At 47.2% G+C, this 71,584-nt stretch overlaps 1 protein-coding gene and 1 long non-coding RNA gene across 3 annotated transcripts; one reads left to right on the top strand and one right to left on the bottom strand.

Moving 5' to 3' along the window:
- Positions 1-31,686: 31,686 nt before the first annotated feature.
- LOC309372849 lies at positions 31,687-39,129 on the bottom strand. Its single transcript, XR_014169710.1, has 4 exons — positions 38,948-39,129; positions 34,063-34,350; positions 33,767-33,979; positions 31,687-32,436 (listed from the first exon to the last, which is right to left on the bottom strand). It is a non-coding gene; the product is annotated as an uncharacterized lncRNA (long non-coding RNA).
- Positions 39,130-45,361: 6,232 nt separating this feature from the next.
- Positions 45,362-55,492, top strand: LOC309371956 (homeobox protein SIX1). 2 transcript variants are annotated; one of them, XM_081915107.1, is made up of 2 exons: positions 45,362-45,985; positions 53,832-55,492. In XM_081915107.1, exons 1-2 carry the CDS (start codon positions 45,485-45,487, stop codon positions 54,186-54,188), a joined length of 858 nt encoding a protein of 285 aa, XP_081771233.1. In that variant the 5' UTR covers positions 45,362-45,484; the 3' UTR covers positions 54,189-55,492. The 2 variants fall into 2 exon arrangements, with proteins under 2 accessions (XP_081771233.1, XP_081771232.1); XM_081915106.1 differs by having other exon boundaries at positions 45,368-46,044.
- The last annotated feature ends 16,092 nt before the right edge of the window (positions 55,493-71,584 follow it).

Raw genomic sequence — 71,584 nt, 5'->3', positions numbered from 1 at the left:
AATAAACTACTATCTCACTTTTAGAAGGCAGCGCTGTTTAGGGAAGTTTTTAATGTTTGATTCTACTTTTAACATTCTGTTGGGAGCTGCCCAGAGTGGCTGGGGAAACCGAGCTAGATGGACAGGGTATTAATAATAATAATAATAATAATAATAATAATAATAATAATAATATTTAAAAAATTAGGTGAAGTTGGATTGCACCCTTATTTGCAAAGGTGTCTCAGTCTCTCTGCCTCCTTCCCTCCAGCGAACCGGCCACAAACCCACATTCCCTGCTGTCTTCCGTATATCACGTGTCCTTCTAAACCAAACGCCTCTGAGAAATAAGAAACAACTTCTGATTGAAAGTTCATTGGCTCGGCAGGAAGAATCGAGCAAAACCGTTAATCAATAAAAAGCATTTAAGAGCAACCGCAATGGCAAGGCAGCATTTGTGCCTCTTTTCTTTAGTGACTATAAATAATCCATACTTTCAAAAAGGGAGTAAACTCCATTTAACTGCAGCCTGCAAGAAAATGAAAGGAAGGCATTGGCTCTGTAAGGGCACTTAGCTTAAAGCCAGTGGGCAGGGGGAGGAAATCTATTAGAAGTACCTAAAGTGGATTACAATGGAACGGGTTCTGAACCACAAAGTTTGACCTATATTGAGCTTTCTAAAAGCATTCAAGGCCTTTCTTCAAAAGGGTGGAGGGGGGGGCGGATAAAAAATCAGATCACCACCAGAAATTAAGCATACTCCAGACTTCGTCTAGAAAGACGTCACTCATCTTGGGAAGTTCCAGGAAAAGCAGTTCAATGCTTATTAATAGTAGCTTGATCCACATTTCTCTTGAGTGCTGGGAAATTCCAGAGTGCCTTTTGAGGGTCGGTTTCTTCTGCAGAAGATGACAATCGATATTTGGGCGTCTTTGTAAATAGCCCGAGAAGGACAGGTAGTAGGGATGGAGGAGAGAAATCGGATCCACTTTGCGCCAATCAAAACCATGCCATCCTTTGAAGTTTGCTTTCCTCCGTATTTTGCAATAGAGTTCTCCAGTTAAGTAATATCCACAAAAGTGCAAGCACTGGGGTAAACAGTGAAGAAATATGCATTTGTTGTTGTTGTTGTTGTTTAGTCGTGTCTGACTCTTCATGAGCCAGTGTGGTGTAGTGGTTAAGAGCGGTAGTCTCGTAATCTGGGGAACCGGGTTCGCGTCTCCGCTCCTCCACATGCAGCTGCTGGGTGACCTTGGGCTAGTCACACTTCTCTGAAGTCTCTCAGCCCCACTCACCTCACAGAGTGTTTGTTGTGGGGGAGGAAGGGAAAGGAGAATGTTAGCCGCTTTGAGACTCCTTCGGGTAGTGATAAAGCGGGATATCAAATCCAAACTCTTCTTCTTCTTCTTCTTCTTCTTCTTCTTCATGACCCCCTGGACCAGAGCACGCCAGGCACTCCTGTCTTCCACTGCCTCCCGCGGTTTGGTCAGACTCATGCTGGTAGCTTCAAGAACACTGTCCAACCATCTCATCCTCTGTCGTCCCCTTCTCCTTGTGCCCTCCATCTTTCCCAACATCAGGGTCTTTTTCAGGGAGTCTTCTCATGAGGTGACCAAAGTATTGGAGCCTCTGCTTCAGGATCTGTCCTTCCAGTGAGCCCTCAGGGCTGATTTCCTTCAGAATGGGTAGGTTTGATCTTCTTGCAGTCCATGGGACTCTCAAGAGTCTCCTCCAGCACCATAATTCAAAAGCATCAATTCTTCGGCGATCAGCCTTCTTTATGATCCAGCTCTCACTTCCATACATCACTACTGGGGAAACCATAGCTTTAACTATACGGGCCTTTGTTGGCAAAGTGATGTCTCTGCTTTTTAAGATGCTGTCTAGGTTTGTCATTGCTTTCCGCCCAAGAAGCAGGCGTCTCTTAATTTCGTGGCTGATGTCACCATCTGCAGTGATCATGGAGCCCAAGAAAGTAAAATCTCTCACTGCCTCCATTTCTTCCCCTTCTATTTGCCAGCAGGTGATGGGACCAGTGGCCATGATCTTTGTTTTTTTGATGTTGAGCAGAGAACTCAAGCAGTTCTGTACATTAACTGCTTGAGTATCTGAGGCCCTTCTTTGTGTGCCCTCTCGAGAGGTCTGGAGGTGGCAAGATGAGAATGGGCCTTTACTGTGGTGGCCCCCTGCTTCTGAAATGCTCTCCCCAGGGACGCTTGCCTGGCGCCTTCATTGCATATCTTTAGACACCAGGCGAAAACATTCCTCTTCTGGCTAAATAAACAATCTTATGGCCTTTTAAACTGTATGTGTGTGGTTTTTTTGGGGGGGTATTATGGTTTGTTATTGTGGTATGTGTTTTTATATTTCATATTGTAAACTGCCCTGTGAGTGGCAGTATAGAAATTTAACATGTCGATAATGGTGATGGACCTCGCGAGCTGTTCTTTTGGTTTTGGTTTTCCAACTTCAGATGTTTCAGATCGAAAATAGTTTCACCTATAGGCAATTGTATTATTTAATTTACCTCTTACAGCATCGGATCGGCTTTGTAAGAAGGGCTGGAATGTTACTTATGAGCAGGCGCCATTTTTGCGGCTGCGCTCCAGCAGAGGGGGAGAAGGAAAGGTCGGGAGGGATTATATCAAAGAGGAGGGATTTGCTGGAGGACCAAACTTGGCAAGATGAGGTCCTGACAGGAAGACCGAGCAAAAATAAAGTCTACCAACATCCAGGAGGCATCGGCTGTTGTGCTGTGAAGAACACACTGCACTGAGAAGTGTTTAAAAAAAGAAATCGCAGTCCGTGTTTGACAAACAGACAGTCCCAATCACAGAGACAAAACTTCAACAAGATTTCAATTGTGTGGTTGTTGTTGTTGTTTTACTTTTTCCTCTCTGATTTGCTTCAGTTATAAAACCTGACAGTGGGAGTGACCAGCTGCGGCAGACCTACTTGGTGTCCACTGATATTTCGGACCGCAACTTCTCTCAGCATACTGGCTGAGACTGCTGGGATCTGAAGTCTGAAATACAGTGGTACCTCGGGTTACATACGCTTCAGGTTACGTACGCTTCAGGTTACAGACTCCGCTAACCCAGAAATAGTACCTTGGGTGAAGAACTTTGCTTCAGGATGTGAACAGAAATCGTGCTCCTGCGGCGCAGCGGCAGTGGGAGACCCCATTAGCTAAAGTGGTGCCTCAGGTTAAGAACAGTTTCAGGTTAAGAACGAAGCACCGGAACAAGGTACCCGAGGTACCACTGTATCTGCAGCTGTGAAAAAGGCAGATTCCAGGCTAAGGATCATTAGAAAAGGAGCTGGAAGTAACACTATCGGCGTCATCACACCGTTATACAAATCTATGGTGTGGCCGCATTTGGAATGTTGCGTACAGTTCTGGTTGCCTCGTCTCAAAAAGGAGATGGAAAAGGTTCAGAAAAGGGCAACCAAGATGAAAGGGGGGGGGGACAACCTTCCCTGTGAGGAAATGTTGCAGCGTTTGGGATTTTTTTAGATAAGGGAAAAGTTGAGCAAGATGATATCATTTTTTAAAATTATGTATGGCGTGGAGAAAGTATATAGAGAAAGATTTTTCTCCCTCCTTCATAACATTCTAACTTGTGGACACCCGGGGAAGCTGAGCGTTGGAAGATTCAGGACAGATAAAAAGAAGGACTTATTCACGCAGCGCATTGTTAAACTGCGGAACTCCCAGCCACTGGAGGCAGGAACGGCCACCAACTTGGATGGCTCTAACAGAGGATTGGGCAAATTCAAGGAGGACAAGCCCATCAATGGCTGAATACCTGTTGCTAGAGACTACAGGAGGGGAGAGTAGTGCTCCTGTGCTCGGGTCCTGCTATTTTCTGGTGGGCACCAGTTTGGCAACAGCTGGACTACAGCGTTGGAAGGAAAGATGCCGGCCTGGCAGGCTCCTTTAGGTCCTGGGACAGAGGTTCCCCCCACATTGCCCTAGAGCACTGAAGAGTGGAATTGACAAAACATTCCTGCATTGCAGGGGGTTGGACTAGATGACCCTCAGGGTCCCCTCCCAACTCGAAGATGCTATGATTCTCAGGATTCCCCACCCTTATAAACAACCCTGAATTAGCAGCCGAAGCAATCTAGGGCATGGGTAGGCAAACTAAGGCAGTGGCGTAGCGTGGGTTGTCAGCACCCGGGGCAAGGCAAGTAATTTGCACCCCCTAACCCGTGGATTTGTGCCCCCTAACCCTAACCCCCAGATGTTGCGGCCAGTGCGGCCGGCCCCCCCTGCACCCCCCACGCTACGCCACTGAACTAAGGTCCAGGGGCCGGATCTGGCCCATTCGCCTTCTAAATCCAGCCCGCGAACGGTCCTGGAATCAGCGTGTTTTTACATGAGTAGAATGTATCCTTTTATTTAAAATGCATCTCTGGGTTATTTGTGGGGCCTGCCTGGAACCAGACAGAGGGCCTTCTCGGTAGTGGCGCCCGTCTGGTGGAACACCCTCCCTTCAGATGTGAAGGAAATAAGCAGCTATCTTATCTTTAAAAGACATCTGAAGGCAGCCCTGTTCAGGGAAGTTTTTAATATTTAATGCTGTATTGTTTTTAACACTTGATTGGGAGCTGCCCAGAGTGCCTGGGAAAACTCAGCCAGATGGGCGGGGTATAAATAAATAATAATAATAATAATAATAATAATAATAATAATAATAATTATTATTATTATTATTATTATTATTATTATTATTATTATTATTATTATTTACATGAGTAGAATGTGTGCTTTTATTTAAAATGCATCTCTGGGTTATTTGTGGGGCATAGGAATTTGTTCATCCCCCCCCCAAAAAATATAGTCCGCCCCCCCTCCAAGATCTGAGGGACAGTGGACCGGCCCCCTGCTGAAAACGTTTGCTGACCCCTGATCTAGGGTGTCTCTGATCACAGAAAGCGACAAACATTTGCAGCAGTGCCAAAACATGAGGCTCTCCTGCAAAGTCTGAGGCTGCAGGGGTTTTGCTATAGGAAAAACAAATATTGTCCTTTCAAACAAAGGGGGCTGTTTGTTATATAACAGGCTGGGAGGCTGCCGCTGGTGCTGCCTCTCCAGACCATGCTAAGCTCCCTGGAGACAGCCGCCTCCAAACCCGCTGCCTGCAGGGCTGTTTGTCCAGGCTGGGATGGGTCTGGCATGCCAAGCCAGCTCTTTCACTGTTGGCTACGAGATGACAGGGAAGCTATTCTGAACAAGTAGGTTATGAAGTGAATGTCTGCCTGTCCCCATAAATAGCCGCCTTCCTTATCGGGCGGGGATTCAGCACCCCGGCAGAAGTCCCAGTTCTGGGTCTCTTCCAGGGTCACCCCAGCACATTTTGGGTGCGTGGAGCAGAAAAGCCAAGCGGCGTCCCCTCCGCACACACAAAAAAGTACACAATGGATGCCTGCTCTTGCCCAGCTTCCGTTAATGTCAATAGGTCAGGTGTGGGACCCTCAGGCCACACCTCTGTATCTGGCCCTCGGGATATTGCCATCCCCACCACTGACTCTTGCCTCCCCCACCCCACAGAGTTTTTGCCTTGCTGGAATGTGTCTTTCTTTCTTTCTCTTCTAATTCTAATTCTCTTCTAATTTATCAATATAAACATTATTTAATCTCTTGATATAAACACACATAAAATGCAGTCAAAGTGTAGCCGATACAAATGCATGTGGAAATAGAAAAGGTAAAATAAAACGAAGATGCAATGGGGAGAGAAACTTGAAAACAACTGAGAATGCAATGCAGCATTCAGCTATCACATAATAAAATAGGCGCTCCTATCCTTGGAGCGTGGTACCGACTCGCCCAACAACAAAAACAACAGAGAGTCCTTAACAGTCTGTTGTTTAGTTATTTTGCATATTTTTTGTATGATTGCTGTCCAGTGTCCCTTTGTTGTTAGAAGGAGGTTTTCGAAGTTACCCCAGAACTGGCCCTACTAAACATCTTCCAAGACAACAATGCCCATTTACACCACAAAGCACTCATAACCCACTTACTCTCAGCAGCCAGAAACATCATAACCAGACACTGGAGAGACCTGTCAGGAATAAGCATGGACCAATGGTACCAAATAGTAAGGGAAACAGCCTTATTAGAAAAACTGATAAACTGAAACTGACACGGGGACAAATAGAAGAAGACGCCTTCACCCCGGTATGGCTCCCCTTTATCACACACACAGCCCAACAAGACAATGACAAGAATCCGCCAACAGCATACAAATCAATATGGCTAACCTGATCCAAAACACCCACCCACCCCACTCACAGAGGAAAACCAAGTTCAACACAGCCAATCACAAACAAACAACCACACCCTAAGCTAACCCCAACCTCTCTCACCACCAAAGGAGTATAAGCAAATAGTAAAGAGAACCTGCACAAGCGACGCTGGCACAACCCTTCACACACACTAAGTAGAATAAGAGAAGCATAACCACCTGACCCCACCCCACTCGCCACTCCCCCCTCCCCCTTTTTTCTTTTTCTTTTTTTCTCTTCTTCTTCCTAATTGTTTAACCCCAATTCGTGAACCAAGAATTTATTCATTGACCACTAATAATGAAACATATGTTGTAGATACTTTCCCACATTTATTATGCTATTTTTGTGATATACAAATGACATGAGAAAACCTGGTACAGTCATACCTCGGGTTACAGACACTTCAGGTCGCATTTTTTCAGGTTACAGACCGCCAAAACCCGGAAGTATCGGAACAGGTTACTTCTGGGTTTCGGCAGTCACGCATGCGCAGAAGCGCCGAATCGCAACCCTTGTGTGCGCAGACGTGCCGCTGCGGGTTGTGAATGCTGCAGGTTGCGAACGTGCATTCCACACGGATCACATTCGCAACCCGAGCATCCACTGTATACTTAGTTGTATAACATTATTCCGGTCTATAAACACACACACACCCCAAAAGCCCCAGATCTTCTTTATTCAACATGGCGTAAGTTTTTCTCCTGTGTTAACTCAATAGAACAGCTCACTAAACTCCCTGTTCTACAGATAAACACGTGGAGAAACACGTGTCTTTCAGCCGGGGTGGTCTTTCAAATTCAGCGGTGCCTTGGGCGAGGCCAAAATTCAGTGCCTCCTCTCGCCTTCCATTCTGCACATGCTCTATGTCACAGTTGCGGCACCCTGAGGCACCCTCCTCGGCTTGGCACCCAGTCACGCTGCCACAAATCCACCTCTCTCTCTCAACTCTTCATAATGCCTCTGGCTCACCTGGATGGAGGAGCAAAGCGTTTGCAGGAACAAAGCTACAGTACCAAAGGTAAAATCTGCATTTTGTAACTCCGCCAACTTTTGCCTCTGCCTCCTGCCCATCACCGGCATGTGGCCCCTGGAAGCTCACCCAGGATGGAACTTGGCCCTCAGTCTGAAGAAGGTTCCACTCCACCTATCTCCAAATAAGTCTGTGATCCTAAGCGCCCTTCCCTGGATACGTCCTGCTGAAGCTAACTAGGCTGGCTGGCTTTTGTGCAGTCAACTACATTCCAGTCACACAAAATACAGAGAATTATACACACACACACACCCCATACAGACAGGGAACAGCTCAGTCGGCACAGCATGAAACTCTCGATCTCATGGTTGTGGGTTCGAGCACCACATTGGGCAACAGATTCCTGCACTGCAGGGGTTGGAATGGATGACCTTTGTGGTCACTTCCAATTCCATCATTCTATGATTCCCAGCCCTACCTAGAAATGCTGGGGACCAAACCTGGGATCTTCTGCAAGAAAAACAGGTTCTCTTCCACTGAGCTTTGGCCTTTCCTAGAGCTGTGTCCCTAGAGTTCCCTTGGCAATATCAGGGAGAGTCCTCAAAACGAGCAGCAACAGCACACAAGAGCTTTGTTTTGTTTTGCTGCTGAAAGGCAAAGTCACAGAGAACTGGGGTGTGTCTGATGTACTCTGTCGCAGGGCCAAATTCCACGTCGGAGTACCACATTGAGCACTCCTGATGTAATTTTCTTTCGTAAAAGCATCTGTCCATCCCGCTCCCTGTCACAATTTGGATCGGGGCCATGGCACAAGGGAAGGAGGGGTCTACCTTTTCCCTGCCAGACTACAACTGTGCTCCAGATCAGCCCCCCATCCCGAGCTGTTGTGAGTCACAAAAGAAGGGAGAACCAAACATCTTAAATGTTTAAGCCTGCACCTTTCTTCCTCTACGGCTAATAGCAGTTTGGCAGTTGAGGGAGGGAAAGCTGGATCAGGGCCACAACTCAGGGGGCAAGAATAAGACCCCACACCTGCAGCACCACACCACTAAACCAATTTTTTTTTCTCTCCTGCAAACGCTCTTGCGAAAAAGAATGCGGTTTCATTGCAATTTCCACTTGAATGTGTGGTTTGGTTCGCCATTCACTGGGGGCAACGACAAGACACATCAGTGAAGGCTGGTCTATAGTAGGGTTGCCATATGTCTGGTAATTCCTGGACCTGTCCTCTTTTTCCCATCTGGGGGGGGGGGGAATCTTACATTTTAAAGCAAATGTCCTGGGTTTTGGGTTAAAAAAGAAATGGTCCGTGGTCATGTATGGCCTGGGCAGCCCGGGCTCAGTTGAGCCCTAAAAAAGCTCAACAACTTTTTGTCTCCAGATTTTTACCTCTTGAAATATGGCAACCCTGTTTAGGATGAAGGGAGCAGCCCATCTTGACCTAACCTGCCTTCTTACATGACCAGACCAGGGGAGGGATAAAGAAAACTATGTCTTCTTGCAGAGCATACTTAAACTTTGAAACGGCCACCAACCTGGATGGCTCTAAAAGAGGATTGGACAGATTTATTTATTGAAATTTATAGACCACCCTTCACCCGAGGATCTCAGGAAGGTTTGGGGGATAAAAATGCAGGATAAACAAGATAAAAATGCAGGATAATTTCATGGATGACAGGGCTATCGGCGGCTACCAGGCATGATGGCTACGTCATACCCTCCAACATTTGTCCGATGGAAATAGGGACATCCTATTCCATCATCGGGAAGCGGGTGGCGCTGTGGGTTAAACCACAGAGCCTAGGACTTGCCGATCAGAAGGTTGGCGGTTCGAATCCCCGCAACGAGGTGAGCTCCTGTTGCTCGGTCCCTGCTCCTGCCAACCTAGCAGTTCGAAAGCATATCAAAGTGCAAGTAGATAAATAGGTACCACTCCAGCGGGAAGGTAAACGGCATTTCCGTGCGCTGCTCTGGTTCGCCAGAAGCGGCTTAGTCATGCTGACCACATGACCCGGAAGCTGTATACCGGCTCCCTTGGCCAATAAAGCGAGATGAGCGCTGCAACCCCAGAGTCAGTCACGACTGGACCTAATGGTCAGGGCCCACTTTACTTTACCTTTGCCATCATCAACATCATGATAATTTTATTTTTTATACCCCGCCCGTCATCTGGGTTGACCCAGCCAATCTGGGTGGCTTCCAAAATATATAAAAACATAACTGAACGTTAAAAAACTTCCCTATTCAGGGTTACCTTCAGATGTCTTCTAAAGGTTGCATAGTTACTTATCTCCTTGGCTCAGGGGTTCAATGACTCCATGCCCTCCAATGTTTCTCCAGTGAAAATAGGGACGTCCTGAGGAAAAGTGGGACGTTCCAGGATCAAATCAGAAACTGGGATTGCTTTGGTAAATGCAGGACTGTCCCTGGAAAGTAGGGACACTTGTTGGAGGCGAACAGTTGTAGGCACCAACTCTTTTGAATGCCAGTTGCTGGAAGCCACAGGAGGGGAGAGTGGCTCTTGTGCAAGAATTCTGCTTGCAGGTTTCCCAGAAGACGTTTCTACGGGGATATACGCTCGGTATTTATCACTCCTTTTATACAAAAATCTCCAAATGGGTCCGAACTTCAGGTAGAGGACAAGGATCTAGAGATGACGCTAAGGGTGGCCAAATTCTGTGCGACTGCCATAAAACTTAGGGAACAAGCTGTACTACCAAAATGATTAAGGTTTTAAATGACAATTTTAGGTTCTATTTTAGTGATCAAGATTTAATGCCGCTATATCTGAATTGTCTCTGTTATACCTAATGGCAATTCCCAGTTTATGATTTTCCTGATATTGTAGGTGACCCGGAACTGGTCTGTGACCGTAATAATAAAATTCTATTCTTTCCCAGAAGAGGCATCTGGTTGGCCACTATGAGAACAGAATGCTGGACTAGATGGGCCCCTGGCCTGATCCTGCGGACTCTTCTTATGTTCTTATGTGCCTGCCAGCTGCCTCCTCCTCCTTAGTCTCACTGTTGCTCTTGCAGAATTCAACACAGAGGAGGAGCAGGGGGATGAAACCAGAGTAAATTGACTTCACCTATTACTGGTTCTGCCTGCCACTGGCTTTGGCGCCCCCTACTGTCAGGCTCCATGCCTTCCACCCTATCAATTCCCAATGGGCACCAATTTCCACTGCTCCACCATAGACCGGGCTGACCCTCTGGGCGATCAAACAGCATATCCTACAAAATGCCCTGGACTCTTCTGCAAGACTTAATAGTTCTGTGGGATGTGCACACAGGGTTCCCAGAAGACATGAGAGTTTGAAAGCCCACTATCCTACAGTTAAAACCAGATGTGAAATATCACAATGCCCCGGAGGGAATGGGGAGGAACGACTCAGAAGAGCCACCTTGCCAAATGCAATACACAGCGGACGAGAAGAACGGCAGAAAATCGTTTGGCTGCCATACAAGCCTAACAGACAGCAGTCCCATTGCCCCACCCAGGGAGGTTTCCAGCTCAGAGGAATGCGGAATAGAAAAGTTTTGTGGATATAAGAGACGGGGGGAGGAGGGACGGACAGAAACTACGCTGGCAGCCAGCCTGCAAAATGAAATTCGTGGAGAACTGCAACGTACTTGGAATCCCAAACTGGGCATTCCTCTTGATGAACATAAATAACTTTCCGTGCAACAGGGGGAGCTCTAACACTAGGGCGGCTGAGTTGTGGCTTGGAGGCACCAGAACAGCTCTGGCCAAGCTCTGGGTCTGGGGTTGCTGTTGTTGCCATCCGTCTTCCCTTGCCTTTTCTCCACTTTCATCAGGACCACATCTATGCTCCCTCCTTTATCCTACAGGAAGGGCCGTAGCTCAGGACGTAACATCTGCCTGGCGTGCAGAAGTTTGCAGGTTCAATCCCCGGCATCTGAAACCTTGGAGAGCTGCTGCCGGTCAGTGTAGAAGAGTTTGGATTTGATATCCCGCTTTATCACTGCCCGAAGGAATCTCAGAGCGGCTAACATTCTCCTTTCCCTTCCTCCCCCACAACAAACACTCTGTGAGGTGAGTGGGGCTGAGAGACTTCAGAGAAGTGTGACTGGCCCAAGGTCACCCAGCAGCTGCATGTGGAGGAGCGGGGAAGCGAACCCGGTTCACCAGATTACGAGTCCACCGCTCTTAACCACTACACCACACTGGCTCTCCATACAATACTGAGTGAGATGGACCAATGGCCAGACTCAGAGGGCAGCTTCCTGAGTTCCTATGTGGAGTGACTGCTATACACAGGTCTCAGGTTCAATTTCCAAGATTTCCAGGCAGAGCTGGGAAATATCTCTTGCCAGAAACCCTGGGAATCTGCTGGCAGTCACAGTAGACAAAGGTGAGCTGGATGGACCCAGGATCTGATTCCTATGCTCTTCAGGACTGCCATTAGACCCATATCCTTAGGCAGGAGATCGCTACCCCTTGCAGATACCTATCCTTCCATTTTTTAAACGCTTCCCCTGGGAGAATTCCTGGCCTGGAAGCTTAAGTTGTCAATGTGTCTATTTCCGGCATACGCAAACTCGGCCTTCCAGATGTTTTGGGACTACAGTGGTTAGAGCGCTGAGCTAGGGCCAGACTGTCTAGGGTTGACTTTGCACTGCTCATTGTCTCTTAGCCTAACCTACCTCACAGGGTCGTTGTGAGGATAAAATGAGTTGGGGAGGGAGGAGAGAAACATGCAGGACACCTTGAGTTCCTTGGACGAATGGTGCAATAGAAATGCAGTGATAAATAAGCAATAATTTAAAAAAACAAAACTGTGGCCCCTGTAGAAATGAGCCACAGAATAATTGTATGGGTTTGTTCCTGTAGCTTAAAACCTGTAACCTAGGACTTGGCTACACTGGTAAAAAAAAATATTTTAAAAACATTATAAATGTGTTATAACAGTTTGACACCAGATGGCGCTGTAGAGCTGAAATCAGAACTGTATGAAATTTTCCATTGTGAAATTTTCCATTGTAAAACGTTCTCCCCCCAAGAGCATTTTCAGAGCGTTTTTTTATAGCTGTGTAGATGCAGCCCTAGAAGACAAGCCTTCCTCCCTGTAAAAATAAAACCAAATTAAGTTTAAAACCTTAAGTCCTTTTGATTAAGTGGGCTGTGGCAAAAGGATGTTTGGGTTCATTTTGACTTCGGTTGGGAGCTGCCACACAAAACAGACGACTTTGGCTACAAGGCCTCTTTTTCCAGGAAATGTCCTCTTTTTCATGGGCAGAGTCCTCATGGCAATCCATGGTTAAAAGCAGAAGTCGGCAAATGTGTCCTCTTTTTTTAGCTATTCAAAATATGGCAACCCAAGATGCTGCAATAAACATTTCCAGGGCGTTGGACTAGATGATCCTCAGGGTCCCTTCCAACTCTATGATTCTTTGATTTAAAAGGGCCACAAGTCTCTTTGGGGTCCTCCAGGTGTCCAATTTATTCAGCCCTCATCCAGATTTGCCTTTGCGAAGCTTAGACGGTGCATGGTCTTTGCTGAGCATCTTGTTCTGATTTGTTTACAGGGTGGGTGCATGACAATGAACATTCATCCTGATTTGCCTGAGGAGTACTGTTTGCACTTTTAATCATCTGTGCATCCCACACTTTGCTTCGCTTTTTTTTTTTAAAAAATGCATTATTATTTTATTAAACGATAAAACAGACAGTACATATGAAAAAAAGGAGGACAGACAACAACCAAAAAATAGTATGACTTCAGTACAAGGAGTTTGGGATGATAAAATGAAAAAACTATTTTAAAAATCAGGAGAAAATGAGGTGAATATAGTTATAAAGTTATAAATGAGGTGCAGAAACACAACATTGAATGGGAAAGGGAAGAAAGGGGAACTCCCCAGACCTCAGCGTAGGCACCTCTTTTCCTAGAAAAATAGGACTGGTCTTGCCTGTTTACAGATGCCCACAAATAAAATAATATTTCAAAGGGCTCTGCCACCAGTGTGACTGCTTTGCCATAGTTAATAACTACTCCAAATACGTAAAACCAGAAATATCAGTACAGTGGTGCCCCGCTAGACGAATGCCTCGCAAGACGAAAAACCCGCAAGACGAAAGGGTTTTTCGGTTTTTGCGACGCTTCGCTAGACGATTTTCCCTATGGGCTTGCATCGCAAGACGAAAGCCCATAGGGAAATCTCGGGGACCTTTTTTTAAATGCTGGCGGTGGGGAGCAAAGCCTTTTCCCCCCCTCCGGACTTCAGAAGAGGTCCAGGAAGGCCGGCGGGGGCGAAAGGCTTTGCTCCCCACCGCCAGCATTTTAAAAGCGTCCGGGATAGCAGGGAAGCGCTTCCCGCTATCCCGGACGGCTTTTGAACCGGGACTGTCCGGGGCGATTTAAAAGCCCCCGGACGGCTTTTGAAGCCTCCCCCCGCCGCCCGGCTTCGGGGCATCGTCCCGATGCCGGGCGGTGGGGCAGGAAAGCCTCCCCCAGCCGCCCGGCATCGGAACGATGCCCCGATGCCGGGCGGTGGGGCAGGAACGCCTCCCCCAGCCGCCCGGCATCGGAACGATGTCCCGAAGCCGGGCGGCCGGGCGGGAAAGCCTTTGTCCCCCCTGCCTGCCTTCCCAGGGGCTTTTAAATCGCCCCGGACAGCGGAGAAGTCCTCCGCTGTCCCGGGCGATTTTAAAATGCCGCCCGCCAGAAGAGGTCGGGGGAAGGCTTTTTCCATAGGAACGCATTAATTGATTTTCAATGCATTCCTATGGAAAACCGTGCATCGCAAGACGAAAAACTCGCAAGACGAAGAGACTTGCGGAACGAATTAATTTCGTCTTGCGAGGCACCACTGTATCAGCCTTAGCTGTGTGAAGATTACAGGTCAATTTCTTTGAGACAGCAATGAACTTAACTTTCTTGAACCTGTTATAGAGGCATTTTTCCAGCCCTCATCCCACACTTAGCAACGCATTTTCTTGTCACTTTCAAATTGAAAAAAGAAAAAAGAAAATCCGGTCTTTTTCAAAAGCCGACTTGTTGGCGCTAGGGAAACGTAGCGCTTGAGTGCACCAAACTAACGTTCCCAGGCGCACTGGAATTCCCAGCGCCCTTCACTCCGCAAAGTTATGATACTGACAATCTGGAGGCCTCCTCCTTTGTTGAATTAGTTGCTGATGCGAAAATAAATAAATGTAGGGGCTGGCCACTGTATACGTACATGCGTGTGGGGAGGACTGTCAAGCTAGGTCTTTGACCCGGGTAAAATAAAGCCTAGTTTCTTCCGTGCCTGCAGTCAGGAGACCCAAGCAATGTTGGTGGTGACGGTGGCAGATGGGACACCCACCATGTTTGCTCGGAAAGAACTGATAACCTCCCCCTTTCCTCAACGCTCGCTTATTAAAGATGACCTTTCGCCTCTCTAAAATTTCAAAGCTGGCATTCTGAGGGCTGAACAGACTGTGCGCCATATGTAATGTGACCTCGCTCTCTGTTGTGCTGGAGCGTTGATGGCACCACTAATGGGGGGTGAAAGGTCCTCTCTCTCTCTCTCTCTCTCTCTCTCTCTCTCTCTCTCTCTCTCTCTCTCTCTCTCTCTCTCTCTCTCTCCAACTCTCCCTGACTCACCAAGTCTGAATTAAGGTGATCTCCCTCCCCTTCCCCAACAGGCCAGCTTCATTGAACAAATGGAGGGGCCTGTCTGGAAGCACTTAAAAATATATTTTTTAAAAAGGAAAAAAACGTGGCATGCTGGTTTGCTTCTCATCACAGCTCAATGACAAGAGTGCGCAACATGGCCGGGACTGGGGTGGGGTGGGGGGTGGGGATATATTTGTTTTCTCGCAGGATGCAAAGAGCGTTAAGTCAACAAGGCCTCCCATGCAAATCTCAAAGAGCATTCAATCAGGCATCCCTGGGAGCGGCTGGCTCTGGAGAGAATGGATTAAACAAATCGCAAGATCCAGGTGTGTCGCTATACTGTTTTTTTGTTTTTTGCTGTTGTTGTTTTGCAGGAGAAAGAAGTCTGTGGATGAAAGCAGGCTGAGCCACCCTTAAACTCTGAAACTGTTAGCAAAGGAAATGAAGGGAGAGGGGGGGAAAAAGCATTAATTGCCTTGGCCCTTCTTTTATCCATCCATTCAGATTTAGGTAACAGTTAAAGGACCCCTGGAAGGGACGCAGGTGGCTCTGTGGGTTAAACCACAGAGCCTAGGACTTGCCGATTCCTTAATGGGTCAGCGGTTCGAATCCCTGTGACGGTGTGAGCTCCCGTTGCTCGGTCCCTGCTCCTGCCAACCTAGCAGTTTGAAAGCACCTCAAAGTGCAAGTAGATAAATAGGTACCGCTCCAGCGGGAAGGTAAACGGTGTTTCTGTGCGCTGCTCTGGTTTGCCAGAAGTGGCTTAGTCATGCTGGCCACATGACCCGGAAGCTGTACGCCGGCTCCCTCGGCCAATAAAGCGAGATGAGCACCGCAACCCCAGAGTCAGTCACGACTGGACCTAATGGTCAGGGGTCCCTTTACCTTTACCTAAAGGACCCCTGGACGGTTAAGTCCAGTCAAAGGCGACTATGGGGTTGCGACGCTCATCTCACTTTCAGGCCAAGGGAATTGTCCACAGACAGTTTTCCAGGTCATGTGGCCAGCATGACTAAACTGCTACTGCTGCACAGAGGACCATGATGGAAACCAGAGTGCATGGAAATGCCATTTACCTTCCCGCCGGAGCGGTACCTATTTATCTACTTGAACTGGTGTGCTTTCGAACTGCTAGTTTGGTAGTAGCTGGTGCAGAGCAATGGGAGCTCACTCCGTCGCAGGGATTCGAACCGCCAACATTCCAATCAGCAAGCGCAAGAGGCTCAGGGGCAATGCTCTCAATATAACTGACACAGGCCAAGTTCATTGATTTCTTTGGGTCTATTTTGAGCATGATTAGCATTTGGCTGTAACCCTAGATCTTAAATGGGATTTCAAGTCCATCTAAGTCAGTCATTGGTTCAGGCTGAAATAAAAACAACAAGAATAGCATTTATATTGCACATTTCAAGTATTCTGAGTATGTTATATTATTATGGTAATGATAATAATAACCATATTGGTAATTATAATTACCATTATGGTAATGATAATTGCCAACAAAGGTCCGTATAGTTAAAGCCATGGTTTTCCCAGTAGTGATGTATGGAAGTGAGAGCTGGACCATAAAGAAGGCTGATCGCCGAAGAACTGATGCTTTTGAATTATGGCGCTGGAGGAGACTCTTGAGAGTCCCATGGACTGCAAGAAGATCAAACGTATCCATTCTGAAGGAAATCAGCCCTGAGTGCTCACTGGAAGGACAGATCCTGAAGCTGAGGCTCCAATACTTTGGCCACCTCATGAGAAGAGGAGACTCCCTGGAAAAGACCCTGATGTTGGGAAAGATGGAGGGCACAAGGAGAAGGCGACGACAGAGGATGAGATGGCTGGACAGTGTTCTCGAAGCTACCAGCATGAGTCTGACCAAACTGTGGGAGGCAGTGGAAGACAGGAGTGCCTGGCGTTCTCTGGTCCAGGGGGTCACGAAGAGCCGGACATGACTAAACGACTAAACAACAACAACAATAATTACTATTAATTAGACCTGTTAAGATAAGTTGCCTGTTGCCTAAAGGTCTCCAAGTTACTTACAATACATTTAAAAACAGAATTATAGAGTTGGAAGGGCCCCTGAGGATCATTTAGTCCAACCCCCTGCAATGCAGGAATATGCAGCTGTCCCGGGGATTCAAACCTGCAACCTTGGCATTATCAGCACCACACTATAACCTACTAAGCTATAAAGGTTTAAACATAAATACATCAGAACATTAACAGAATACACACAAACACACAATTTATTTGCACTATTTCTGTATGGCTTAATAGGTAAAACAAATCTCTAAGTAGTGCACAGAAAACTAAAGCAACAACAGACCACTTAAACAACAACAAATATTACAAAAATGCACATTACTGTAATTCTAAGTTACTAATCATTATAAATCAGTATTGATTCGTTTTCCTTCCAACCCTTCCTCTCTCAGCTTCCTGGCTCTCACCCAGGACTCCACCCATCCAGCAAGCTTGGGTCTCTCTCAGGGTCCAAACTCGCTCTCAGAGGACCCACAAAAACCTCACAAAGAGGAAGATTCCTGGAACCAGCTGACATTGGCCAGAGCTAGAATTATCAGAGCGCCTTAAGAATCCATCGCTCTTCCCGGGAAAACTTGGGGAAAAGTAGCTCTTCTGTATTTTGAAAAAAACATTTATTCAAAAGTTACAATACAGTTACAATACAATACAATTTCAATCAATATATCCCCTCCACAGACATATCTGTGATGATGGTGGCATTAAAATAGCCTGTTCTTCTTCAATAAAAGAGGAAAAGGCAGACCAGATCGTGTCAAAGGCATCTTTTTTGGAGATGCCTTTGGTTAGTTGCCGATGGTATGTGAGGTGTTCTGATAGAGCAATGCTCCAGATGTTATTAACCTCTACAGTCGTACCTTGGTTCTCAAACGCCTTGCGAAAACCGAAAAACCCTGAAAACCCTGAAGTGAGTGTTCTGGTTTGCGAATGTTTGTTGGAACCCGAACATCCGATGTGGCTTCCATGGCTTCCGATTGGCTGCAGGAAGCTCCTGCAGCCAATCAGAAGCCATGCCTTGGTTTTTGAACGTTTTTGGAAGTCAAATGGACTTCCGGAATGGATTCCATTTGAGAACCAAGGTACTACTGTTTTGGTGTATTAGAAATTTCCTTCCATTGTTAGGCAAAAACTAGTCCAGCTGCTGTGAACAGGAAGGAAAACGTAGCTCTTTCGGGGGAATGGGGCTTTTCCTAACAATGCTCAGCGCCCTTGACATGCGACAGCTCCCAGATTTCTTTGGCTCTCTAAAATGGGATCATAGTGTTTTAACCAGGGGTGTCAACTTGAATGAAATACAATGGACACTCGGGTTGCAAACGTCATCCATGCGGGATGCACGTTTGCAACTGCAGCAGTGCATCTGCTCACGCGCAAGTTGCGATTTAGCGCTTCTGCGCATGCACGACTGCCGAAACCCGGAAGTAACCCGTTCCAGTACTTCCGGGTTTCGGCGGTCCGTAACCCGAAAAAACGCAACCTGAAGCATCTGTAACCCGAGGTATTACTGTAGAGGCCCGGGTAAGCCCCGCCTCACATCATTGATCACATGACACAGTGCACAAACACCATTTGAGTGGCAATGCCCATCAACATTGCAGGGGCCCGGCCCCATCAAATATTTTATTGTGAGTGCTGAAGCCCCCACGGTCCCTAGGAGTTGGGTCCTGTAGTCTTAACTGTATGGTATGAACGTGGCCCAAAGCCAGGGCCGGCCCAAGACATTCGGCCACCTGAGGCGAACCACAAAATGGCCCACCATCAGGGAAGAAGGGGCAAGTGAAGATCGACATGGGGATAAAGGGAGGGAGAAGACCGTCAGTACCTCTTATTCACTGCTGTAGAGGTGGCATTGAGGGGCTGCCAAGGTAGGAGGCTGATCTGACCCCCAAGGAGCATGTCATAGCTGTTGCTGCCAACAAGGGGCGATAAATTCCTTGGAGGCTAGATCGGCTGTCCCTGTGGGTTCTGTAGTCTGAGGCGGTCACCTGACCTTGCCTCATAGATGGGCCGGCCTTGCCTAAAGCTGAAGAAACCCAGCACAAACTATAGACACTCTTATTGTGTCAAGAGCATGTCGCAGAGCACATACACGCCCCTCAACACAACAGTCTGGAGGACCCTACAGGATAGGTGCTTCTGCAGACCCTCCAATTTTCCCTATTTTTGAGGGACGGCCCTGGATATACAGAAGCCGTCCCCGTTTTCTGATTTGATCCCGCTTTTCTTTGGAGAAATGTTGGAGGGTATGGAATTGTGCAATCCTGGAGCCAAGGAGATGAGATGCAACCTTTAGAAGACATCTGACGGCAACCCCGTACAGGGAGGTTTCAAGATGTTTAATGTTTTATTATGTTTTTATGTTTGTTGGAAGCCACCCAGAATGGATGGGGCAACCCAGTCAGATGGGCGGGGTATAAATAATAAAATGGTGGTGGTGATGATGATGATGATGATGATGATGGAACAGGACATCACTATTTTCATCGGAGAAATGTTGGAGGGTATGCTTATGTAAGAACTTGCAGGTGATTCAAGAGGACTTTCTCCCATGTGTCTATAGTAGCATTAAGGTACAAATGTTAAGCTCTGGAATTAATGCTTTAACACAGAGGTAGGCAACCCAAGGTCCAGTCACCTTCTCAATCCGGCCCATGGATGGTCCGGGAATCTGTGTGTTTTTACATGAGTAGAATGTGTGCTTTTATTTATAATGCATCTCTGGGTTATTTGTGGGGCATAGGAATTTGTTCATTCCCCCCCTCCAAAATATAGTCCGGCCCACCACATGGTCTGAGGGACGGTGGACCGGCCCATGGCTGAAAAAGGTTGCTGACCCCTGCTTTAAGAGAACCCTCACTTTCCTCTCCTGATGCTGCCTTGCAGCATAAAGGTAAAGGGACCCCTGACCATTAGGTCCAGTCGTGGCCGACTCTGGGGTTGCGGCGCTCATCTCGCTTTATTGGCCGAGGGAGCCGGCGTACAGCTTCCGGGTCATGTGGCCAGCATGACTAAGCCACTTCTGGCGAACCAGAGCAGCGCACGGAAACGCCGTTTACCTTCCCGCCGGAGTGGTACCTATTTATCTTCTTGCACTTTGTGCTTTCGAACTGCTAGATTGGCAGGAGCAGGGACCGAGCAACGGGAGCTCACCCTGTCACGGGGATTCGAACCACCGACCTTCTGATCGGCAAGTCCTAGGCTCTGTGGTTTAACCCACAGCGCCACCCGCATCCCTGCCTTGCAGCATAGATACACTTTATTTCCTGACTTTCCCCTGCCACTTCTATGAGCAGAGCGCCATAGATCTATTTCCGAACAGAGATGCACCAAGGCTCAACCCCCACCCACCACCCGACACAGTTTTTCAAGGCATAAAAACACACCCTCCTCTACCTTCACCCCCCCACCCCCTATCACAAACAGGAAAAATGGGGGGGACTGTCTCGCGCCGCTTTGGGCAGACAGGAGATCAAAGGCGTCAAGGGGGCCGCAGCAGACAGATCAGTTCCTTTTAGTGCGCAATATTATTAGCAGAGCAATCCGCATTTTCACGGGGCATTTGTTTTTGTTGCTCTCCAGCCGCCTCCCGTCCAATTTCTCAGCATAATGGAATTTGCAGTAACCTGACACACGGATAAGAGAGACTTTCATGAGGGCTCCCCCCGCCCAACCCCCACTTTGCAAAATAAGATAATGCATTTCGAATTAGGTTTTAGCAAAGCCTGTAGACAAATTGGGCCACGAGTGCCTGCTGGATTGATCACCACTAGACGGGGCTGGGAAAAAAGAGAGTTCTTGGCAATTTGGGGTGCAAACATGCGCAGAGTTTTTCCTTGGAGTGAGCCTGGGTTAGGGCCATTGTTGTTGTTGTTTAGTCGTTTAGTCGTGTCCGACTCTTCGTGACCCCATGGACCAGAGCATGCCAGGCACTTCTGTCTTCCACTGCCTCCCGCAGTTTGGTAAAACTCATGCTGGTAGCTTCAAGAACACTCTCCAACCATCTCGTCCTCTGTCGTCCCCTTCTCCTTGTTCCCTCCATCTTTCCCAACATCAGGGTCTTTTCCAGGGAGTCTTCTCTTCTCATGAGGTGGCCAAAGTCTTGGAGCCTCAGCTTCAGGATCTGTCCTTCCAGTGAGCACTCAGGGCTGGTTTCCTTCAGAATGGATAGGTTTGATCTTCTTGCAGTCCATGGGACTCTCCAGATTCTCCTCCAGCACCATAATTCAAAAGCATCCATTCTTCGGCAATCAGCCTTCTTTATGGTGCAGCTCTCACTTCCATACATCACTACTGGGAAAACCATGGCTTTAACTATACGGACCTTTGTCGGCAAGGTGATGTCTCTGCTTTTTAAGATGCTGTCTAGGTTTGTCATTGCTTTTCTCCCAAGAAGCAGGCGTCTTTTAATTTGGTGGCTGCTGTCACCATCTGCAGTGATCATGGCCATAGGAAGCAGCTTATACTGAATATAGATCAATATTGTCTACTCCTGAATGGCAGCAAGGAGTCTCTCCCAGCCATACCTGGAGACGCCAGGGATTGAACCCATGAACTTCTGTACGCAAGGCGGATGCTCAGCCACTGAGCTAGGAAGCTGTTTTATACAGAGTCACACCACTGGTCCAGGTAGCTATAATAATAAATAATAATAAATAATAATAATAATAATAATAATAATAATAATAATAATAATAATATATTTATTTATACCCCGCCCATCTGGCTGGGTTTCCCCAGCCACTCTGGGCAGCTTCCAACAAAACACTAAAATACAATAACCTATTAAACATTAACAGCTTCCCTAAACAGGGCTGCCTTCAGATGTCTTCTAAAAGTTTGGTAGTTGTTTTTCGCTTTGACATCTGCTGGGAGGGCGTTCTACAGAGCGGGTGCCACTACCGAGAAGGCCCTCTGCCTGGTTCCCTGTAACTTGGCTTCTTGCAGCGAGGGAACCACCAGAAGGCCCTCGTGGCTGGATCTCAGTGTCTGGGCAGAACATATCTGGGTACTGACTTCACTTAAGAACATACAAACATAAGAAGAGTCTGCTATATCAGGGACCATGCTTTTGATAAATTAGCCCATGAGACTTGCAAACGGCAAACAAAAGTCGTTTTTCAAAAAAAGTGGGGCCAAAAGGCCGTACAATTATGTGTGTGTGTGTTATTAGATTACTTACTGGTTATATTCTGTGTTTTTATGTTGCAAACAGCCCTGGATGAAGGGCAAGTGTGTGAATTTAATAATTAAAGGGAAAAAACAGCTTGGTTCAGTGTCCTGTTCTTACAATAGCCTAACCAGGTTCCTGTTGCGGAAAACCTCAAACCAGACCTGACTGAGTCCTACCTGCGGTGGAGTTTGGTCCCTCAAATTTCAAAAGCCCCTCCAAGGGGTGGAAGGAAGAAGAAGCCCTGACAATAACGAACTGGCATAATAAACTACAAGAATTTGCTGAAATGGCGCAGTTGACAAATAGCCTGAGAGGCAATTCAAAACAAAAAATTATGGGAAAATGGGATAGATGTAAGATATACGTTGAAAAATATAGTAAAGGTTCGCTATCTATGCTAGCGTTCGATTGACGTTGGAGAGAAACTGAGCTGAGAAACAAGATTAAGGGTACATAATTATATACGAATGTATTAGATAAAATGTAAAGAAATATACAATAATAAGAGTACCTTGTAAAAAAAAAGAAGAATATGCAACGAGATTGATAGGAAGTCCGTAGTGTTGGTACAAATATTATTTTGAAATGGCTTTATGTCTTTGTTTGTTCTTTTTTCTTTATTTAGGTACATAAATTTGGTATACAAACTTTGTATACATGTTGGGAATTATATTATAATATGCCCTGTAATGATAATGTCTACATATGTGACATAAGAACGTTAATAAAAAAATTCAGAAACCCCTGGTGCAATACTAAAATTTGAGGAGGGGGCAGGTCTCTTGTGCTCTGTTTCACACTACAGTGGTACCTCGGGTGACATACACTTCAAGTTACATTTGCTTCAGGTTACAGACTATGCTATCCCAGAAATATTACCTCAGGTTAAGAACTTTGCTTCAGGATGAGAACAGAAATCGTGCGGCATCACCAGGAGGCCCCATTAGCTAAAGTGGTGCTTCAGGTTAAGAACAGTTTCAGGTTAAGAAGAGACCTCCGGAATGAATTACCGTATTTTTCGCACCATAGGGCGCACCGGACCATAGGGCGCACCCAGTTTTTTTGGGGGGGAAATAAAGGGGGGGAATTATTTTCACCCCCAGGCATGGGGCTGGGGCGGGGGAAGCTCAAGCTTCCCCCGACCCCAGCCCCCAAACAGGCAGCTCTCTGCAAGCCGTGGGAGCACTCCCGCTGCTTGCGGAGAGGTCCGCGAAGCCTGGGCGCGCTGAGCTCAGCGCACGCAGGCTTCGGCATGCTGGCAACTCTCCGCAAGCAGCGGGAGCCCAGCGCTGGGCTCCCGCTGCTTGCGGAGAGGCTTGCAAACCTCTCCATTCTGAAGGAAATCAGCCCTGAGTGCTCACTGGAAGGACAGATCCTGAAGCTGAGGCTCCAATACTTTGGCCACCTCATGAGAAGAGAAGACCCTGATGTTGGGAAAGATGGAGGGCACAAGGAGAAGGGGACAACAGAGGACGAGATGGTTGGACAGTGCTCTCGAAGATACCAGCATGAGTTTGACCAAACTGCAAGAGGCAGTGGAAGACAAGAGTCCCTGGCGTGCTCTGGTCCATGGGGTCACAAAGAGTCGGACATGACTAAAGGACTAAACAACAACAACCAGGTTGGGATAGCTGGGATAGCAGGCTTGTTGGTTTTTGAATGTCTTATGTAGATTTTTTTCAATTTTGTTGTTCTGTATGGGACAATGACAATAAAGATTATCGTATCGTATCGTATGATTCTATGATTCTAATTCTCAGCATCCCAGACTGTTGGCCAACCACATCTGGAGGGTCCAGGTTTCCCATCCATGGTCTAAAAGCCAGTATGAATTTGAACCCAGACTCCAGTGCATTATGTGCACTGAGCCAGGACAAATAGGTCCAACCAGGAGAAAAAGATTCTGTGCAATAGCCCTGCCAAATTTCAATCAAGGTGTGATCCTTGTGAGAATATAGAAATTGACCATAATTGCTTTAGCCCACAGGCCTGTGCTCCATGCTGCCTCCTAGTGCCAGAGTCAAGGAATTAAACATTACTTCAAACCATACAGAAACCTGCTGCCTCTTTTTTATGTTCTTAATTAAGTGTGCATGTATTTGTATATACTGTATATGTGTGTGCAGGTTTTGGTGTCCTCGGGTGTCTTCCCGTGTAAAAGTTGGGGTGTCTAGGCGACGTTTCGACGAGGTCTCACTCGTCATCTTCAGGCTGGTGCTTTCGGCTTCTTGTTACTGGAACAGAGCAGGATCTCAGTGTTTGAGTTCCTATAAATACTGTTGAGGGGGTGTGGTGTATAGCCTCCAATGTTCTGGGCAGAGAGGAAGTTCCCAGGCTAGTGTGCCTTTTCTTCTTTTGTTCCTTAATTACTTGAGGGATATCTTGAGTGATTTCTTGAGTGATATCCTGAGTACCACTTAGGTGGGTCATTAGGTGTGGATTGGTTGCTAAAGTCTTTGTGTCTTGACCTCTTGAACTTTGTGAAGAGTTTTTCTGAGAAGATGGCTGTACTGCACTTAGTTGTGCTCTGGCTTGGCTTCGTGTATAGGGGCGAGCTGTGGTTTTGTGGCCTGTGTCAGCCAGATCTGTGTAGGGATTGCAGGGGGGTGCAGCATCCGGAGGTGCCACCATGGTTTGGCTACTGGATGGTGTCTGTAATTTATCTGTGGAGAGGGTCTGGGTTTGGGTCTGGTGTGGTTGATTGGTGGTGGCGTTCTGTGTGCCTCTGGATCTGGTGTCAGTTTTTGTGGGGAGGGCTAATTTCCAGATGTCTGGCAAGCGGGATGTGTCGTCACGCTTGTTCATGTTGTGAGGGTGTTTCTCTATCTCGATGGCTTCCATGATTATTCTCTTGTGGTGATGTTCCATGTTAAAGAGCAATTTGGAATCTGCAAAATTAATTTCGTGTCCTGTTTCTTTCATGTGTTGGAAAAGAGAGGAAGTTTTTTCTTCTTTTTTGACGGCATTCTTGTGTTCTGCGATACGTGCATTTATTCGTCTGTTTGTTTGTCCAATGTACGTGGCTGGGCAGACTTTGCAGGGTATTTCATAGACCCCTTGGTTTTCCAACTGGATTTTATCCTTGGGGTTTCTGAGGATATTGGCTATTTTTTGGTTGGTGCAAAAGGCTGTTTTGATATTGTGTTTATGGAGGATTTTGCTAATTTTATCTGTAGTGCCCTTGATATAAGGAAGGAGGGCCGTGCCATTGTTTTCTTCTGTGTCTTGGTTTTTGGGGGGTGTTTCTTTTTGGATTAGCTTCGTAACCCTGTTTTGCTGGTATCCATTGGCAATTAACACATTTGAGAGATTCTGTAACTCAGTTGTCAAGTGGTCTTTGTCAGCCAGGCGTTTGGTTCTGGAGATGAGAGTCTGCAATCCCTACACAGATCTGGCTGACACAGGCCACAAAACCACAGCTCGCCCCTATACACGAAGCCAAGCCAGAGCACAACTAAGTGCAGTACAGCCATCTTCTCAGAAAAACTCTTCACAAAGTTCAAGAGGTCAAGACACAAAGACTTTAGCAACCAATCCACACCTAATGACCCACCTAAGTGGTACTCAGGATATCACTCAAGAAATCACTCAAGATATCCCTCAAGTAATTAAGGAACAAACGAAGAAAAGGCACACTAGCCTGGGAACTTCCTCTCTGCCCAGAACATTGGAGGCTATACACCACACCCCCTCAACAGTATTTATAGGAACTCAAACACTGAGATCCTGCTCTGTTCCAGTAACAAGAAGCCGAAAGCACCAGCCTGAAGATGACGAGTGAGACCTCGTCGAAACGTCGCCTAGACACCCCAACTTTTACACGGGAAGACACCCGAGGACACCAAAACCTGCATTCCTGTACCCGTGAAAATCTACGAAAGCATATATATATATATATATATGCAGGTTTTGGTGTCCTCGGGTGTCTTCCCGTGTAAAAGTTGGGGTGTCTAAGCGACGTTTCGACGAGGTCTCACTCGTCATCTTCAGGCTGGTGCTTTCGGCTTCTTGTTACTGGAACAGAGCAGGATCTCAGTGTTTGAGTTCCTATAAATACTGTTGAGGGGGTGTGGTGTATAGCCTCCAATGTTCTGGGCAGAGAGGAAGTTCCCAGGCTAGTGTGCCTTTTCTTCTTTTGTTCCTTAATTACTTGAGGGATATCCTGAGTGATTTCTTGAGTGATATCCTGAGTACCACTTAGGTGGGTCATTAGGTGTGGATTAGTTGCTAAAGTCTTTGTGTCTTGACCTCTTGAACTTTGTGAAGAGTTTTTCTGAGAAGATGGCTGTACTGCACTTAGTTGTGCTCTGGCTTGGCTTCGTGTATAGGGGCGAGCTGTGGTTTTGTGGCTTGTGTCAGCCAGATCTGTGTAGGGATTGCAGGGGGGTGCAGCATCCGGAGGTGCCACCATGGTTTGGCTACTGGATGGTGTCTGTAATTTATCTGTGGAGAGGGTCTGGGTTTGGGTCTGGTGTGGTTGATTGGTGATGGTGTTCTGTGTGCCTCTGGATCTGGTGTCAGTTTTTGTGGGGAGGGCTAATTTCCAGATGTCAGGCAAGCGGGATGTGTCGTCACGCTTGTTCATGTTGTGAGGGTGTTTCTCTATCTCGATGGCTTCCATGATTATTCTCTTGTGGTGATGTTCCATGTTAAAGAGCAATTTGGAATCTGCAAAATTAATTTCGTGTCCTGTTTCTTTCATGTGTTGGAAAAGAGAGGAAGTTTTTTCTTCTTTTTTGACGGCATTCTTGTGTTCTGCGATACGTGCATTTATTCGTCTGTTTGTTTGTCCAATGTACGTGGCTGGGCAGACTTTGCAGGGTATTTCATAGACCCCTTGGTTTTCCAACTGGATTTTATCCTTGGGGTTTCTGAGGATATTGGCTATTTTTTGGTTGGTGCAAAAGGCTGTTTTGATATTGTGTTTATGGAGGATTTTGCTAATTTTATCTGTAGTGCCCTTGATATAAGGAAGGAGGGCCATGCCATTGTTTTCTTCTGTGTCTTGGTTTTTGGGGGGTGTTTCTTTTTGGATTAGCTTCGTAACCCTGTTTTGCTGGTATCCATTGGCAATTAACACATTTGAGAGATTCTGTAACTCAGTTGTCAAGTGGTCTTTGTCAGCCAGGCGTTTGGTTCTGGAGATGAGAGTCTTGGCTACGGAGTTTATTTGTGCAGGGTGGTGGTGTGATACAATTCACTATGGAAATAGAAGCCAACAACCAACTTCCCTTCCTTGACGTCCTAATCTACAAAAAACCTGATGGCTCCCTAGGACACACTATCTACCGGAAAAAAACACACACCAACCGCTACTTACATGCACAATCACACCACCACCCTGCACAAATAAACTCCGTAGCCAAGACTCTCATCTCCAGAACCAAACGCCTGGCTGACAAAGACCACTTGACAACTGAGTTACAGAATCTCTCAAATGTGTTAATTGCCAATGGATACCAGCAAAACAGGGTTACGAAGCTAATCCAAAAAGAAACACCCCCCAAAAACCAAGACACAGAAGAAAACAATGGCATGGCCCTCCTTCCTTATATCAAGGGCACTACAGATAAAATTAGCAAAATCCTCCATAAACACAATATCAAAACAGCCTTTTGCACCAACCAAAAAATAGCCAATATCCTCAGAAACCCCAAGGATAAAATCCAGTTGGAAAACCAAGGGGTCTATGAAATACCCTGCAAAGTCTGCCCAGCCACGTACATTGGACAAACAAACAGACGAATAAATGCACGTATCGCAGAACACAAGAATGCCGTCAAAAAAGAAGAAAAAACTTCCTCTCTTTTCCAACACATGAAAGAAACAGGACACGAAATTAATTTTGCAGATTCCAAATTGCTCTTTAACATGGAACATCACCACAAGAGAATAATCATGGAAGCCATCGAGATAGAGAAACACCCTCACAACATGAACAAGCGTGACGACACATCCCGCTTGCCTGACATCTGGAAATTAGCCCTCCCCACAAAAACTGACACCAGATCCAGAGGCACACAGAACACCATCACCAATCAACCACACCAGACCCAAACCCAGACCCTCTCCACAGATAAATTACAGACACCATCCAGTAGCCAAACCATGGTGGCACCTCCGGATGCTGCACCCCCCTGCAATCCCTACACAGATCTGGCTGACACAAGCCACAAAACCACAGCTCGCCCCTATACACGAAGCCAAGCCAGAGCACAACTAAGTGCAGTACAGCCATCTTCTCAGAAAAACTCTTCACAAAGTTCAAGAGGTCAAGACACAAAGACTTTAGCAACTAATCCACACCTAATGACCCACCTAAGTGGTACTCAGGATATCACTCAAGAAATCACTCAGGATATCCCTCAAGTAATTAAGGAACAAAAGAAGAAAAGGCACACTAGCCTGGGAACTTCCTCTCTGCCCAGAACATTGGAGGCTATACACCACACCCCCTCAACAGTATTTATAGGAACTCAAACACTGAGATCCTGCTCTGTTCCAGTAACAAGAAGCCGAAAGCACCAGCCTGAAGATGACGAGTGAGACCTCGTCGAAACGTCGCTTAGACACCCCAACTTTTACACGGGAAGACACCCGAGGACACCAAAACCTGCATTCCTGTACCCGTGAAAATCTACGAAAGCAAATATATATATATATATATATATATATATATATATATATATATATATATATATAGTTCTTGTTTTGCTAGTAAAATTGGAGCGTCAAGTGGGCCTAGTCCTCAACAGTGGCCAAGTTGTCTTGGCATCTGAAACAAAGAAACCTGCAAGTACATGCACCTCCCCCTAGCATAGATTGCAAAGAATTGTAGAGTTAGAAGGGACCCCCAAAGGCCATCTAGCTCAACCCCCTTCAATGCAGGAATCTCAGCTAAATAGTCCCTGACACCTGGTCATCCCACCTCCAATGAGGGAGAGTCCACAACCTCCTGTAGGAATCCGTTCCACTGGTGAACAGCTCTTACCATCAGAAAGTTCGTCCTAATGTTCAGTCGGAATCTCCTTTCTTGTAACTTGACTCCATGGGTTCGGATTCTACCCTTTGAAGCAGGAGGAAGCAAGCTTGTTCACTCTACCATGTGACAGCCCTTGAGATATTTGAAGATGGCCATCCTATCTCTTCTCAGTCGCCTCTTTTCAATGCTAAACATACCCAGCTCCGTCAACTGTTCCTCATAAGGCTTGGTTTCCAGACCCCTGATCAACTTGGCCACCCTCTTCTGCACACCTTCCAGCTTATCAACATCCTTCTTAAACTGTGGTGCTCAGAACTGAACACAGTATTCCAGGTGTGGTCTGACCAAGGCGGAATAAAGTGGTACTATGACTTCCCTTGAACTGGACGCTATACTTCTGTTGATGCAGCCTAGAATAAAATTTGCCTTTTTTGCTGCTGCATCACACTGTTGACTCATGTTAAACTTGTGGTCCACCAAGACCCCTAGATCCTTTACTTCATCATCATCATCATCGTCAAAAATAAAATACATTAATAGACAATACATTAATACATAATCAAAATTAAAACAAAAACAAACCAAATAACCCCACTGCCCCCCACTAGTAAGCCAGGTGTTCCCCATCTTCTATTTGTGTATCTGGTTCTTCCTGCCTAAGTGCAGAATCTTACAATTGTCCCCACTGAAATTCATTTTGTTAGTCTGGGTCCAGTTCTCCAATCTGTTAAGGTCCTCTTGATTCTAACTTCTGTGGTATTAGCTGCCCCTCCCAGTTTGGTGTCATTTGATGAGCACCCCCATTTTGTGCTTCCTACCATGAAAGGTACGCAGGTGGCGCTGTGGGTTAAACCACAGAGCCTGGGACTTGCCGATCAGAAGATTGGCGGTTCGAATCCCCGCGACAGGGTGAGCTCCCGTTGCTCTGTACCTTCTCCTGCCAACCTAGCAGTTCAAAAGCACGTCAAAGTGCAAGTAGATAAATAGGTACCACTCCGGAGGGAAGGTAAATGACGTTTCCGTGCCCTGCTCTGGTTCACCAGAAGCGGCTTAGTCATGCTGGCCACATGACCCGGAAGCTGTACGCCGGCTCCCTTGGCCAGTAAAGTGAGATGAGTGCCGCAACCCCAGAGTCGGTCACGACTGGACCTAATGGTCAGGGGTCCCTTTACCCTTTCCCTTTACCATGAAAGTAATTTGAAGCTGTTGCTAGGGGAAGCTTTTTCTGCAGGGGCTACTCTTTTCATGCCTGCAGGGTTGTTGTTTTTTTCATGTCAGTGCATCTCTTTATTTAAATCAGTAGACATTGATTTAGTAGGCACTGGTCCACCCAGCTCAAGACCAGTTACTGCACTGATGGGCATTGGCTTTCCAGAATTTTAGAAAAGGAGTGTTTGCTAGCTGTACCTGAGGATGTTGGGGGTTTGGCCTGGAACCTGAATTCAAAGCAGATTCTGTACCACTGAGCTCTCCCAGACAGGACCTTTTCAGTGTTGGCACCACACTTGTATAATTCCCTCCAGTTAGAAGCCTCTCTCCTCCTGCTTTGAAACCAGCACTGAAACTCTTTTCAGTCCTGTCCAGCATTTTACAATTTGTTGCTTTTTATTGCTTTCTTCTTGCATACAGTGATGCTGCTGTCTGTCTCCCTCTCCTCTGCCCTCTCTAGAGATCAATATTCGATTTGTTTTTGACTCGCTGTTATTCCCCCCAAAAACCAAAAACACCCTATTTTTACAAAAACATTTATTTACAATAAGCATAGATTCAAGAAAAAAATAAGGATAAAACAAAAAGAGAAAGGAAACTGGAACAAATGAAGTTCTTCACCACATTTCACATTTAAATAAACATTCTTCTCCCTCAATAAACATACATTTCACATTCTTCTCCCTCAATAAACATACTTGCCTCTCTGCCCATATTTGCACTGATAATTAATTATTTTGCAGGTATTATTCTGGCATTCTGCAGAAGTACATGCGAGTATGAAAAAAATATTAATTGATCTGTTTTAATCCATTTCCCCCCATTTCGTTATTGCCATGTGTTTATTACTTTTGTTTGCAGGTTTCTTTGGGGAGGGGATGTTTTCTCAAAGTGGGAAGTAAATCATTTTGACAAATAAATGTTTAAATAAGACCAAAGTAAAAGTAAAATAATAGTAACACTAGTACTTATTACTGAAACTGTCGATTTTTATGTATTCATTACTCCCCCTGTATAGGTCTGTGTATGGCACAGTACCGCATTCTGTGCAACCCCACAGATACTGAATCTACATCATAATATGTATGATTCCTTATCATTTTTTTTAAATACCTGATGTGAGTCTCCAATGCATGGTTTTTACAATGAAAGTGTGGGATACGAACACTCCTTTTTATATATGTAAGAGAACAAAAATAAATTAAAACTTCTGTAGCAACTTGATCCAAGGATATACATCTAACAATTAAATAAGAAATATTAAGAAATCATTGTGACGCTTGGTTTCAGGTGCAGAAACGTCTTGGCATAGGGACTCTGCACATAAAAGACCTTCACAATTTTCTGGGGTCAAATAATGGGATTATTCTATTGCAGATTCTATTCTAAGGTTTGTATGAACTGTTTTTTTTAAAAAAAAAAAATAAATTTGCAAACCGTTTAGAAGTCTGTTTTGACCTTAAGTGGTTTGTAAATATCATAATCATAATCAGCCTTTGTAGGTTCTGGCTAGAATAAATCCTTAGTCCTTTCCAAGTGATCTGTTTGTTAGTAAACAGAGACAGCAGCCCAGTATTATAAAACTGGAAACTTAGCTCAAGTAGGAGGCGGAATTCCGAATACCGAACAGATGGAGGGAGCGTTGCAGAAAGAAATGGAAGAAGAGAGAAAAATCTGCTTTGTTCTGTTGATTAAATAAACAGCTTAGACTAACAACAAACAGTTTCTGGCTATCCCAAGACTTTCTCGCTCCCCCCCGCCTCCAAGTCCCCACATCTTGAAGCAATCAGCAGCTGAAAAGAGACTCGTCCCCCTGGCATCTCAGGTTAAAGAAAGGGGTCCAGGAAAATGTGGTAGAGCCATTACACGAAACCTGAGATGCGTTCATCGGGGACTCCAATTGCCATCGCATTAGGATTGATTGGAGACCAGCAGTACCGTAATGACCCGGAAAGAGGGGCACCCGGCGATTGTTCTTTCGCGTCTCCCGCTCTCCGCCTCTTAGTTTATTCCTCCTTATTCTTCCTCTTCCTTTTCCAATCCGAGAGGTTTATGTTACCGGCAGCGGCTCTCCTCTTTTCTTGTTGTGCAAATTGTGCTCGAGGAAAGTAGAAAAGATCCGTACAATCCACTTATTATGCCAAGGGTTTGGAATTCTTTTCAGAGCCCTGTGGGGAAATTATAGTGGAGAAAATATAAATTAAAGGGGGGGGGGTTTGGAATGAAGCCTTTTAGGTAGGCTTTAAAAAAAAACACACAAAGGGGGTTGCTATTTTAATTAAGCGTCTGTTGAGATTTCCTGCTGGTGCGGTGAGGCTCTGAACTGCGTGGAACCTTAGCCGAGGCGCAGTGCGATCCTATACCTGCCTACTCAGAAGCAAGCCCTGTTGAACTCACTGGGACTTACTTCCAGGCAAGTAAATACAGGATTGCGGTCTCAGGTGACAAGTTCTCGGCTTCTTTCTTGCTGCGAAGTCGGAGAGGGGGCCCCGATTCGGAAACGCACGGACTTGGAGGCGAACCCTATTGCTTTCAATGGCGATTTACTTCCAGGTAAACGAATTTGGCATACGGGAGGCGAGAGTGAAGTCGCTTTAAAAAAAAAAAGGAGGATACGATCCAGGCAAATTTTAAAATCTCCTTTAAATTTGCAACGCAGTCCCGAGTGTTTCTATTTAGAAATCCCATTGAGTTGAATGGAGCTTTGCCTCCAGGTTAGCGTGGATTGCAGCAGGACACGCGTGTTTACAACCCCTGCACTCCTTGGCAGGCTTTCTTAGGAAGAACACGCTCCACCGGCTCTCAAAATTGGGTTTACTTTTGAGTAAACACGTATAGGAGATGGGTCTGGGTTATCCCTCTAGTTCAAATGAGTTTTTCTCAGAAAAACCCACCTTAACTCGATGGGGCGCCTTCCCCCACCGCAAGGTAAGTGAGCACTGAGACCGAGCAACCTGCCCTGTGCGCGTCTACTCGGAAGTAAGCCCCACTTAGTGAGGGGGGGGAATCACTCCCAGTGGAGGATTTCCTTCCAAAGAGGCGTGCCTTGGATGCCGCGCGGGGGACCAGAGGCGCGATCCACACGCTCTTTGCGACTCTCTGCCTGGAATAACATCTCCGCTTCTTCGAGGGCAAGTCCCGGATTAATTCGGAGCAGAGTTCTTTTTTTTAAAAAAAAAAAAAGCGGAGTCACACAAAATTTGGTGATTTTGTAGATCTGCCTATTTGAAACTGTCCATTTATGTTACAACACGGCCGTTTTAATTCCCCCTTCCTCCAATGACCTAATTACGAAAGTTTGAAGGAGGAGAAGAAGTGGTGTGTTTTAGAAGCGGAGCAGGAGGGGGAATCGGAGGTTGCTCGCTGGCTCCGGAGAGAGAGAGGGGGGGGGGGCAAGTCTGCTGTGCGCTTTGCGCCAAAACAAACCGGCCCCGCCTGGTCTGGCTTTAACTGCAGCTCACTGGATAATGAACTCCATCTTTCCAAAGCGAACTTAACTGTTTATTTAGTGTCACCCCGCATTAACATCACTGGCACTTTCCTCTGAACAGAAGGAGCTGGAGGCTTTCTCCTCCAAAAAGGAAATTCTTTTTAGCTTAGACAGACTTCAGCATCCAGGATGTACATTAGTGGCGCAAGAGGAGGAGGAGGAGGAGGCGGCGGGAGCGCTGGTGCTGCGCCCTTGGCTGATTTTCACGATGATTGAAACCTCTGAAAGAAAGAGAGGAGGAATAACGTGGGCGGAGGACGGAAATCTGGGCAGTGGGGACGGGGGGAGGCACGTGCACTATTACCTGGGCTCCAAGTCTCCTCGTCCCCGTTTTCTGGAGCTCGTCTCCAGTCTCCCTTTGATCCGGACTGGCTCCTGTTTTCGCTCCGGTTCCGGCAAGCAGAGGACGCGCGGATCCAGCCCTGTTTAAGCACATTCCTTGAAACTGGCGGGGGAGGGAGCGCCCAGGCGGCGGCATATTTATTTGGCTGTGAGGAATAACCCCCCACTGTGTCCAGTGGGGCTGAACTTTTCCCTGGTAAGCGCGACTTCATTTTACAGCCTGGAATGTGCGCGTGTAGACCTCGCCCCCCTGGAAATCAAGGAGAATATGTCGACATTTTGCAGGGGAAATTATGCCCCCCCTAATATGTGTGTAATACACGAGAGAGAGAAAGAGAGAGAGAGAGAGAGAGAGAGAGAGAGAGAGAGAGAGAGAGAGAGAGAGAGAGAGAGAGAGAGATGGTTGGATCGTGCCCCGGTTCCTGTGCACGGAAGTAAAACAAGATATCAGTGGGAGGCGAGCGATTCCAAAAGGAAACGTTTTTAGGTTTAGGGGTGTAAAGAGATGGGAGGGAGAATCACATGATCACCTATAACCCATGTGGTGGGGAGACAACACGTTTTAGTGGCTATTTAGTGGAGGGAACGTTTGTGTGCAACATGACCTTAATCGTGGGAACCGCTGCTTCTTTGAGAGTTTGTGGGAACTCGTGTCAATGGCAGCCTTGCATGTTTCTCAGGTGTGGGTGTGGGTGTTAGAGAGAGAGAGAGAGAGAGAGCGAGCGAGAGGTGGATAGTGACACCAAAATTAAGTCCCATTTTCATCAGGGAAGCTGGTTCATTGCTGTTTTCCGAAGACATAGAATCCTATAGAATCACAGAACTGTAGAGCTGGAAGAGGGGCAGAGGGTCTTCTAGTCTAACCCCTAATCGAACGCGGCTTGCAGCTCCTCTGCAGGATGCCAGACGCCACCATGGGGCGGGATGGGGCCAGTGGGGAGAGAGAGATATCTATCCCAAGCCGGAGGCTTCATATTTCAGGCATTTAAGCCCCAGCCCCGCCCACCTGACTGGCTGGCTGAGGATTGGCTGGTTCCCTTCCCAAGCCAGCCTGCTTAGGATCGGACTTGGAGGGCAGAAGGTGCCCAGTTCGATCCCCGACATCTCCTGCCTAAACCCGACGTGCCGCTGACAGTCAGTGTCGATAATACTGGCCAAAGGGGACTAATTGTCTGATGCAGTATATAAGGCAGTTTCCATGGATGCTTCAGTTGAAATTCTGCGGGGTTGGACTAGATGACCCTTGGTTCCCTTCCAACAATTCTATGATGTTCCATAGAGAATTTCCAGCAGGGAGATTGGCTACTTTCTCATCCCGAACCTCATATCCCGTTTGGAAAGGTCGCAGTCCTGAATTCTGGCAAGAGGAAGTCCCCTTGGAACAGGGGCTGGGGTTTTGCTGTAGGGGAGAAAGGACGGGGCCGCTCGCGCATTATTTTAAAAACCTGAAATGTTCTCTGTTGCCTGGGATTTCTGCGAAAACCCTCAGGGGCTTTCCCCCCCACTGGCTACCGGGGAAAGCACTTCAGTGAAGCGGTGGCGGCAACAGATTTTAGAAGTCTCTCGACTCGAGTTCAGCTCTCCCCTCTGCCACGAGCTCGGTATGCGTCCTCGGGCAAGTTACTAACTTAACCCGCCTTCAGACTTCACAGTTGGGGAGAACCGGCAAGTGGAGAAGGCGCCGCTGACCAGCAACATTTCCCCTCCCTTCTGGCTCCTGCACGTAACGTCTGAACGGAGGGAGCCTGCGTGGAATCTGGAATCCTGTACACGCGAGTGCTCCTTTGCCTTCAGACGTTACTGCTGTAGGCGGAGGTAGCTACTCGGCGCTCACCATGTGAGCCAACTGCTGGGAGGCAATAAAATATTTGAGGGGGAGGGTCCCCCCCCAAGTTGATGGGCATTCCCATTCACATGGTGCCCGTGCACCGCGTTGCGTGATTGATTGCGCGGGGCAGGACTTCCTTGCCCCCCGCCGCCACCCCAATATTTTATTCAAGTTGGCACCCCTAGGCGCCGACATCTGGCTTGTTCTGCCTTACCGGTTAGGATACGTGGCGACGAGGGAGCCTTCCTTCTGTATCCCAGAGCGCATGGAAGCCCGTGCTCCTGAAGGCTCCCGCACTTCGTTCAGACGTTCGTTCCTGAACACGCGTCTGAACACGGGGACTGCAACCAGAGCAGCCGCTCATCTCCTGCCCTTGCGCCGCTGAAACACATACAGAGGCGCGCAACCACCATAGCTGTCAACGTTTCCCTTTTTTTAAGGGAAATTCCCTTATTCCGAATAGGATTCCTCGCAAGAAAAGGGGAATGTTGACAGCTATGACCTCCACTCACACACACATATATTTTCTAGAATCTTAGAGTTGGGAGGGACCCCAAGGGTCAACTAGTCCAACCCCCTGCAATGCAGGGATTTATTGCATTTATTAATTGCCTTTCTAGCCCATCATTTTCTCCAAGGAGCTCAAGGTGGCGTAGGTGGTTCTTCCCTCTCCTCATTTAATCCCCACAACAACCCTGTGTGGTAGGTTAGGCTCAGAGGCAGAGGCTGGCCCAAGCTCAGCTTCAGGGAAGAGTGGGATCGGAACCCTGATTTCTCCCAGGTCCTAATCCTACTTGTAGAAGCTCTGGCTTTCTGGAAGAAACCTCTCCTCTCCCATGAGTTGTTCCCTTGTGGTTTGATTGCCAAACGCGACGCGCGGAATGCGTGGGAATGGCGTTACGGCGGGGCGTTTTGGGAAGAGCTGAAAAGGCGCATCTTCCACTAGAAGGCCGGGGAGCGTGTGGCCCTTCAGATGTTGTTAGCCTCCACTTCTCCCCGTCCTCTCTGACCAGCCGGGCCTGATGCGGCGCTGCGGTCCACAAACATCTGGAGGAGCGACCGCGGGCTTCCTGGCGACGCTCCCCTCTTTCCTGGGCTCCTCCAGAGCTCGCAGGGGGACACCCGCTTTGTTTTCACAGGTGTCTGGAGGGCAGCGATGGCCAGCCGGTCCCCCGAGCCTCCTTCGGGGTTCTTCTTCCTCTCGCTCCTTTCAGACGCCTTTTTGCACGAAACGCTTTTCAGCCCCGGCGCGGTGGACGCGTCTCCAAAATCGCGCCCCTCTTCCCTTTCAGTGGTTTGGATTTTTCAGGGGAGGAGGAAGCGCAGAGAGGGAGGAAAGCAGGAAAAAAGAGAGCTAAAGGGGTTGTGAGAGAGAGAAGACAAGTCCTTTATTGTTTAGAAATAAGCCAACCCTCCGCACCCCTCCTTTCTTTCCTTCTTTTTCTCTCTCGCTCCCTCCCTGCGTCTCTCTCTCGCTCTCTTTCCTCTGCGCTTAGCAGCTCAGAGAGGGTGAGATCCGGTATCACGTTGCAGATTCCCACTAAAGATAACGAAATGTGATCTATTTTTCAGAGCGGCAAGTGGATGGGAACGAAGCCGTCCACGACAGAAAACTCATTTGCTAATGGGCTCGGTTTTGGGTTTCCTTCGCGTCTCCAGGGTCGGAAATCGCTGGAGTTTTGGGTTACTGGCCGCACTTATAACTGGCCGCATTCTGCAAATCCTTTTTTCTGCTTTAATTAATTAAGGAGCAGCGCCGATCATTCCCCAGAAACCAGTCTGCCCTGGGCTCTTTCCCTCAGGCCGCTCACCATTAAGGTCTTGTTTACGTTCTGCGTTTGGAAGAAACCAGGCCCGAAAGGTGGGCAAATTTCTCGCCAGCCTCTCCCACCCCCCACCCCCACCCCTCCGCCCAAACCACAGATGCGTGCCTTATACCCGTGGACAGTTCAATTTCACGCTGCAAATCGATTTTCGAAGGTAACAGCCTTCGGATTGTCCACAAAATTCTGCCACTTACGCCCCACGGAGGTTCCTGTTTTGTTTGTTTTTTTTGGGTTTTTTAAAAATAAAAATCTAGCGTCCATTCATAAAGAAATTTACGCCCCATCCTGTGGATGTTTATTTATTCAGGAGAAAACTCCCTTGAATTCATCAGAGTTTGTCCTCCCTACGTGTGCTTAGTAGGGTCGACGTGTAAAATATGTGTGTGTGTGTGTGTGTGTGTGTGTTTATATAGAACAGTCCTCTGTTCACAAACTGGGCACACTGGGTTGAAATTGGGTTGAAATTGGGTTTGGCATCATCTGGCAAGGAGACTAAGGATGCGGTCCTGACCTGTACTTACCTGAGTGAAATAAACTCAGTGCGACTTCTGAGTAGAAGGGGGTTATTGTGCCGCACTTACCTCGGAGTAAATGTCCCAGTTTACACAGTGGATAAGCGTGTATAGGATTGAACGGTCAGGCAAAAGCCTTTAAATGGGGGGGGGGTCATATCAATAGAATTTTTTGGACGTGTAAACTGACTTAATATAGCACAAGTAGAAGCTGTTTTGTGCAATAACTTAAGGTGTTGAACACACACACAAACAGCTGCTGAGTAGTGTCTGTCGCTTAAAATGTTTATATTTTATATGGGACTTTGTATACTTCATTAGCACTCCAGCCTATTACACCTAAACTAGCTTGTCTGATGTGATTGTAATGACACTTGCATTTCAGGAGGAAATTGCTCACGATGTTCGTGGCAGAAAACAATTCCTGCCAGTCGGGTTTACTTCCAAGTAAACATGCTTAGAATCCGAGGCTCTCCTGTATTTTATTTTATTTTATTTTATTTATCAGACCTTCCCATTAATCACGCACTGTGAGAGGAGCACTGGTCCTGAACTTATGCACAATTACTCGGGAGCAAATCCCATTAAATTCGGCGGGGCTTACTACTTCTGCGAAGACGTGCAGAGGTGTGGATGGGATCCTGCTGCCTCTCTGCCTCCTCTTCAGGCGTTTAGACTTACCTTTGAGGAGAACAAGAGAGCAGGGAGCGGGACCACGCCGAATAGTCTTTCTATCTGGCACCCGGACGGAGCCCCCCCCCCCACGCCCGGCGCGCGCGGACTTCCACGCGGAGGCTCGCTCCTTTCAGACGCTGGCGCCGTACACGTGGACGCCAGGGAGAGGATCTAGTCGGCGCGCGCGCGCGCGCATTCTCCTTAGCGGCGCATAGAAACGCTGTTTTTGTAAACTGACTCCGCGGAAAATGCGCCTGCGGAATAATAAGACAACAGTCGGGTGACCCGATGTTTCAAATGATTATTTATAGCAAATTCTTTTCTCTGAAAAGGCTCAATGAAAAACAACAACGCCGCAAAGGTTTTTCTCCAAACCACCCACCGGGAGGGACGTCAGGGCGATGCGCTTCTCCTTTCGGCTAGTTGGTAAATTTGCAACGCGATTCCATATCCGCCTTTTTTTGCGGTCTGATTTGGAGAAGTGAAAGGGACTGGTTTTTATAAAACATAGCAAGTGATGATGACCGTCCGCAGTTAGCTCTCGGGTGCAGGACTCCCAGCATCAGGTTAGAGACCCCCTTGTGGCGCAGGAAAGCTCTCGGTCTCTACGTTCCCTTGTTTATAAAAGCGAATTATTTAATCTCCGCGTTAGGAAACAAAGATCACTTTTTGTGGCTCGTCGGCGATTGCAGCAGAAACAGAATGATTTGCAACAGAAATGAGACTTAACTGAGCGCAAAACGACATTGACAGGAATTGTTTACTCGCAAGGAACACCGCTCTTGCGTCCTGAACGAGTTAGGCGAAAATCAGCTCGGGAAGAAACCAAAAGCGGACTTTAAACTGCCAAGTATTCTCTGCAGAGCCGGATATAAATGTTTTGAGGATGTGGGTGTAAGTGTTGGAGGGTTCTCCACAAACACACAACACACACACACAGAGAGAGAGAGAGAGAGAGAAAGAGAGAGAGGGGGGGGGAGAGATCCAGAGCGTTGTTCGTAGCCGACTGCTGCTAGATAGCATGTGGGCTCTGCTGATATATTTATAACCGGCCCTTTAAAGAGAATCATCATCCCGTCCAGCGCGGAGCTACAGAATGATAAATCCCGTGTTTGCTTCTCAGACGTTTGAAAAGGATCCCAGGGGAGGGAAGCGGGTTGAGGGGGTTGGTGGCAGCAGACAAATAGCTGTCAGGCAGGAGAGAGAGTTATCTCCACCAATTTGGTTCAGATCTGTCTTTCGCCTCGCCCGCCAGTCCTGCAGGTATAATCTGTCAGACCTTTGGCCTCTTTTTTTAAAAGAAGACTTAAAAAAAAAATCCCTCCTGTCCTTATTTTAAAAGCATTAGCCGCGGTAAACATCCATTTAGCAAACACCTCTTTGAGAGAGGCATTTTTTTCCGGGGGTGGGGGGAAGCTTTCCAACCTCTCTCTGCTAAACGGAGGGGGAAAATATTTTGCGCATCTGTTATAGACTTTGGGGTATGTTGGGGCATATAATTTTGTGAGTGTGTGTGTGTGGAGAGAGAGAGAGAGAGAGAGAGAGAGAGAGAGAGAGAGAGAGAGAGAGAGAGAGAGAGAGAGAGAGAGAGAGAGAGAGAGAGAGAGACGCCTTTCTAAAGAGTCGCGTTCCGGTCCCCACGCAGCTGCCTTGTCAATAAGAAGTCCGTTCCAAGTCGAGACATTTTTTGCTGGCAGGACATTCATCGCAGCAGCTTCTCTGAAGGCATCACGAGGACCAAAATAAAGTGGGGAAAAGTACCAGATCGGGTGGGACAATTCGTTGCACCGGCCGAGGGGAGGGGGTAGAGATTGTCTCTCCATATGCATATTATATCCACACGCATAAAGTGGTGTGATGGTGCCAACTTGAATAAAAAAATTGGGGGGCGCTGATCACAAGACACACGCGCCATTTGACTGGCAATGCCCATCAACTTGTAGAGAGCTGGACCCCTCCAAATATTTTATTGGGGAGCGAAGGGCCAGCTGCCCCTAAGTTGTGGCTCCTATGCAGTGGCGCTTTCAGAAAAAGATGGGGGGGGGCAGATGTCGTCCAGGGCCCGCTTTGCAGAGTGTGCAGGAGGGGTCTCACCTCTTGAAGTCGTCGAAAAGGGAAAGATCCGCCCCAACACTCACCTTAAGTCCATATGGTCTTAAATTGTTCAACTTTGACCACTGCGTGATGCACAGCCAAGGCGCCTTTCTCTGGCCTAAGGGCACTTTCTGCAAGATCCAGAAAGATGAGAAGAACCGGATTCAATTCAGCCCCAAACGAAAGGGCTCCTCGAGTGTGCAAAAGAAAACCCAGGCCCGTTTTCAGACCTGGCGGTCCAAGGCGCGAAAGTGTCTTTGCCTTGTGGTTTCATAATACCGAGGTACAGAGCAGACCGACCAAGGCAGAAGGGTTGTTTGACCGGCGCGGTCGTTTTCGGGAGCAAAGAGGATCCTATGCATTTACACGTGACAGGGACACGCAGAGAGGCGTGCAAACAGATCGAGGAGCAGTGGGCCTTCTTTCTGCGGACCCGAGTTAGGTCATTTTAAGGCTGTGGAATTAAGGATCTTAAGCGCAACCGCTGTCTTTGGATGGCAAATGCGCGTTTCTTCAAAATGTGTCCTGGCCTGATGTAATTTTAAATCTTCTTCCACTGTATTACTTCTTGGTGAGCAGTTGTATACAAACACTGCTGCCTGCATGCTTTCCCTTTTATTCCTGCGAGTAAAAGGAGGAGAGAGAAAACGACGTAAAAGAAAAGAAAATCTGATAGCCAAGCATTCCGGATGCCACCCCCACGAATATCTCTGATCTAGGCAGCCTCTGCAGGGGTTTCAGCCCTCCTACTAAGGGAGAGGGACACCCGGGCCTTCCTCAGCCGTCCCCTAACAACTAACTTCACGGGGTTAGTGATAGTCACCGTCGCGGTGCGTGTGAGTGTGGTCTCGCGTTCCCACTACAAGCTACGCGGGCGAGCAACACAACACGTGTTCAGATTCCAACCTCTACGACGTTGCGATGGAAGGACTATGACCCGGTTGGAAGAGTCAGTTAGGATATATGAACATCAGTCCAACCAAGGACAAAACCCAAAATCTCAGGTCTGATTCACAAACCTGCTGAGACACGGATGAAAACCGGTACAGTGGTGCCTCGGGTTACGAGCTTAATTCGTTCCGGAGGTCCGTTCTTAACCTGAAACCGTTCTTAACTTGAGGTACCACTTTAGCTAATGGGGCCTCCTGCTGCTGCCACTGCGCTGCTGCTGCGCGATTTCTGTTCTCATCCTGAAGCAAAGTTCTTAACCCGAGGACTATTTCTGGGTTAGCAGAGCCTGTAACCTGCAGCCTATGTAACCTCAAGCGTCTGTAACCCGAGGTACCATTCTTGAGCGCTAAAGGAAGCCTAATGCTGCGATCCTATACACGCACCGGGGAGCTTTAAGTCCCAACCAGCATTCATAGGATTGCGCCTGTACGCTGAAGCTGAAACCCCGCGGAAGCAAAAAATAAACAAACCACAAGAGGGGGGGTCAATAGAACAATGGGGTATGGATGGAGGGGTCGCTGGAACTATGCCCGCGAAGCATCCTAAATAGTAAAAAGCGCGATACAAATGCTAAAGTATTATTATTATTATTATTATTATTATTATTATTATTCGCAGTTGGGGAAGGGTCGTAGCCCCGTGGCAGAGCATCTGCCTGAGACCCCCTACTGGAGACGACACAGATCTGGACGCAGCAGTCAGTGGTCTGACTGGGCAGGAGACAGCTCCCCACGTTCCGAGTTGGGAATGAATTGGACGGCTGACATCTACCGGACTTTGCTTCTAGATACAAAGATGTGGGATCAAAACAGACGCGCGATTGGTTTTAGGGGCGCGGGGCGACCACCTGCCATGCTTAAGGACCCTGACTTCGAAGCAAGTCCCCATTCTCCCTACTTTTTGCTGCAGCATCCGACTTAACACCCTTATCCCTCTGAACGTGGGAACGTAGGGCGGCCTTATAGTGCGCCATCAGGTTTTGGGGAGTCCACGAGTCTCTCCCAGCCTTCATTGGAGCTGCACCCGCATGCAAGGCAGATGTTCTGACATTGAGATGCTCTGACATTACCTTCTCCTAATCCAGCGGTACCCAAAGCGGCGCCCTCCATAAATTGAGGGACTATAACTCCCGTTATCCATGACCACCGGCCAAACTGAGCCAGATGGGAGTTGTAGTTCAACAGCACCTGGAGGGCACCTCACCGGTCTTCAGTCCCTCTGGTGTTGTTTTTTTGGGGACCCCGGGAGTTCTGCCTGACTCAAAAAGCGTTCTCTCCTCGTAAGCGCCGCTGTTGGTCACTTATCGCCTCCAAGCTAAGTACAGCTCATAAAAGACTCTTCGTTTCGTCCTTTTCGGCAGCGCTGCTGCTGCGCTTATCTCGCCCTCATTGTCCTTATCTCAAGCCCTGCCCTTGCTACTGACAATGGATTACCTTTGTTTGGAGAGGCTCTAATTGTTTCTCCCTCCCTTCCCCAAATCATCTTCCTCCTCCAGGAGGAACCTCCTAATTGCTTTTTGAACCAAAATGAGGATTAGCAGAATTCACGGGAGGGCGCGGGTGGCTACGCGCAGCGCGGAAAATACGGTAAGACAATTCTGACACCACCTGCAACCCCGACTAGGGTTGCGCCAGCTCCCCATAACATACTAAGTTAGTCGCGAGCCCCATTGAATTCAAGTGACAGCTGTTTCCGAATCCACAGAATCGGGCAGCATCTTTGGCGTTTTTACTAGGAGGGCCAGCTCTCGATGGATGGGGGTCCACGTCCCTGATTAATATGCCGAGGACAGCAGCTTCATTAGGGGGGAAAACAACAACTGCATTTCAGTTTACTCGGAAATAACCTGCGCTCCGTTCAGTGCGCCTGACTTCCAGGGCAGGATGCGCAATTACGCGGCGATCAGGTCAGATTGCAAGAGGGCCGGAGACGCTTACTCCGGAGTCATCTTGCTGAGGCCGCCTTGGAAGGAGTGTTTCAGCCCGGTACCGTTCGTTCCAGAGCGGATCGCGGATTTTAAATAGGCCTAACTCCGTCTGCCCAGGCGAAATATGTGCTGGTTCGATTCCAGTACCTATTACTTAACGTCGACAGGGTGCCCTTTCTGTCACCTTACGTTTGGAGGCTGTATTGACCGCAGGGGCATCGCTTTTCGTGATGTAATTGGAATACGCGCTCCCGCGCGCTCCCGCGTCCGCTCCTGGCATAATTCGAATTCCCACCAATTTACACGGGGAGAGAGGCCTTCTGCAACACAACTCCTGGTGGCAGCCCAAAGGCATCGCTTTTAAGCTTCACCTCTTTGAATGCAAAAAATAAATAAATAGTAATATGTATTTCCGAGGAGGGTGATGATTAATAAATGAATGAATGAAAGAATAAATAACAATAAGATGCCCACCTTGCCTCCCTAGCCTCTTAAGACATAGTTATGGCGCTCCTTTCATTATTTATCGCGCGCCATAACCTATTCATCAGGGGCATCATTTATTCATTCTCAACATTAAGGTAATTAAATATGAGCTCACCGGGAATGAGCAGGTCTGAAAAAAAAGGCGGGGGGGGGGGACGAAGGGAGAGGAGGTTTGCTGGCTGGCTGGCTGGCGAGTTAGAGGAGAGATGGGCCCGCAGAGGAAGGGGGAGAGAGCTGGGTTGGGCATGGGTGGCTGTCTTTTTCTTTTTTCTTCTTAAAAAAATAGAGTCTGCAATAATTGATTTGCACAGAGTTTAGTTCCCCTTAGGTGACACTTGAGAAGCAGCTCGAATTGCAGGGTCCTGACGTGTCTCCCCTCTGGAGGGAGGAGGAGGAAGAGGAGGAGGAGGAGAGAGCGAGAGACCAAGAGCCGCCCTATCTGTCTCCTTCGCCTTTCTTCGCCACTCAGTCGGCCCCTCGGCTGCAGCCAGAGCCACAGCGAAGCGGACCTTGCCAAGCTCCCGTCGCCAGCGCCGGCTCGCTCACTCGCGCACCAACCAACCAGGCCGGAGCCGCGCCGGGCCGCGCCTTCCCTTGGCTGCTTTTTCCTGCTGCGTCCTGGGCGGCGCGCGCTCTCGCTCTCCCTCTCCCGGGCGCAGCTGCTGCTTTGCTGGACGCGCGTTCCTATAGGGCGCTGCAAACATCCAATCCAAGAGAGCCCGGAGGACGACGGGGCGGCTTTCAGCTTGGCTGCCGTCGGAGATCCCGACCCAAAAGTTTCCTGCGCCTGCAGCGACAGCGCCGGAGCATCCAGTTCCTTTGCGCCTCGCTCGCTGGGTTTTTGTCGGGGGCGCTTTTGCCTCTCCGCTTGGATTCGCCAAGGGTCTTTTTGGAGTTTGCGCCTGGGGGTGAGTCTCTGCGCGCCTGCCCTTCTTCTGCCTGTGTGGGGAGGGGGGCGGCGCCCAGCGCTGCTTTTTCCTCTCTCCCCCCACCCCACCGCCCCGCCGGTCCTTCTGCCGGTTCCGGCCAGCTAAGCGAGCGGCGGGTGGCGGGCGCCCCGTCGGCGGCTCGGCGCCCCCGTCGCCATGTCCATGCTGCCGTCTTTCGGCTTCACGCAGGAGCAAGTGGCGTGCGTCTGCGAGGTGCTCCAGCAAGGCGGCAACTTGGAGAGGCTGGGCCGCTTCCTGTGGTCGCTGCCCGCCTGCGACCACTTGCACAAGAACGAGAGTGTGCTGAAAGCCAAGGCGGTGGTGGCTTTCCACCGGGGCAACTTCCGCGAGCTCTACAAGATCCTCGAGAGCCACCAGTTCTCTCCGCACAACCACCCCAAGCTGCAGCAGTTGTGGCTCAAGGCCCACTACGTGGAAGCCGAGAAGCTGCGCGGCCGGCCGCTGGGCGCCGTGGGCAAGTACCGCGTGCGGAGGAAATTCCCCTTGCCCAGGACCATCTGGGACGGCGAGGAGACCAGCTACTGCTTCAAGGAGAAGTCCCGGGGCGTCCTGCGCGAGTGGTACGCCCACAACCCTTACCCCTCGCCCCGGGAGAAGAGGGAGCTGGCCGAAGCCACCGGCCTCACCACCACCCAGGTCAGCAACTGGTTCAAAAACCGCAGGCAGCGCGACCGAGCGGCGGAGGCGAAAGAGAGGTGGGTGCTGCTGTTTTGCCAGTCGGAGGAGCGGAGGGGGCGACACCAAACTTTGTGTGTGTGTGTGTGTGTGTGTGTGTGAGAGAGAGAGAGAGAGAGAGAGAGAGAGAGAGAGACCTCCAGACAGACGGACAGACGTACCGACAGAGAGCAAGCCCAGCTAAACGCGCTGAGACTTGCATCCGAGTAAGCACGCGTAGGCTCCCGCTATCCGGAATTATCCATAAGATAACGTAAGGATTTAGCCACAGGTAGGCTCTTTTGCATCGCAGCCTCATGTCTATTCAGAAGTCAGTCTAGTTTGGGTCTGTGGGGCCTTAAACCCCCCCCCCGCCCCCCAGGTATGTTGGATATATCGTTGAAGCCTAAATTTATGGTGATTTATATAGGAAATCTTAACTTTGGCTGGATGGTATCCTATATTCAGTACCAACTATGCCAAATGAGCATTCCTAGCGTTTATAATAATAAAAGCAATGATTTTATTATTTATACCCCACCCATCTGGCTGGGATTCCCCAGCCACTCTGGGGGGCATGCAGGACATATAAAAACATAGCAAAACATCAAAAACTTGCCGATAGAGTTTACCATCCCCATTGATTTTTAGGCTGCAATGGTATTACCTGGAATAATAATAATAATAATAATAATAATAATAATAATACCCTCTCCTAAAGGACTTGCCTCTCAATAGACATGCCTAGGAGGAGGTTCCTAGTTAAACCCTGCTTTACCTGGGAGTAATCCCATTGAGTTCAGTGGGACTTGCTTCTGAATGGACATGATTAGGATTGCATCATGCCACCCTGACCGCGAAACTCATTGGGCCTTCAGGGCTCAGATGGGCCTGGATCGTGTCCCTAGGGGCTCTTACTCGCTTCTGAAATCTGCGCACAGCCTACGGTGTTATGTTAAATACCTGTTAGTCAAGAGTACTAACAGATACCCCATAGAAAGGCCGTGTCTTGGTGAAAGAGGGCCTTCTCAGAACCTCCTCAACTCCTTCCCTTGATTGTTGCTTCCAAACCTCTCCTTCCTCCTATTATGTCCTGAGGGAGGAGAATGAAAATAATCACACCCTTTGCTGCATTTTCCTGATGTGGAGTTGTTACAGTTTCTGGCGCTCAGCACAAATAAACGTCACTGCAGTCCTGCTTGGCCTAGGGGGGTTATGCAAATATATATATATATATATATTGAAAGGACAAGGTAACTGGAAGGCCAAGATTTCCAGAGTGGCAGCTGCGTCAGTCTCTTGCAGGAAAACAAATCAGAGTCTTTTGTCACCTTAAAAGACGACACATTTGTCAGGGCAGAAACTTCTGTGGACTGAAGCCCACAGACCAGACCAGCACATCCTGCAAAAAGAGGTCCCATTTGCACCTCTGTTCCCGATTTCCTTTCCTCTCTGGGAGCTAGTCCAGAGTTCCCTGTACTTGATAGAAGCTATCCTGATTCTTTTGGTGCCCAGTAATGTTTCCACTCTCCCCTTTAATCCTCTTTCCCCCCCCCCCCAATCAGTGGCGTAGCGTGGGTTGTCAGCACCCGGGACAAGGCAAGTAATTTGTGCCCCCTAACCCGTGGATTTGCGCCCCCTAACCCTAACCCCCAGATGTTGCGCCCGGTGCGGCCGGCCCCCCTGCACCCACCACACTACGCCACTGCCCCCAATTCCAGCAAAAGCCCCCTTCCTATTAGATACATCCCCCAAGCTGCAGCAGGATGAGGCATATATATGAGCAAAGGAAATAAAAGTGACCAGGAATAACACCCTCTCTTGTTTATTCTTCCGCTGGGTTTATTGTGGGCTCAGAAGTCTCCAGACTGCAGTGTTGTGTCTCAGTTTGGCACTGTTTGAAAACCCAAACTAGCTCCCTGGTGAGTCTGCGAGCCACCACTTCCCTTTTGGAGTAGGTTTTTTTTTTTAAAAAAAAGAATAAAAATAAAATTAAAAAAATAAAGTACTGGAGGTCAAAGAGGTGAGAAGGGTGATAGGGGAAGCCGGAAGAGGACTTTGCAGTTTGAGTCTCCTAAACCTGTTTGAGCAAAAGTAGGTCTCAATGTTCTTGGCTTTGCTTACTCCTGAGTTAGTGTGCATCCGAGAACAGTGTGCTTGTGATTTTTAAAAAATATAAAATGGCCAGCAATAGGTTAGACAGGTCAACTCAGCAAGCCCACATGCTTTTAGATATGCACGCAAAGGCTGCAGTCCTCAACACACTTTTATAATAATAATAATAACCAAGTTGAAAAGATAAATCATGGAATTAGGATTAACTCTAACCTCAGTTTCCCCTACTGATCAGCCTTGGGGGTTGCAGTCCCTTACCTGGGAGTAAGCCCCATTGAATGCAGTGGGGTTTAACTTCCCCAGTAGGCACGCATAGGAGCAGTCTCCAAAGCTCTCTCTCCCCCCCCCCCTGTGATGCAGGAGGCTGTGGGCAGACTTCCCCCATTCCTAGCAGACCGCGAGGGGGTTAATCTGGATGGGTGAGGTTATAGGGAGTCGTTTATCTTCCCTGCAACCCCAGCCACACCCCGCTTAAATTGACGTACTTGACTTTAGGAAGGTTTACATGTGTTTAGGATTAGGGTGTCAGTTCCATTGATGACTCCCAGATCCTCCCCACACAAAACTCGGCAGTAGGTGCAGAAATGAGCCCCTAGTATCACAATAATTCATGCATTATCCAAGTCCGGGGGGATATTCCCACCCGGTTTTACGCGGCGGGGTGGGATGCCGGCCTCAAAGGCGGTTCTGTTTTATATAGTTTTTAGCAGCATCAAAATAACGGGGGCGGAAGGGGAAGGAGGGGAAAATAAATGCGTGCCCCAAGAGGTCACAATCTAAATTGCCGAAGGATAACAACCCAGGCTTCCTCCCTACCCCATGCATTCAAAGAATCCCGGGAGCTGTACTTCACCCCCACAGAGCTACAATTCCCAGCACCCTTAAACTATAGATCCCAGGATACTTTGGTCCGGACGCACTTGCAATGCAAATCAAAGGTTGCAGAGCAATGGATCTGCTATCTCGGTGGAGCCGCGGGGCCGAGTGTCCAACTTGGCGGCTCCTCTGTTGTGAAGTTGGGACGAATTGGCGCAGACTCTGGTTTCAGATGCCGAGGTGTTTTTTTTTTTTTTTTAATTATTATTTGTTGCAAACCGGACCCCGGAAGAGGGAGAGAGGGGAGGGAAACCGGAGATCTGTGAGACCCGGTTATCTCCTGTCCCAAGATTGGACTTAATGTTACTCTCCCGGTAACAAGTTAGTTCCTTGAGAGGGGAGGGAAAGGAAGGGGTCGAGGAGACCCAGCGCCCTTCCTGTCCATCAGATCTTGAATACATGGACGTGACACATACGGTGTATATATACTGTATTAATCCCCACCCCTGCCCCATCTCTCTTGTTAGTTTGCCTTCTTTATTGGCTGGAGGGGGGGTAAATGAAACCTCCTCACACCCCCCAAAGTAAATGTGCATTGGTTAGAGATGGGTCATTTGGCACAAACAGCGCGGGCAGAGAGTTCCTAGCCTGCTGTTGGTTCTGCTTCGCTCTGGAGATGGAACTAGATGATGATGATGATGATGATGATGATGATGATGATGATATTTGTACCCCGCCAGTCTGACTCGGTTGCCCTAGCCACTCTGGGCAGCTTCCAGCGTATATAAAAAACATAATAACGTATATAAAAACGTCACTTTCCCCAGATTTTTCTGGACTCGCATGCAATTAAATAAGCAAGCAAGCAAACTGGTGCCTATAGGAGAAGCTCCACCCATTAAGAGTTCTGGATATAATAAATACAAATACAGTAATAGTATTAGTAAGGAGCCATATGGATCTTTCTGTGCTCTATTTCATTTTTTTTTAACGGTTAGAGTTTTTTCTGTACCCAGAGGAGAAACTACGTCCACTTCCTTGCCTACTGGTCAATTGTTGGGACAACTCCCCCCCCCCCCCGATTCTGATTAAACTTGGCATGGATCGGGGCATTTCCCCTCGAGTAAACGTCATCTTAACAGCACAGAAAGGTTTTAAAAGGAATAAAAACCAAGCATCTGATCCGCGCGCTTGGGAGTTAGCCCGAGGTTTGGGTAAACAGAGGGGATCTCTGCAGGCGCGCCCGACATCTTCTTTTCCGGGGAAGGCGTAACGTGTGAATGCAGGCTAGAAAGCTGGAGGGATACTTTAAAAATAATAATAACAACTGACACTAGTTTAATAGCTTTCGTTATAATAAATCAATTAGCCTTAATCTTTCGGTATATACACTTTGGCAAATACTTTTTTGACACCTGATGTTGCAAAAACTCCCATCTTTTGCTCGCTCTGTTTGTGCACGCTTGTGAATATTTTGGGGAGGAAAGAGCAACCATTTTATTTATTTATTTTCAAAAAGCCGAACTGAACCTTGTGGCTCGGTTTAGGTTCCCGGGAAAGGCCCAAACCGGTTTAACGCGTCGCTTGCGAAACTGCATTGAAATGGTTTTTTTTCCCTTTTCTGCGGCTGTTTCCCCCGCATCCTGAGCATTCCAGAGTTGAAAGCTCCGTTTTCCAAAAGAGCGAAGGTCCTCGGCGGTTATTTATTATTTTTAGCTTCCATCCTAAACATTTAGAGGGTTGTGCTGCTGGAAGCGGCTGTGCAGAGACACAGCTTTTCCAAATGCATTTTATTTTTCGACGCCGCGACGTGGACGCGCCGACTAGACCCGCGTCTCCTTCACCTAAGCTAACACTGACATCACTTCGGCTGAGATGTTCCGGCTGCAGCTGTCTAAATAGGAGGCCAAAAACGTGGCAGCTGCAACGATGAAGCCATTATTAAAATATGAACCACTCTTCAGAGAATTGTAAAACACACACATGCGCGCGCGCGCGCACACACCATTATTTGGGGTTTATTCCTCCACCTGAGGCCGTGGGCACGATCCACACTCAGAAAACTCTCTGGAGATATCCCTGCTTTCTGCGGGAGAGATTCACTCCATACTCATTGCAATCTTCACCCCATTTACTAGGGAGTAAAACCCACTGGATTCAACGGGATTTACTTCTGAGTAGACGTGGTTAGGTCTGAGCTTCTGGTCTGCCTAGCTCTGTATATATCTTTCCGTGAGCTCTTGGTCGTGTGAATGCATGGGGTGTGCACGCGCCCCCGCCTGCTCCCTGCTCACTTAAATTCTGATTTCTCACACCCTTGTTTTTACCCATCCGGTAGGGAAGGTTCTCAATACCTTTTTCTTGGCTGTAAATACAAACCGTTCAATCCCGATCCACTCCGTTTCTTAATCCGGATTAACTAATGCCCTGAGATTCCACTCTCCTAATAACGGAAATTGATTTGCAATTCTCACTGCAGCCATAAACATCGACTGGAAGAGAGGCAACAATTTATAATTCACAGATTGTGTGACTGTGTAATAGCCAAAGGAGTATGAAATCGAAAACTTAACCGAAAGGATGTTAAGAGAACCACCGAGATATGACTGGCCTTCAAGCAAATGTATTTAGGGGCTCAGCTGTGGGCCCATCAGCCTGAAATCAGTAGGGCTCATTACTCCGATTTTTAAACACCCTTTTTGAAATACAGTCCCATGGATTTATTTATTTTTTATAGCGTGTTGTTGTTAATCGGGATTTTGTACCCAGTTCCCCAACGCGCGCCCTGCGTGGAAGCAGAAACCACCGACAAGCTTCAGTGGCGAGTGACTGTCTGGGGTTCAGAAAGGCTGCCTGAGAAATGCCCGACCCCCATGCCAATTTTTGTCTGGCCGTTCTACTCGCGTGTTTGACCTAGGTTGTGTGAATGCGCACTTGCCTTTAGGCGCGATCGCTTGTTCCTCGCAGAGGGCGGCAGACTTTCGACTCGAGCGAAAGTCGCTGTTAAGGGGACCCGCGCAGAAAGAAGGGAGGCGCAGGAAGGTCGCCTTTTAAGCTCCCCCCCCCCCAATCTCAACGGAGCTGCGCGCAGGAGAGAAATCTCTGCGCGCAGTACTCGCCGCGGGTCTTACTTTACTTCCAAGCAAAGCTGCTCCGCTAGATCACCTCTAAGGGGGCAATAGATGCCCTTTTACCAGGAGTGAAACAACAGGTTTTCTGGTGCTTAGACCGGATAGAAATGTGCGCTATATTAAACTGCAATTATTACCTCCCCTTGTTTTGCAACGAAGCCACAATTGCTACGGGCGACGGACGCAGCTTTCGCTTCTTCCGTTCCCCCCACCAGAGTGCAAAGAAAGGGTTGCGTGTTTGCATTTATGTAGGGGCGACCGTGTTCTGCTGTCTCCATTGCAGACGATCCGGGGATTGCCTGGTTGTCTGTATCAGCCTACCACGCAGGAGGGATTGGTGTTTTTTTCTTTTATTTTTCTATGTATGCAGGGAGGGGTTGGGGAGAGAAACAGTGACTCAAAGACAAAACTATATATTTTTATAGGGAAGGGGGACAACTTTCCCTCTTTCTGGCTAAGTTCCACCAAGTTAAGAAATCCTGATTCTAGCATTCACCCCTTCGAAATAAAATGCTTTTTGCTTCTCCAGGGTGAGTGCGGGAGATTTATTACAGAAAATGTTAGGAGCTCAGGCCAGTATTGTCCATCCTCTGAGCTAATGTGAAATATTTGCAGCCTTGATCCTAACTGGTGTCTTCTTTTAGGTATGGTTTTTAAAAACCCTTTCTTTGAAGTTATTTAGGGCATGAGCCAGCCAACCATTAAAGCAGTTGCTTTTCTCAACTTTTCCTCCATTGATAATCCAGTCTTAATCTCTCACACTGTGGCTTCAACCTGATCTTGGACCCATCCTGTCTTTTTTCACATTTGTAAAAAAAAAAAAAAGTTTGCTTTTTTTAAAAAAAGGCCAAGCATACTTCATTTAAAATAGCTTTTAGGCTGCCTTGAAGGGCAAAAACACTGTCAAGGTGGCTTGCAAGATAAAAGGAGAATAAATTGTGTGTTTTCCTCAACTGATTTCAAAACACGACAAAACAGAAATTTCTGGAAGTTTCCCTCACCTTTTCTCTGACTTCTGTTCCTACACTGTTATACATTACTCTGAACGAACGAGTCCCATTAATCTAAATCTTTTTTAAGATCTAAAGGACTGCCTTGATACTCAAGACAAATATCTGGCTTTCCCCCAGAAAACAAAAGTCAACGAATTTTCAGTTTTTGCCCTTCTAACCCTGAGCATTCATGGAAGTTAGGTCTACTGATTTCAGTGGGACTTCCAAGGCAAAGTGTTCAACAGAACAGCCTTAAAAAGAAGGGATCTTGTGCGTAGTTCCTTAGGCCCCATTGAACACAGCAGGGTGGGCGCTTAATTCTGAATAGATGAGGGGCAGGATCTGGCCGTGCACCATGACAAACAGATTCTATTGTACAGTTTCCTTGAAAATAAGCCGAGCGAAATTTCAAGGCGATTTATATCTGCTGAGAAACACCATACTGAAATATGTGCTGCCCAAAAATCTCCTTTTGCTGTGTAGAATGGTGTTTAGCATCCAGAGCTTTCCTCCCCCCACACTGTGATTCCACTATGTGGCTTACTTGGGAGTAAGTACCATCAGAGAAGCTTACTTCCAGCACTGGGACTTTAAAACCGCTGGTGGCTTGAGCGAGTGACAGTGAACTTTCGGTAGAGTTTTCCCCTTGCGTAATTGCATTTCTGCCAATTTAGGCTGATAGGACATTCATTCCCTCCCCTCCTTGGCCCTTGCTTTTGCAACCAGCTTGGTCTATGACCAGTTTCTCATTTCTCTGCCTCTCTTTTTTCCCAGGGAGAATACGGAGAACAACAACACTTCCACGAACAAACAGAACCAGCTGTCTCCCCTGGACGGGGCGAAGCCGCTCATGTCCAGCTCGGAAGAGGAGTTTTCGCCCCCACAGAGTCCGGATCAGAACTCAATCCTCCTGCTCCAGGGCAGCCTCAGCCATGCCAGAAACTCCACCTATTCCTTGACGGGCTTGTCCGCCTCCCAGGCGACTCACGGCCTCCAAGCCCACCAGCACCAACTGCAGGACTCTCTCCTAGGCCCTCTCACCTCCAGCTTGGTGGACTTGGGTTCATAATCCGGAGGAACAGGGATGGGGGTTTCTCCCACCGCCGCCACCACCCAGTGGTTTGTAAATAAGGGGACATTGTCATGAATTATTTTTCCTTCCTGCTCCCATTGCCCAACCCACTCGGTTTTGTTTTGTTTCCTGAGAGCTCACCTGGCAATTCTAAAGATCTCTTCCGAAGCCCTTCTCTGACCCCCACAAAGGCCTGTCTCCACTTCTCATTTATCCAGCTCTCCTCCCGGCATCCTTGTCATTATGTCTTAGTGGAAGCCAAACAGAGATAGCACACACCCATGGGCATGCTACAAACAAAACAACACCCCCCCCAACACACACAACAGGCACACCCCTTGGCCCCCCTCCATTTGTGTCATATATATATATATATATATATATATATATATATATATATATATGCTTGTCAGCTAGAATTACAAATGAATTCTTTTATTTAAAACGTTGGTGGGCATCACCCAGCGAAATCAAGCGTTTAAGTTTTTAAATATGAGTGTTGAGCTTTATAGAACGTGCTTGGTTTTTTTGGCTGGATCTTGTCTGTTCCCTTTCCTGTACACTATAATAGTGTGTGTATGGGGGGGTATTTTAAGCAGGAACTGGGAAGTGTCTTTGCTCAGAAGTTAAGTCCTCCTAAAGACTGGCAGAACAATCCTGTGCATATTTACTCAGAAGTCATTTAAAGGGGCTTACCCCACCCCCCCAGCCCTCAGACTGCATAGTTCCTCAGCCTTTTCTTTCTAGTAAGTGTGTCTTGGGCTGTCTCCATAGGCAGTAGTGAGGTTGTTGTCCCAGCTTTGAATTCTTAGGAAATATGAAAGCGGGGGTTGGGGGGGTTGAAAGAGGAGCAGCGTATCTTAAAACTTTTGTTTTGAAAGTTTGGAGATCTGGCGAGGGCAAATTTAAGTTTACATTTTTCTTCTTGGTCAGATGTAGCGTTCTGAAAAAGATTTTGAAGTAGCTTAAAAACTGAAAAGATGATGATGATGCAGTATTAGGTGAAGAATGTAAGTGCCTATGTCTTAACGCAGATCGTGTGAGGCCTTTTTACGTTAGAGTAAATTTTAAGTGTGACGGTACGCTCATGTCAGTCATTTTTACGTTTGTGGTGAATTTAGGCAATTAATCCATGTGACTCTTTTTTTAAAAAAAAAAACGACAACAACAACACAAAACCCAACAAAACACAGCGATGACAAAAATAGGAACAATTTTACCCAGACATATATCTACCATAACCCACGTTCTTTTTATAGGTTTTCTTTCTGTCTGTCTCAACTTTACTTCCTTCCCACCTCACCTCCTAGTTTGGCTTGCAAAAATATACAGGGGGAAAATAAAAATCAAAGTGGCAATTTGATTTTTGTTACCAATAGTAGCATGTGCTTTTTCTTTCCAGGTTTCTTGTACCCAAAGAAGTCTAAATTAAATCATGATAAGAAGACTGAAAACATAAATGTCTAATATTTTTATTTCTTTATAAATAGATGAACAGGTAGCCTATATCTCCGCAAACACACCTCCCTTCCCTGCTAGTCTGTCAAGGCCTGAAGATTACTTCTGAAGTTGGGGTTTTAAATCTGTTTACTTCCCCTTAGCCTTTCAGTGAAGGCCTTTGAGAGGGAGAGAAAAGTTGTTAAAACCAAATTCAAACCCGATTCTTTCTCCGAGGCAAATGGTCCTGTCCACTACGGCTGTTGACTTCCGACTGTCCCCTCTCCCCCTTGCTTTAAAATAATTTATGGGCCCTGTCCTGTGTTTAGAAAGCATTCATCGTTAGAGAGAATAAACATTCAATGGGAAGTGTGTGAAAAATGGAGAAGGCAGTTCAGCTAAGCACTTTCATCACGTCCCCCCTGATCTCAGTGGGAGAGGGTGACCTGTAGGCTTGGATGGACCCCATTGAAACCAGTGGATCAATTAGCAGGAATGTAAGCATGTTTATTTCTGGAATAAGGCCTAGTGGGATCTACTCCCTAACAAATACCTTTTTGAATTGCAGCCAGTGCTGTTCAAACTTACTCAGAAATAAGGTTGCCCTTCTCTTCACATTTACTCCGGAGGGTGGGAAGAAAGTATTCTGGAATAACTCTACAGTTCTTTGATTCTATGATTTTATATTGCAGACCCTCCAGGCGTCCCTATTTTCCAGGGACAGTCCTGCGCTTACAGAAGCCGTCCCAGTTTCTGATTTGATTCCGGAATGTCCCGCTTTTCCTTAGGATGCCCCCATTTTCATTGTAGAAATGTTGGAATGTTTGGTAGGATGTCTCTATTTTCAACAGAGAAATGTCAGAGAGTATGGAATTATCCAACTCCTCAAGCCATCTGAAGGCAGCCCTATATAGGGAAGTTTTTATATATGTTGGAAGCTACCCAGAGTGGCTGGGGAAACACATTCAAGAGGGATGGGGCATAAATAGTAATTAATTAATTATTATTATTATTATTATTATTATTATTATTATTATTATTATTATATTATATTATATAAAGGTAAAGGTAAAGGGACCCCTGACCATTAGGTCCAGTCGTGACCGACTCTGGGGTTCAGTGCTCATCTTGCTTTATTGGCCGAGGGAGCCGGCGTACAGCTTCCGGGTCATGTGGCCAGCATGACTAAGCCGCTTCTGGCGAACCAGAGCAGCACACAGAAACGCCGTTTACCTTCCCGCCGGAATGGTACCTATTTATCTACTTGCCCTTTGACGTGCTTTCAAACTGCTAGGTTGGCAGGAGCTGGGACCGAGCAACGGGAGCTCACCCCATTGTGGGGATTCGAACCACCAACCTTCTGATTGGCAAGTCCTAGGCTCTGTGGTTCAACCCACAGCGCCACCTGTGTCCCTTTATTATTATATAGAGCATCCCTATTTTTATCAGAGAAATGTTGGAGGGTATTATACTATGGCATGTATGTCTAACTAAGGACATAGTAGAGGAAGCTGCAGTTCCCACTGGATTTTAGTGGGGATTTGTTCCCAAGATACTGTGCCTTGGATGGGATTTATTTTAGGAAGGTAGAAAACTGCCGTGTACAAAATGAAACTATTCGCCCATCTAGCTCAGCACTGCCCATACTGACTGGGGGAGACTCTTAATGGTTTCAGGCATGGCTAGTGCCCTCCCTCCTCGGGGATGCCAAAAATTGCAGCTAGGGTTTTAACATGCAAAGCAGATGCTCTACCTCTGGGTCATGGTCCTTCCAGTGTGGTGTAGTGGTTAAGAGCAGTGGACTCATAATCTGGTGAACCGGGTTCGCTTCCCCGCTCCTCCACATGCAGCTGCTGGGAGACCTTGGGCTAGTCACACTTCTCTGAAGTCTCTCAGCCCCACTCACCTCACAGAGTGTTTGTTGTGGGGGAGGAAGGGAAAGGAGAATGTTAGCCGCTTTGAGACTCCTTAAAGGGAGTGAAAGGCGGGATATCAAATCCAAACTCCTCTTCTTCTTCTTCCTCCTCATATTTTGGTGGACTCTGTCCACGTGATTTGGCTCATCTGTAGATGCAACCCCTAAATCTACATTGCCAATGTGCAAGTCCAGTTCGCAATGAATGAGAGAACTGCACAAAGCAATTTCAGTGGTGTACAGGTGACCTCCCCAAGCCATGGATTGTGGCCCAGGGAAGGCCAGATTTTTTATACAAATGAACAAACAAACAAACAAACAAACAAAACGCATAAAGACTGCAATTCTGTCAACATTTATGCCTCACCAAATGCAGAAATGCTTAAAGAGCCTCTGTCAACATTTATGCCTCACCAAATGCAGAAATGCTTAAAGAGCCTCTGGTCATTTAAGTGGGGAGGGGGAGTTTCTGACTCAGGTAAACTAGCCTTGTCCTCAAGTTGCTTTCTCAGAGGAGACTGAGCTGACCTGATATTAATAACTCAATATGGGTTGGCGTTTTGCTTTTTGGTAATGTGGAAGGTCTTTTCGCCTCCGTATTGAGCTTTCAAAATGGCACAACCAGCTTTTAAATCACCAATGCGGTGGTTCGCCGGGTGATCCTAATGCTGTTGGATTCAGTGGGACTTGCTTTGAAGCGAGTGAGTTGAAGCTTAAACCCTCCAACCCCCTCTTGTTAAGCCCACAAACCCTGACTTGGGAGGAACTCCCACTGAACTCACCAGTATCTATGAATCCTATGACTCCCAAAAAGGTTTGTAAGTGGATTCTAGTTTTCGCCCATTATACTCCTGAGGTCTCTTGGGAGTCTTTACTGAACCAAATTTTGATCAATGCTTTCCATGTGGAAAAGGCAGGGGTGGAGTATATCTGTGTTTGTTTACATTTGCCATTTTGCAAATTCTACTCAAATGTCCTACTCCACTCAGTGGATCTCATTCCTACGTAAGCCTGCAAGGGATTGCATCTGTATTCTTCTATTACTTAAATTCAGGTACTTCACTTTAAAGTTTTCAAAATGAAAGGGGGGGGGGGAGTTTTCAAGACCAGTACAGGGCATTTACTTGGGAGTAAGCTCTATTCCAAGCAGGAAGGTTTTATCCTGAGTAACTTGCTTAGAACAATCCTTTGCCTGATTTCTCAGGAGTAAATCTCGTTCTCCCCCAATGGGACATCTTGCCAAGGAAGTGAGCCTAGGGCTGTGGCCATAAACATTTGCTGCGGGTCTGGAGTTTCTTTGAGTTTTTAATTTTATTTTTAGTGTTATCTGAAACTTTTCCTCCCGAATACAGGGTTTAATTCCAGTCTCCTGGGGCCAGCTGCCTTATAGCCAGAGAGTTGCAGAAGTGCAACTAGGAGTTGATTTTATGGCAGAAGAGAGGGAGGAGAAACACTCTTTCTCGTGCCCACCCGTCTCATCTCTCCTTCCCCACCCCAATTTTATTTCCAGTTTCTTCTTGCAGCTAATGACCCTTATCTCCCCTGTTAGCGTTTTGCATCATTAAATGCATGTTTATCTAAGACACTGCAATGTTTATACTACAGGTCTTGGGCTGTGGAAGAATCAACCGCTGCAGGAAGGGAGGTGGGGACGAAAAGGTGGCGAGTTAATCCCACACATTCTTGAGATTTATTTCTCGGGTCCACCACCCCTCCCCCATCACCAAAATAGGTCGGCCAAATATAGCATCCCTTGACCCACAGCCTGTGGCAGAGAAAGCAGGGTTAAGTCAGGATGAGCAGTGTAGGAGACACAAGTGGAATCTACACACACATAAAAAACGTTCTGAAAATGCTTTTTTTAAAAAAAAGGATTTTAAAAAATGCATTGAATTTTCCATAAGGCTCACCATTGCCATCTAGTGTTGCAATGTATATTGCACTTAAAACACATTTAAAACATTGCAGCTGTATAGCTGAGTCCAATACGAAGGGATTTCTCACCTAGGCTAGCGGATCTCAACTTTTTTGGTACGGCGATCCACAAGTGCAAATTTACTTGGCATGGTGACCCATCCATTTACTGACCTACTAATTTTGGCCCTTGGGGCTTTTCTGCAGCCAGAGAGCAGTTCTCAAGTGTTAAAATACAAGACACTAATCTTTCTGACATTTTATTACAAGCGTCAACACTGCATTATAACATGCCAGCAAAACAGTATGTCGCAAGAGGCATTCATCATACCAGTTAAAGGATTACAAGCAATAATTCTTGCGGGTTTACCTTATAAAACCCCTCTGGCCACTTGCACAGGCAAATGTAAACATTATTTCTCACTTCCAGGAGAAACTGCAGGCAAATTCTCAACCTTTCCCCCCCCACCTCCTTGTCACCACAGGAATAGGAGTTTGATGTGGTGGCAGTACAATATTTAGGCCCTAAATTTAAGATGTTGTCACCCAGAATTGGCTCCTGCTTACCCTGTAGGGCTGGGTGCAACTTAAGGGTCACGGGCTGCCTTTGCTTGTCAGCTATTGTGTGTGTATCTGTGTATCCTTCCAAAAAAAAAATCATAATGACTGCATGGTGTCCTGTTCTCCTTTCTCAACACAATAGCCGCCTATAAAAGCCCAAGGGAGAATAGTTGGCTCTCCCATGGGAAGAAAGAAATGGACCCAGATTGAAAAATAATTACCGAGGACATCTGTCAGCACTCCACTCCCCCCATGTTTACTTGCAGGAACCAACGAACACAATAATAAATAGTCTAATGTCACCAGCGGCGTTATTAATATGTACAATCTGCACACCATTAAGCACTTTTGGCGTCTTGCTGTCTTTTCCACTGATATCAACGGAATTTAAGAACTGCTTGTCTGTGCCTCTGAATGGTGCATCTCTGTAAACGATAAAGAAAAGCAGTATCATTATAATGCAGAGTTGGGATGGTGGCAGGGAGGCTGTGACCTTGTAGAGCAGCCTGATGACCTCTATATGCTTTGGACTACAGCAGTGTTGGGACTTATGGGACTTGGAGTCCAAAACAGGCTGAGGAAGACTTAGAAACTTAGAATCCTAGAATTGCAGAGTTGGAAGGGACTCTGAGCTCCTGCGATGCAGGAATATGCAGTTGTCCCATACAGGGATTAACATCTCACGGTCCTTTCCAATAGTCTGTTTCAAAACAAGACCCCATAAATCTACTCTGGTGGGAAATGGAGGGCGAGACTTTTCCCTTTTCTTCCAGTGTCAGATCTGAGGACATGCGGAAAAAGCTTAAGGGCGAAATTTGTGTGGCTGACTACGTCTTCATCCAGTGATCCACCACAACCCCAAGGTTTCACTCCTGGTCAGTCACTGCCAGCTCAGGCTCACAACAACCCTTTGAGGTAGGTGAGGCAGAGAGGGTGTGATTGGCCCAAGTGATCTTAACTGGACAAGTGGTTCCCCAGGCTTTAGTCTGATACCCTAATCAGCAACCTTTTTCAGCAGGGGGCCGGTCCACTGTCCTTCAGACCTTGTGGTGGGCCGGACTATATTTTTTTGGGGAAATTGAACAAATTCCTATGCCCCACAAATAACCCAGAGAGGCATTTTAAATAAAAAGACACATTCTGCTCATGTAAAAACATGCTGATTCCGGACCGTCTGTGAGCCGGATTTAGAAGGCGATTGGGCCAGATCCGGCCCACGGGCCTTAGTTTGCCTAGGTAAAGGTAAAGGGTAATGGGACCCCTGACCATTAGGTCCAGTCGTGGCCGACTCTGGGGTTGCGGCGCTCATCTCACTTTATTGGCCGAGGGAGCCGGCGTACAGCTTCCGGGTCATGTGGCCAGCATGACTAAGCCGCTTCTGGCGAACCAGAGCAGTGCACGGAAACGCCGTTTACCTTCCTGCCGGAGCGGTACCTATTTATCTACTTGCACTTTGACGTGCTTTTGAACTGCTAGGTTGGCAGGAGCAGGGACCGAGCAACGGGAGCTCACCCCGTCGCATGGATTCGAACCACCGACCTTCTGATTCGCAAGTCCTAGGCTCTGTGGTTTAACCCACAATGCCACCCACGTCCCTTTAGTTTGCCTACCCATGCCCTAATCACTACACCACACCAGCTCTCCCGCATGTGCCATTTTTCTGACCGTTCACCCAATTTGAAAAGCTCCTTGTGGAGTTCCTTGCAAATCCCTCTTCTGTCTTAACCACTCTGAATAATTTGGTGTCAGCAAACTTGCCTGCCTTGCTGCTCACCTTGAACCCGTATCCCCAATCCTATACGTGTCTGTTCAGAAGTAAGGCCCATTGATTTTGACGGGAGCGGCTCTCTGCACAGCTGAGCGTTCTGGGTAGCCACTGCTGGCTCAGCTGAGAGGATGCAAAGTTGAGTTCCCAGATCAGGCCTTGGGCAAAAGCTCAGCTCCCTCTTTGAAGAATCCTCTTGCCTAGAGAGAGCTGGGGAGTCTTTGCAGGTTCCGAGTGGAGAACAAGAAGTTCCAGTAGCTGAGGGCAAGTGCAGTTTAGCCAAGGCCAAGCCCTTCATTCTAGGCTACATGCACTCAACATCAGCTTGTGAGAAAGTGCAGGGTTTTTGCTTTGATTACCGTATTTTTTGCTCTATAAGACGCACCGGACTACAAGATGCCCCTAGTTTTTGGAGGAGGAAAACAAGAAAAAAAATATTCTGAATCTCAGAAGCCAGAAGAGCAAGAGGGATCGCTGCGCAGTGAAAGCAGCAATCCCTCTTGCTGTTCTGGCTTCTGGGATATCTGCGCAGCCTGCATTCGCTCCATAAGACGCACACACATTTCCCCTTACTTTTTAGGAGGGAAAAAGTGAGTCTTATAGAGCAAAAAATATGGTATTCTTCCCCCTTTCACTTTCTATTTCAGAATGCCTCCCCCCTCCCCGCTCCTTTTCTTTCTCGCAGCAAAGGAATTTGGATTATCACTCCCTAGGTCCATTTATTTCATATAACAACCAACCTCTCTCTGTAAATGAAATTATGTGAGCTGATCAGAACACAGAAAGCACAATGGCAGCAATAGGAGTGCCAGCTTGTCCCCGGGGGCCGTGAGCACCATGCAGCGTGCATGGCCCTGGCACTGAAATTTGTGGGTACCTGGCACTTTCATGGACAATTTTGTGGGTGCTCAGGCACCCAGGGCCCCAGGGAGTTGGCACCTATGGGCAGCGATTCTCCCCAAAACGACACATTTCCTACATGGCTCCCCCTAGTGGGGGTTGAGGAAGGAGCCAAAGCTGTCAAAGAAATTTATTGGCTAGCAGTCTATAGATAGATAAATACAGTGTTTTTTTCTGGGGGGATGCAAGGGTACGCATACCCCCCAAAATTTTGTGAATCTAAGTTCGGCCACATTGAGGGACAGTATTTCAATATGAGTAGGAAAATGAGAGTGCCCCTAAACATATTTTTTAAAAGAAAAAAGTACTGGATGGATAGGGACACGGGTGGCGCTGTGGGTTAAACCACAGAGCCTAGGGCTTGCCGATCAGAAGGTTGGCGGTTCGAATCCCCGCAATGGGGTGAGCGCCTGTTGCTCGGTCCCTGCTCCTGCCAACCTAGCAGTTAAGAAAGCACATCAAAGTGCAAGTAGATAAATAGGTACTGCTCCGGCGGGAAGGTAAACGGCATTTCCATGCGCTGCTCTGGTTCGCCAGAAGCAGCTTAGTCATGCTGGCCACATGACCCGGAAGCAGCACGCCAGCTCCCTCGGCCAATAAAGCGAGATGAGCGCCGCAACCCCAGAGTCGGTCATGACTGGTCAGGGGTACCTTTACCTTTTACCTTTTTACTGGATGGATAGATATAGATATAAACATTTATTTTGAGTGGGGGGTGGGGGGGAACAAACCACAATCTCATTAAATTCACCATGCAACAGGAGCAATTAAAAGTTGAAACAACCCTCACATTGAATTCTGCCCACAGCGATGCTGCAGAGTTGAGACTGCACACCTGCCAATGTGAGTTCTACTTCTGTGCAGGCTTAACTGTAGGCAATGTCGACTTGGAAGCAAGTCCCATAGAGGTCAATGGGATTTACTCCCAAGTTAAGTGTGACTAGGATGGCAGCTACTGTCACTTTATAAATAAAAGGTGCCAACCATCGAAGACTTATATGGCCGCCGAAAGGCTAACAAATTAATTATGGCACAAGGTTTTGCAAAACGTTGCATGAAGCAAATTTTCAGTTGATGGGTATATAATGGATAACATTGCATGCTGGGAGTTGAATGGCAATGAGATGCAAAAAAAAGTACACTGTGGTAACTAGAGCGTAATATGTGTTAATTAGGTGCACCTTTAATATTTTACTGTAGCTAATTGGTGATAATTGTATCAACACCTCTAGAGGGGCAAGGATCAATTAGCAAGAAACTAATAGATAGAGCCTTGGTTGGCTAATTAGCACATGGAATGTGATTTTTTTTAATTAAAAAAAATCCTACTGTCTCCATTTAACAGTGACTTGAAAGGGAACACTTTTTAAGTTGCAATTCTATACTTACTTTTCCCAGGAGTAAGTTCCATTGAACTCAACGGGGATTACTTCTGAGCAGACATGTATCCAATTGCATTGTAAAAAATCTACCACTGTAGGCAATAGCACCATTTGTACTCTGGACAAATAAATCAGAAATAATTCACCTGATTTCCTGTGCATCGCAGCCAATGCAGGAAAGCAAAACCACACACCTCAAAAGAGTGCAGAATATTGTGTGCGTCCAAAAGCAGATATTTTTCAACCAAAGCTGGACCCAGTGTTGCAAGACTCCTGTGACATGTAGCCAGGAGATGGTCCAGGATTGGGTTGTAAAATTAAATTATGGGGAAACAGAACGCCTGTCTGTTCACAGAGGGGAAAACCTATGGGAAAGAAGCCTAGTATACCTGAAAGAGTGTCTCGACCCCCATCGTTCTGCCCGGACACTGAGGTCCAGAGCCGAGGGCCTTCTGGCAGTTCCCTCATTGCGAGAAGCAAAGCTACAGGGAACCAGGCAGAGGGCCTTCTCGGTAGTGGCGCCCGCCCTGTGGAACGCCCTCCCATCAGATGTCAAAGAGATAAACAACTACCTAACATTTAGAAGACATCTGAAGGCAGCCCTGTTCAGAGAAGTTTTTAATGTGTGACATTTTAATGTATTTTTAATCTTTGTTGGAAGCCACCCAGAGTGGCTGGGGAAACCCAGCCAGATGGGCGGGGTACAAATAATAAATTATTATTATTATTATTATTATTATTATTATTATTATTATTAGGTGGAAACACACAGGTGGGGCCTGGGGCCTATAAACTGGTTAAACCAGAGAATGGAGACCAAAGGAGATGGAGGAGGCTAGTAATCCATGTTCAAACTCTGAAAGGCCCCATTGATTGCAAAGTAGAATTTACCTCTTTGAAAGCAACGTGGGTGGCACAGTGGTTCCAAGCTTTTGAGCTTGCTGATCATAAGGTCAGCGGTTCGAATCCACACGACAGGGTGAGCTCCTGTTGCTCTGTCCCAGCTTCTGCCAACCTAGCAGTTCGAAAACATACCAGCATGAGTAGATAAATAGGTACCACTGCATCGGGAAGGTAAATAATAATAATAATAATAATAATAATAATAATAATAATAATAACAACAACAACAACAATAATAATAATAACAACAACAACAATAATTTATTATTTATACCCCGTCCATCTGGCTGAGTTTCCCCAGCCACTCTGGGCAGCTTCCAATCAAGTGTTAAAAACAATACAGCATTCATTATTAAAAACTTCCCTAAACAGGGCTGCCTTCAGATGTCTTTTAAAGAGAAGATAGCTGCTTATTTCCTTCACATCTGAAGGGCGCCACTACCGAGAAGGCCCTCTGTCTGGTTCCCTGTAACCTCACTTCTCGCAATGAGGGAACTACCAGAAGGTCCTCAGCGCTGGATCTCAGTGTCTGGGCTGAATGATGCGGGTGGAGACGCTCCTTCAGGTATACAGGCGTTTCCATGCGCTCTGCAACTTGTCACAGTGTTCCGTTGCGCCAGAAGCAGTTTAGTCCTGCTGGCCACATGACCCGGAAAGCTGTCGGCGGACATACACTAGCTCTCTCAGCCTGTAAAGCGAGACAGGAATGGCCTTAAAAGAGGATAAGACAAATTTGTGGCATGTAAGGCTATCAATAGCTACTATCAATAGCTACAATGGCTGTGTTCAGACTCCAGCATCAGAGATAGTATGCTTGAGAGAGTACCAGTTAGTAAGGAGGTCCTTGCTTGTGGGCATCCTGTAGACATTTGCTGGGCAAGCAGTGACAAACCTAGACAGCATCTTACTTAAAAAGCAGAGACATCACCTTGCCGACAAAGGTCCGTATAGTTAAAGCTATGGTTTTCCCAGTAGTGATGTATGGAAATGAGAGCTGGACCGTAAAGGCTGAACGCCAAAGAACTGATGCTTTTGAATTATGGTGCTGAAGGAGACTCTTGAGAGTCCCATGGACTGCAAGAAGATCAAACCGATCCATTTTGAAGGAAATCAGCCCTGAGTGCTCACTGGAAGGACAGATCCTGAAGCTGAGGCTCCAAGACTTTGGCCACCTCATGAGAAGAGAAGACTCCCTGGAAAAGACCCTGATGTTGGGAAAGATGGAGGGCACAAGGAGAAGGGGACGACAGAGGACGAGATGGTGGGAGAGTGTTCTCGAAGCTACCAGCATGAGTCTGACCAAACTGTGGGAGTTAGTGGAAGACAGAAGTGCCTGGCGTGCTCTGGTCCAGGGGGTCACGAAGAGTCGGACACAACTAAACTACTAAACAACAATAACAAATACAGTGCTATATGGGCTTAGTTCTGATCCTGCCATGGGGTTCATCTTATGTCAACTCAAAAACTCCAGCTTTAGTGGGTTTAAGATCGCAAGCATTCTATTTACTGATCTGGCAAGGAGGAGCTTTGAGGACTAGTAACTTGGTCAGCTTAATTGGACTTGTCCAGATCAAGCGTCTTGAGGCTCACAGCCGCAGGGGAAGCGCAGGGCTCTCTGGCAGCAGGAGATGCCTGCACTGTTGTTTTCCTTTTGCATCATGTTTTTTTAAAAAAACCAGGGCCTGATTTATAATGTCACCCCTGGGGTTGCACCTCTGCTCCCACAGCTGGGCCGGACAAATCAGTGAGGGGTGGGATGGCTGTCCCTCTGGCTGTTTGGAAAGTAAACACACCGCTGCCAGTTTGATGTAGAAAACAAAGGGATTGTCTTACCTCCTGCATCTGTCTTCCTCTGCTGCCGCTGCTGCTCCCAATTTCTATCCTCCAGGCAAAAAGGGTTCATTGGCCTCTTTCCACACCCCCAAATCTAGACCCTCTCGGGTTGAATAACCATTGCAAAATCCTTTTCAGTTAAAGCCTGCCCAGAGTCTGGAAGGTCTCATCTCATACTGCCTGATAACATTTGTTGTTGTAGTTGTTAAAGGTGGTCCAGTTAATTTATGATTCCCAAATACTTGCCCAAAAGCCTCTAACGGCCAGCTGGGCAATTTCCGAAGGGCCACATGACAGTGGTGTGCAGGGCCAGAGGTAAAAGCGTGAGGAGCAACAAATGCGAATTTTACTATAAGGTGGTTTCTGCACACACAGAGTAAAAATTCATCACTAGAGTGCCATATTTCAAAAGGTGAAAATCCGGACACAAAAGTTGTTGAGCATTTTTGGGCAAAGTTGTTGTGCTTTTCCGACATGGGCTGCCATACGTCCGTATTTTCCTGGACAGTCCAGTGATTTCCACCCAGATACTGCTTCCGACTGCTGTGTTCCGTCAATGTCCAGGAAATTCCAGACATATGGCAACCCTATTCACCACCGATGCACTTTTAATGAGTCAATGATATGTTGCAAAACAAACACACACACAAGTCTGAAGTGGCCTTTAGTCTGTTGGGGCAAAAATGATGAAGAATATCATGGCACCTTAAACAACGAATGAATTTACAATGGCAAAAACTTTTCGTGGAGTTTTGTGCGAAATATAAAATTTAATATCTGGATTTGAAGTTTTGGGGGAAAATACTGGTTTATAGAAGATAGAGTGGTTGGACCTTGAGGAATGAATATCCTATGTAGCTGCAGGACAGAGAGCCAGAAGTCCTTTTATTTTATTTTTCTTTATCCTTCTTTAGTTTTTTCTTTCTTTTCATTTCTTTCTCATTCTTTAGGTTTCTCCTTTCCTTTTGACTTTGTTCTCTTTAAGTAGCTGTTTTATCTCAGTATATTATGAAAAATAGACTTTGTAATGGGCATGTATTTTTGTATTTCTTTAAGTATCTATCTATATCTATATACTGTATATAAAAGCAAAAGCTTTTTGTGGGCCGTAGTCTACTTCTCAACAGATGCATGCATGAAGTATAACCCTAAATCGGCAGGCAGATGGTGGGAGCAGGGAATGGAGAGGTGTGAGACCAGAAGGAAGCAAAATACAATACAAAACAAAAGTAACCTGACCATCATTGCCTGTGCCATATGCATAATCATAGGGGGGTGTGTGTGTGTGTGTAAAGGTAAAGGGACCCCTGACCATTAGGTCCAGTCGTGCCCGACTCTGGGGTTGCAGCGCTCATCTCGCTTTATTGGCCTGCGTACAGCTTCTGGGTCATGTGCCCAGCATGACTGAGCTGCTTCTGGTGAACCAGAGCAGCGCACGGAAACGGCGTTTTACCTATTTATCTACTTGCATTTTGAGGTGCTTCCGAACTGCTAGGTTGGCAGGAACTGGGACCGAGCAACAGGAGCTCACCCTGTCACGGGATTCGAACTGCCAACCTTCTGATCGGCAAGTCCTAGGCTCTGTGGTTTAACCCACAGCTCCACCCGCGTCCCTTGAATAAGCTGCTTACACCTTGCAATATCCCCCTCACCTCTCCCCATCATTGGAGACCTCACCTGAAGGATGCAGGTAAGCTTCCTTTCCAGGGTAACTTAAAAGCCACCTGTGAGCTTTCCTTTCCCCACTTTGCTCCCCTCCTTCCTGCTGATTGGAGGGCGGAGAGAGCAGAAGGGGGGGGTGAGTGCGTGAATTTCGCCCCTCTCTCCTTTTTTTCACCCACCCCAATTTGCCTTCCTCTCCCTGACAGATTTCACACAGTGTTGCCCAGCCAGCAGAAGAAAGAGCCCAGGGAGGAAGCAGAGAACAGCCGGGTGATTAATTCTACCTGCCTCCCCTCCCCCTCCCCCAGGAGCATTCACCTGCTTAAGGGGGTCACTGGAGAGCAGGTCGTTCTCTCCATCTCCATCTCTGAGTGCCTCATTTGTTTGGTGACAGCTGAGTGACAGGGCTGGAAACCAGAGCCTCCCGGCTAAGCCTGATGTGTGGATAAAAACCCCACTCCTCCCAAACATTTCAGGAAATGAAAGTTGTAACACAATCTCTCTCCCCCCCCTCCGCCCCACATCCACTGGCTCACCCACCTCTCCCCACTGCAGGCAGACACAGAAAGCTCAAAGGGGCCTCCTTGCATTCAGCTCAGGCCAGAGATGAAGGAAGTGGGGAAAGGGGAGGGGGCTGCGAAACCTGGGACTGGTGGGTTCCCCCCCTCCCTGCCTTTCTCTCCTGTCCAGGTTTATTAGAAATGCCTGTCTGAGCAAGGATTCCTGGGGAAGGTCACCCAATTGCTGTGGTTTGAGCATGAATGAGAACCAGGTAAGGTGTGTGTGTGTGTTAGAACAAGAGTTCTAAATTATGGAATCGTGGACATTCAGGGAAGCTGTGCGAACATTGGACACACACACACAAAAGAAAGTCCTTCTTCATGCAGTGCATAGCTGCAAACCGTCCCGGGATCTTCTGGTGGAAGGTGGTGTACATATTTAATAAATAAATACAAATAGATAAAAGCTAAGCAGAGACGTCACCTTGCCAACAAAGGTCCATATAGTTAAAGTTATGGTTTTCCCTGCAGTGATGTATGGAAGTGAGAGTTGGACCATCAAGAAGGCTGAACGCCGAAGAATTGATGCTTTTGAATTCTGGTGCTGGAGGAGACTCTTGAGAGTGCCATGGACTGCAAGAAGATCCAACCTATCCATTCTGAAGGAAATCATCCCTGAGTGCTCATTGGAAGGACAGATCCTGAAGCTGAGGCTCCAAGACTTTGGCCTCCTCTTGAGAAGAGAAGACTCCCTGGAAAAGACCCTGATGTTGGGAAAGATTGAGGGCACAAGGAGAAGGGGACAACAGAGGACGAGATGGTTGGAGAGTGTTCTCGAAGCTACCAGCATGAGTTTGACCAAACTGCGGGAGGCAGTGGAGGACAGGAGTGCCTGGCGTGCTCTGGTCCATGGGGTCACGAAGAGTCGGACACGACTAAATGACTAAACAACAAAAGCTGCGGCGCTCACTCCTACGGGTAGCAGTGATAGCACCAACTTAGGTGGCTGTAAAAGAGGATTAGAAGAATTCATCGAGGACAAAGCTACCAGCGGCTACTAGCCACAATTGTTAAGTATAGTAATTTAAGTCACTGAAATTGCACAAACACACTTTTTTTTTTAAAAAAGGCCCAGTTTCTGTGAAAGATGCAGTTTCCCACATGAAATAAATTTGCTTTTCACACGGGCAACCTGACTCCCTAAGTCCACTGTTGAAGGTGCCTTGTGGTTTTGATTTCCTGGTGAGAACAATCGAATATTAATCTTCCTTGTAAGGTGTTGCAAAGGCCCAGGTTACCTGAAATCTTGTTTGTGGGATTTCCTTCCGCTTGCATGCTCGCCCCTATTGGGGAAAAACCGACATCAGATGTGTGAGAACGCACTCGGCACAACCCTCTGTGATTGTCACAAAGGCCAGTTTGTGATAAGGGTTGGAATGTTGGCACTGCCTACGCGGAGTTAACATGTTTATTTTCTGGGGATGAAAAATCCTTAGTCCAACACCAGGATTATTATTTACCTACTATTACCGCTATTATTATTGTTATTACCACTATTATTCCATGGGATTTATATCCTCAAGTTCCCAAAGAAGCCCAAGGGGTGGCTTGTGGTAACGTCAGACTATTCCTCATCCTGCAATCCTCTGAGGCCTTTCTTTGTGACCCTCTTCTGTGAGAGGTCCGGAGGGTGGCAACACAAGAACGGGCCTTTTCTGTGGTGGCCCCCCAGTATTACTTGGTCCAGTATACCTGAAGGAGCGTCTCCACCTCCATCGTTCTGCAGGTCCAGCGCCGAGGGCCTTCTGGCAGTTCCCTCGCTGTGAGAAGCCAAGTTACAGGGAACCAGGCAGAGGGCCTTCTGGGTAGTGGCGCCCGCCCTGTGGAACGCCCTCCCACCAGATGTCAAAGAGAAAAACAACTACCGGACTTTTAGAAGACATCTGAAGGCAGCCCTGTTTAGGGAAGCTTTTAATGTTTAATAGATTATTGTATTTTAATATTCTGTTGGAAGCTGCCCAGAGTGGCTGGGGAAACCTAGCCAGATGGGCGGGGTATAAATATATTATTATTATTATTATTATTATTATTATTATTATTATTATTATTATTATTATTATTAAATGCTCTTCCCAGTCCCAGGGAGGCTTGCTTGGTGCCATTGCTCATCTCTTTAGGTGCCAGGCAGAAATATTCCTCTTCCCTCAGGGGGTGGTGGACTCTCCTTCCTTGGAAGTTTTTAAACAGAGGTTGGATGGCCACCTGTCATGAGATTCCTGCATTGCAGGGGGTTGGACTAGATGACCCTCAGGGTCCCTTCCAACTTACAGTTATATGGTTTTAGGATTCTCAGATTCTCCCAGGCCTTTAACTAGTTATCTGTGTCCTTTTAAACTGTGTGTATTTGTGGTGGGGTTATTGTTTCTGTTACCATGGTATGTATTGTTGTGTTTTTATATTGTAAACCACCCTCGGATGAAGGGCATTATAGAAATTTAATAGATAATAAATAATAATGATAATAATTCACCGAGCAATTTTAAATGTGATTAATAAGCACATTGTGCGCACTGTAGTTCGCCCAGTTGCAAAAGGCTGGAGGCATTTCATAGCTCATCAACCCACGGACATTTGCTGTAACTTGAATAATTTGGGCTTCCTTTTCCCTCATCCCGCCTGCTCC

This window comes from Podarcis melisellensis (genome assembly GCF_964234715.1).
Source record: "Podarcis melisellensis genome assembly, chromosome: 1".
In the NCBI taxonomy this organism is placed as follows: Eukaryota; Metazoa; Chordata; class Lepidosauria; order Squamata; family Lacertidae; genus Podarcis; species Podarcis melisellensis.
This window is presented reverse-complemented; position numbering and strand designations above follow the sequence as displayed.

Excerpts from the sequence above, each read along its gene's own strand:
- LOC309371956 (XM_081915107.1), top strand. The coding sequence starts at position 45,485 with ATGTCCATGCTGCCGTCTTTCGGCTTCACGCAGGAGCAAGTGGCGTGC. Across the intron at positions 45,986-53,831 it reads CCGGCCTCACCACCACCCAG|GGAGAATACGGAGAACAACA; the intron begins GTCAGCAACTGG and ends CTTTTTTCCCAG.